The sequence below is a fragment of the Mytilus edulis genome, chromosome 3 (assembly GCF_963676685.1).
Source record: "Mytilus edulis chromosome 3, xbMytEdul2.2, whole genome shotgun sequence".
Classification (NCBI taxonomy): Eukaryota; Metazoa; Mollusca; class Bivalvia; order Mytilida; family Mytilidae; genus Mytilus; species Mytilus edulis.
The window spans coordinates 12286527-12358615 of NC_092346.1; the positions used below are offsets into that span (position 1 = coordinate 12286527).

General features: G+C 31.9%; 1 protein-coding gene across 3 annotated transcripts; it reads right to left on the reverse strand.

The window, feature by feature from the left end:
• Positions 1-33323: 33323 nt before the first annotated feature.
• Positions 33324-40142, reverse strand: LOC139515828 (uncharacterized). 3 transcript variants are annotated; one of them, XM_071305543.1, is made up of 3 exons: positions 40032-40142; positions 37556-37755; positions 33324-36031 (listed from the first exon to the last, which is right to left on the reverse strand). In XM_071305543.1, the coding sequence occupies exons 2-3, from the start codon at positions 37722-37724 to the stop codon at positions 35376-35378; spliced, it is 825 nt and encodes a 274-aa protein (XP_071161644.1). In that variant the 5' UTR covers positions 37725-37755; positions 40032-40142; the 3' UTR covers positions 33324-35375. The 3 variants fall into 3 exon arrangements, with proteins under 3 accessions (XP_071161644.1, XP_071161643.1, XP_071161645.1); XM_071305542.1 differs by lacking the exon at positions 40032-40142 and adding an exon at positions 38559-39929; XM_071305544.1 differs by lacking the exon at positions 40032-40142 and adding an exon at positions 38521-39929.
• Between the last annotated feature and the right edge of the window lie 31947 nt (positions 40143-72089).

The following is a 72089-nucleotide window of genomic DNA, read 5'->3' on the forward strand; positions in this document are numbered from 1 at the left end:
GAAATTATAAAGATTTATTTATTTCGTGACATTTTCAGAGATATGTTTATTAAATAATTTCTTTTATCTTTTTTTCGACAAATGATCAAATAAAAGCTAAAGGTGTATTAAGAAATTGACAATTCATACGTAAACACCAGCTTTTTTTTCAATTAAAGTCATCTCACATTGAGCCGAAAATTTGCATTATATAACTCTCTGTTATATCGGTTAAAGTATCAACGAATAAAAAAACATTATTCTTTGTCGATTTATATTTAATGAAAAATCTAGGTTTTATAAACGATTTAACTGACGATAGATATCTTTGAAACGCTTTGTTCTATTCAGATTTGGCGACATAGTTCAATCATGTATAATAACTCAAGATTTCTTAATACGTGCTGAAACTCCAATAAAACACTTTTAATTCTCCGATCTACGTCAAGTTAATGTGCAATTGTTTAGAAAGACAAAAGTTTAAGGCTTCAGATTTTTCCATGAATTCAGCCGAGTTTAAATTTCGATCAATGCACTATTTGAACAGACGACGATAAATCATATCACTTTTCACAAAAGAATTATAAACAAATGGAAAAGGGAAATGCAATACAGTTAAACAGATCATTACCGTAGACATTTAAATGTTCATTAACTTGTTAAAGTAACCTTTAGTTAGAAGATTCGGCTATTCTTATTAGATCCCTCAATTTCGTTATTTTTTTTTTATTTTTTTTTGGTTTGAGCTGCCGAAGGAGGTGAAAGTGACAATTTCATATATTGTGATATGTACCGTATCTGTACCTGTGTATTGTTGTTGATATGTATAGTGTTAGTAACTTTGTAGTGATTTTTGAAATGAATCGTATCTGTACCTTTGTAGTGTTGTTGATATGTACCGTATCTGTACCTTTGTAGTGTTGTTGATATGTATAGTGTTAGTTTCTTTGTAGTGTTGTTGATATGTATAGTGTTAGTTTCTTTGTAGTGTTGTTGATATGTACCGTATCTGTACCTTTGTAGTGTTGTTGATATGTATCGTATCTGTACCTGTGTATTGTTGTTGATATGTATAGTGTTAGTTTCTTTGTAGTGTTGTTGAAATGGATCGCTACTGTACCTTTGTAGTGTTGTTGAACTGTGCTGTTTCTGTACCTTTGAAGTGTTGTTGATATGTACCGTAACTGTAGTGTTGTTGATATGTACCGTATCTGTACCTTTGTAGTGTTGTTGATATGTACCGTATCTGTACCTTTGTAGTGTTGTTGATATGTATAGTGTTAGTAACTTTGTAGTGTTGTTGAAATGGACCGTTACTGTACCTTTGTAGTGTTGTTGAACTGTGCTGTTTCTGTTTCTTTGAAGTGTTGTTGAAATGTACCGTTTCTTTACTTTTGTAGTGTTGTTGAAATGTACCGTATCTGTACCTTTGTAGTGTTGTTGATATGTACCGTATCTGTACCTTTGTTGTGTTGTCGATATGTATAGTGTTAGTAACTTTGTAGTGTTGTTTAAATGAATCGTTTCTGTTCCTTTGTAGTGTTGTTGAAATGGACCGTTACTGTACCTTTGTAGTGTTTTTGAAATGAATCGTTTCTGTTCCTTTGTAGTGTTGTTGAAATGGACCGTTACTGTACCTTTGTAGTGTTGTTGAACTGTGCTATTTCTGTAACTTTGAAGTGTTGTTGAAATGTACCGTTTCTTTACTTTTGTATTGTTGTTGATATTTACCGTGTCCTTATCTTTGTAGTACTGTTGAAATGCACCTTTTCTGTACCTTTGTAGTGTTGTTGATATGTATCGTATCTGTACCTTTGTAGTGTTGTCGATATGTACCGTATCTGTACCTTTGTAGTGTTGTCGATATGTACCGTATCTGTACCTTTGTAGTGTTGTTGATATGTATAGTGTTAGTAACTTTGTAGTGTTGTTTAAATGGACCGTTACTGTACCTTTATAGTGTTTTTGAAATGAATCGTTTCTGTACCTTTGTAGTGTTGTTGAAATGGACCGTTACTGTACCTTTGTAGTGTTGTTGAACTGTGCTATTTCTGTAACTTTGAAGTGTTGTTGAAATGTACCGTTTCTTTACTTTTGTAGTGTTGTTGATATTTACCGTGTCCTTATTTTTGTAGTACTGTTGAAATGCATCTTTTCTGTACCTTTGAAGTGTTGTTGAAATGTATCGTGTCTGCACATTTTTAGAAATGTACCTCCTTTGGTCTTTGTAGTATTGTTGAAATGTGCAGTTCATTTATCTTGTACAGCACTCAGTTTCACTAGGAAAATTCGTTACGAATTAAAAAAGTTAAAGTGCATATATCAATGAGACAGCAACCTAACCACAAAAAAAAACAAATACCAAATACAGTTCTTCTTTATAAGTCTAAAGAAAAACGAGTTGTTAAGAGTGCACATCATAAATACTGTTGCTATGAAAAAGAGACAAACGATACCAAATGGCCAACTCGTCAATCGAAAACAAAACTGACCGCTCAGTGGCATGGCAAAACAACTAAAGATCAAACGACAAACAACAGTTTACAAAACACAACAAGTGTGCACTATATATCAATGCTGATCTTACACAATAGTGACAGAAGATTTGAAAGGGCCATTCAAACTTGTCAATCGAAACAAAACTGACAATGGCATGGCAAATACAAACATCTATCAAATGACAAACAATAGTTTACAAAACACTACATAATTGATTAATGTCTGAGAAACACTATCCCCGCCAATAAAAGGGAGTGATTTTAGACGTTTCGGACGGGTAAACGGATTCTGCTTAACATGTGACATATGTCGTGTTGCTTATGTAAGCACAAACACAGGTATATGTCTAATAAGGTAGGTCACATTCGGAATGCAGGACGGAATTAATATTGCGTTTACGTCAATTAGGACATGTCCAACGTCATCCGTGATATTCCATAACGGTTAAATAATGAACATTAAAAAAAATACATTTAATCGCTCAGAAGACATACTTCATACAGGTGTTTCCCAAAAAGAATTGAGAGAAGAATTAGCCTCCATCGTTGTAAATCATATAATATCTGTACCATTCTGTATCACAAAAATCTAGGTATGGTCCCTCTAGCAACAAAATAATTCATTATCATATGTAAACAATATATATCACAATGTCTAATTATCATGCATATACTATTATCATAACATCATTGAAAAATATATGTATATAACATGTACAAAGTATATATACCTAAACATAGCGAGTAATTACATATATAAGTCAAACCGTACACGAGATGAAATAAGTTTTATTGCACTTCTGTCTGAACCACCAAGGAAAAGATTATGTAACATTGCAGAACTAAGTAAATATAGACCAGAAAGTGTGACCTTGGCATACAGCGAAGGTAATAATCATTAAGGTATAAAGCATTACACTGTAACATGTTACAAACGAGATTTAAATGTATAGGAAGGCTGCGCGACTTCTCCACGGGAAGGTATAAATCATTTTCAAAACAGAAGTATCCGTTAATGAATCCATCAATAAATTATATTGTAATTGTACAATTCAATAACAAATATATTGTATTGGTAACAAACAGATCTTTTGCAAATATATACATAATTCTTATCTGATACATTTTCTATATTATAAAATGGATTGGGTGGTCTGTTTATATCTTTAGACTGAACATATAGTTTAGGTGAAATTTAATGGTATTGTATGTCCAGTGGAAGCACTACGAAGAACGCACACAGTTCCAACTTATCTGGACTAACTTGGTGTGTGATTTTTTTCACCGTTTGAGTTATCTCCTTTTTTTTCTTTTGTAGAACCACATGTTAATATTTGTCGCAGGTAAAGTTATGTCGCGATTACTCTGTATACTAGAGGTAGCATTACTTACCATTTTCCGACTCTTTATATTCTAGCAGGTATTGACCAATTCGCGATTCTCTGTAAAATGGCTGTAGCAAGAACGAACTTTCTTTCGATTATAAACGAAAGTAACCAAATAAATACAAAGTAGAGCAAATGTCCCCTCATTTAATTCAACACAAAGAATGGTCCTTCATAAGGATAACAGGAACTAGCAAAAGTCGATGGAAAGTTGAGCAGACTATACAAGTCAACAACACCCGAATTCCTCGAAAATACTAGTAGTCAAACAAACAAAGACGAACTAAAACGAACAACATCCTATTGATTGTTGTCTGTCTAACGTTCAGTGGCAAATATATCATGAATATTCAAAGACGATACCTACACACAGTCGCGATAATCTTATATTGTTTAGGCATCCGTTTGATGGGAAAACAATTTAGTTATAAGCTTAAGCAAATAAACATTATGCACTGTCTTTTTTGACCAATATAAAATTAATCAAAATGTATGTCGTAAAAAAACTTTAAACCGTGCAGGTGCTAGACTAGTAGTGATCAGGAAATGTGTATTGAAATTATATATCGTAAACAAATAATGTAGTGAAAAACATCTTAATGTGAGGTATGATATGTATAAATTGTTTGAGTCATTAAAGTTTATATAGATGAGGTTCATATTTTTATGTCCTGGAGGTTTTTACCGAATTTCTGCAAATGTATATGCGTCTTGACTTTAAGATTAACAACAACTAATCAATCATATTTTGACTTTTTTTATGTAGCAAATAAAAATATAATGTATATAAACGCATGTGTTGAAATTGTCAAGTATTATAGATGGTGCAAGAAAAGTTTAATTGAACCATGTTTCGCGTCAAGAAGATCATAACGTGAGACTTCTTAATAAAGTAAAGAAAACATTTGATTGACATAGCTGCTCCTCATACAGGTGTATAAAGAAGAAGCAGAAGACACCAATAAGTCCAATAAAAAAACATGACAACCTGACAAAAACAGACAAAATGGCGAAAAAAATCAACATGGCGTAAATAATCCCAGAAAACATTGCAAAATAGGCAATAACATAGCAAAAAAGACAATAAGGCGAAATCAATCCCAGACAATATTGCAAAAAAAAGGCAATGACATAGCAAAACAGACAACATTTGAAAAAAAACAACATTATCCACAAAAAATGTGACGAATGGAAAAACAACATGAAGTCGACTAAACACTTCACAAGATTGCAGAAAACTAAGGATTGCGCATCACAAACCCTACCAAAATCCTGGAGGTATGAACTGAGGTGATTAAGAAAGTCAGCCCTTTATGATATACCAATGACACCCGTTGTCGGATTAACGTTAGGTTTATGCAAATAGTTTCCTTATATACACTGAATTTAGTACATTTTGAACAGTTATAAACTGTTGAAATACTAATATAAAATTGGATTTTATAAAAAAAATAGTAAGACGATTTACTCTCAAACAAGAAAGGGGATTTGTTTAGTCATGGCTCACTTTTCAATGAATTTCATAACGTTCTTCTTTAAGTTTCTAGCGATCCTTCAATTATCGAAGATTATTCGCCGGACGTTGAGGTGAAATAAAATTCCATATCATAAAAATGTACGCGATAAGCATACATATTTCTCGAAACACTTTAATTGGATGTTACAAGAAATAAAAACACTTAAATATGAAGTGGTAATTTTACGGATATTTGTACTTCTTTTCGATAGACATACGCAAGTTCCGGGAAATCACCATATAATTTGAAACAAGTATCAAGTTAACTTTTCCTTATCAACATCTTTAAGGTTTCAGATTTTTCCAGGCGACATAATTATATGTGACACCTTCTATTTGCTTCCTTGTGTGATGATTAAATAAAGACAGAAGAATATAAATCACAAATATTTTACATGTTTACGTGCATGTAAACGGAACAAACTAAAAAACCACACACACAAACACTAACAATTTAAATGTCAAAGGAAAACTTTGAAACTTTAAGCCTTATAATTCCTCACAACAAACGTAATTACTTATAATTGAACATTTAAATTTTAACCACGAAACAATTATATTATGTTGAACTTCCTTTTTCTTAATGTGCGGTTTACCAGCATTTGTTGGAATATTTGTGTACCTATTAATATTGTTATGTAGAAGTTACTGTATATAAACCAGTAATACAGCAACACAACAACACAACAAACTAATTATATTTTTTTAAATGACGAACATCACAAGTCTAATAAAAAGAAAACGTGACTGTGACATTCTCCGTATCATTATATGAGGCTCCTCAATTTCTGTATTTTTCAGCACCTCATTACAGTCTATTCTTTATCCTCTCGTATTCTCTATTCTGTAACCCCACCGCCACCACACCCTCTTATATTGGATTATATCATATAATTGATAGGCAATTCTTTTGAAATAATACAAACAGAATGTTATTTTTAATTTATACTGCATGATGAATGATTCCGTTTGGTTTGAAGACGACGAACATTGGTTGTTGTGATATAAAAAGATAATAAATTGCATACAGGTGATTTTCTGCATTTTGAACGTAAGCGAATGCACGTAATGTATACAGCGTGTCTAAAAATAACATTGAAAGCTCGTTACCTGAATGAAGATCAATCAGTGCATTTGTGTTTTTGAACTTGTTCTGAGACTAAATTGTACATGCAGACAAACGTTTGTATATGCAAAATCGTTCCAATTTTGTTACAATATTACCCTATGTGACTTCAATTTAACGTAATTTCTTCTTGCAAAACAATATTGAACTATAACTAGATATTATTACTCATTCTAATGCACCAACGTTTGAAACGTTCATTTTGATTGAATAACGTCACTTTTTTACATGGCATCAATTGACAATTGGCTATGGGGCGTACGCGCAAACGCAGACGACATATGACAGATTTTAATAACATGTTTTAACGTTGTTTTCTCTCAGTTTCATTAGAATGGAGATAACAATATTGTATTTATGCTCCGACGACATCAATTGAGGATTTGATGGTCGCAAATACCCGTTTACTGTCTCCACTAACGCGTCGCCAGTAAACTTAATTTTCGACCATCAAATCCCCAATTGATGCCGTCGGAGCTAAAAATACAATACAGTTATATCCTAAATAAAGATTGTTAAAAAGGCAAATTAAGAGAATACCTTTTTAAAACTGTATTATATGTAGGAAACATTTTGTAATTTCACATTCTGAACTTTTGAAAGCCTTTCAAAATTATAAAAGACATGCTTGCGAAAGCTGTCAGATGGTAAGACGCATACATATAGAAAAATTCAGAAAATGATCAAAGTCTTTTTAACCATTAGATAAAAAAGTATCTCTATTACCATTGTTAGTTTTTGTTAAGTTATGCAACAGGTTTGCAAAGTTAATGGCGTGGAAACTTAAATAATTTACAAACTAATAGATAGTATTAATGTAACATTTACGTCAATTTATTTATCTTATTGCTGTTTAATAGTAATTGCTTCACAGATATTACTTCTATTAATTTCAAGTGTAGGTATAATTTTACTTATATCAAAGCTATAATATACGTTAACTAATATTGCCAAATGTATTGTCGATATTCCTTTTGTTCACATAAGTTATATTTAACAACACATCTAAATGGAGATTGAGAAAGATTACGTAAAGCCTTTTAACACCGGATAATAAATTATGTCATTTTCTTTATTGAGAAGATAGCTCTTTAACGTTATACCACAGCGGTAATATTCATGATCGCATCGATGTTTTTGTGAAATTTGATTTAATAAGAATGGAAAAGATCGAAATGTCGAGACAAACAAATTCGATAAACGGGGCGCCTGTGAGCGTACTTTACACGTTTTTATTTACAACTGCAGTTACATTTGATTTACAGATTTAAAGGTATAGTACTGGAAAGGGAGATATGGAAAAATTATACACAATTGATTGATTGATTTTTTATTGTTTAATGTCCAGTGGCAAATATTTCAGGTATAATCCATCCGTACAATGACGAAGCTTTACAATATCCTAAACTTCTTTTAATATAAAAAAAATAAGAAGATGTGGTATGATTGCCAATCAGACAGCTATCCTCCTAAGTTCAAGTAAAATGTATGTAAGCAATTTTAGGCAACTTTTCGACCTCCCACAATAAGAAAACCTATCGTATATGGTTATATGTATAGAGGGTTCCGACATAAAAATTTGAGACAAACTATTTGAGAAAACTAACGGCATTGTTCCGTAATGCTTTCAGTAATGTCTATAATGTTTTTGATGATACAATGACCTGCCTTTTTTCCTGCCATGACTTTCAAAGGTTAAAGTTTAATGGATAGCCTAGCTGAATGAACAGACTGAATCTCAATATATACATAAATGTTCCTGTCAGAATCAAGGTAAGAAAATGGTTCTAATATTGGATTTGACAGGGAGTATTTAACTATAGATTTTACATAATATGCACTATATTAGCAATATCGAGTGGTAGACCATTTAATGAAGTCTGTAGTGACGTAAATGTATAATTAAAATTATATCAAAATTGAAATGGTTTCATATACTACGTATGTCGATCCATTAAAGTATGTTATTATATATAAAGTATGGAAAATGGAAATAAATTCCCATTATCGTTTTACCTCACTTTTGCAAACAAGATTTCATTAGATAATAAACTATAGTCATTCCTCTAAAAATTACATTGTTAAACGAAATCAAGTTATTTTCTTGTAATTTGCATATACCTTTCTTCTTTATACTACTGTATATAATACAGGGTCAAATGAAGTAGGATACTTACATTTATTGCGTCTAAATCTGACCTCATTTAAATTTTTCCAACAAATTTAAAAGATATATTTTTATGTTGATATATGTGAAATTCGAAGCGATAAAACCAAAGGCAAATGCTGACTAACGAGAATTCTGGATTAGATTAATATACTGTTAATAAAGAAAAATATAACTTATCTTAAAAAAAAAAGATGGCAATAGAGGATTTATAAATATCAAAAACAAACCAGCCCATGCATTATATTAGGCCGGCTTGAATTAAGTTTCTGTAACTGCATGTACTCTAAGATCAATATTGTGTGTCTTTTATTTTTTTGTTTTTCTGATGAGCGTTGATTCTATGAGTCTTTTGCAACGGATTTTTTTCATTCGGTGAGTAGTTATGCTGTGTTTGTTTGCCTTTGTCAGGCCGTTGTTTTTTTGCACTTTCTTATTGATGCACATAGCTTTATACAGAGGCCTTTTATTCTCTATGGTTTTGGTTTTGCTTATTTTTGAAGGTCGTACGGTGAAATGAAATTGTTGTCCTTTTGGTTTATTGATATATTTACTTTAATTTGCCAATCGTACCACATTTTCCTTTTCTCTGGTACTTTGTATACAATGTAATGTGATAAAATATGCATACTAAGTTTAAGTGGCATTTTTGTGATAAATCATGCAATTATTTAAGTTACTGATAAATTAAAGACATCGTCAAATTATTCAAATTTTAATGACTAACTCGTATTACTCATTATGTCGTCTGGTAAATATAAAAACCGAAAACAATGATCGCGATGACTCTGCGTCTTCGGAATAAGATAATTTATAGATTTTGTTACCGTTTTTCTGGTTGACCACAATAGTATTGTGTTTGATCTATCTATAAATACATGCGTTACTTGTTGGTACAAGAGTATTTTTTTTTTATGTAATGCAAAAGTCGTTTCATTTCAACATGTTGATTTGATGTCATATTATTTATAGCCAATGCAGGTCATTAACTTAACCATAAGGTTTATATCTTTTTTTGTTTTTTTTAACATATCTCTTTTAAATTTAAACTTTTATTTTTTTTTCAGTTTAAATCAATTGCCTGTGTAATGAAACAATTCCAAAGAGATCAATTTCGTGAAATAAATTATTTATGGAAACAAATGCAAAGGTGACAAATAATAAGAAACACATATAAAGAAAGATAAATGATTGAACGGGGGTATACGTTACATACATCCCGTATCTGCTTTATTTCAAGGTCGTTTTTCTGCAATAGTAGTTTACCGATGTTGATATCTCGTAAACTGATTAAAAAGAAGCAACAGACAAACAGACAGACAGACTAACAAACATACAAACAGATACTAGAAGACAGACAACTGACTTTTCCGGTTGTGAAAATTCATATGAACACAGACTTGCGTTCTACTGGACTGATGTTACACTCGGGGAGGAAACCTCCACCAGCTGTGGCATCGACCCAGTGGTTGTAAAAAGTCTCATCAGAGATACCAGGCTTATATTTTTGTATATTATTATTTAGATTAGTCTCCTAAAATGAAAAGAAAATATTTTCCTTTGAAGTTTTATATGCTGTAATAGTATATCTGACAATATCTTTATACGGAATGAGATATTCAAGATAGATAATTACATAAGGAAGTGCACTCGTAAAAAAAAATACACAGCTCATTGACCTAGGAGTAACGCTATAAACATATACACTTAATAAAATGTCACCCACTGAGTGCTTTTAAATTCAATTTCCATGTCGGTGAACCGAACATTTTATTGACTCACCTAGCTACAATATTTCCACTTAGAAAATTATCCAAAATAATATAGGATAAAACAATGACATAATAGCATGACGGGTGATGCGAAAAAGGACAGGAAACGCGTGCGCATAACCTGTCTATGCACTTAGTCCCGCTCCTTATGAAGTTCACGCGGTTACCTTGATCATTGTAGTTTTTACCTTGATTTTGTATGTTTCGAATGTATTACAATTAGATAAACACATCGTTAGTTAAAGTACTGTTGCCTTCAATGTGTGACTTGTTAAACATTGAATCGGTTTGCTTAAAGATACTGATAGCATGTGGCGGAAAGTAATTTGTAAACGAGTCATTAAACAGAAGAAAATAAAAGCATCATAGATACCTGGATTAAAATTTTGCATTGGCGCAAGACGCGCGTTTTGTCTACAAAACTCATCGGTGACGCTCGAATCAGAAACAGTTAAACAATCCAAATGAAGAATGAAGTTGAAGAGCAATCAGGACCAACAGTTTCTAAACGTTTTGTCAAATACATCTTAGGTTATTTTTTTTCCCAAGGTAAAAAACCTTAGTATTTAAAAAATTCAAAGTTTTGTATAAAACATGCAGGTAATTTATAAATATGACCATATCAATGATGATTCATGTCAACACAGAAGTGTTGACTACTGGGCTGTTGATACCCATTGGGAATAAAAACACCTGCCAGCAGAGGCATCGACCAAGTGGTTGTTCATGAACTTATCATTAGATACCAGATTGCAATTTTATATTTGTGCCAGACGCGCGCTTCGTCTACAAAAGACTCATCAGTGACGCTCGAATAAAATATTAAACAGGCCAAATAAAGTACGTAGTTGAAGAGCATTACCCTGTCGAAACTACCACGTTAAATTCAGACTCAGGGTATCAATAATCAACGCAGGGTTAATATACTTATTGCATTAGCACGTCCTGGTCCTGCATATATATTTTAAATGCCACTCAACGTTTAACATTCACACATCATCTTCATCTGTAACAATAAACATGCTTTTGTTGCTAATTGCCAAAAGCTTTTAAGTTGGTCGTTGAACCTTTGTTATCTAAATTGCCCGTTTCATAACGAGTTGGTTGCTAAATATTCAGATATCATTTACAAAAAAAACCTGATTGTATATGTAAAACATTTAATTTGCTGGTTATAAATGATTGAACAGGGGTATAAGTTACATACATCCCGTATCTGCTTTATTTCAAGGTCGTTTTTCTGCAATAGTAGTTTACCGATGTTGATATCTCGTAAACCGATTAAAAAGAAGCAACAGACAAACAGACAGACAGACTAACAAACATACAAACAGATACTAGTAGACAGACAACTGACTTTTCCGGTTGTGAAAATTCATATGAACACAGACTTGCGTTCTACTGGACTGATGTTACACTCGGGGAGGAAACCTCCACCAGCTGTGGCATCGACCCAGTGGTTGTAAAAAGTCTCATCAGAGATACCAGGCTTATATTTTTGTATATTATTATTTAGATTAGTCTCCTAACATGAAAAGAAAATATTTTCCTTTGAAGTTTTATATGCTGTAATAGTATATCTGACAATATCTTTATACGGAATGAGATATTCAAGATAGATAATTACATAAGGAAGTGCACTCGTAAAAAATAAATAAACAGCTCATTGACCTAGGAGTAACGCTATAAACATATACACTTAATAAAATATCACCCACTGAGTGCTTTTAAATTCAATTTCGATGTCGGTGAACTGAACACTTTATTGACTCACCTAGCTACAATATTTCCACTTAGAAAATTATCCAAAATAATATAGGATAAAACAATTACATAATAGCATGACGGGTGATGCGAAAAGGGTCAGGAAACGCGTGTGCATAACGTGTCTATGCACTTAGTTTATCCTTTTTAAATTCACCCGGTTACCTGGATCATTGTAGTTTTTACCTTGATTTTTTTATGTTTCGAATGTATTACAATTAGATAAACACATCGTTAGTTAAAGTACTGTTGCCTTCAATGTGTGACTCGTTAAACATTGAATCGGTTTGCTTAAAGATACTGATAGCATGTGGCTGAAAGTAATTTGTAAACGAGTCATTAAACAGAAGAAAATAAAAGCATCATAGATACCTGAATTGAAATTTTGCATTGGTGGAAGACGCGCGTTTCGTCTACAAAACTCATCGGTGACGCTCGAATCAGAAACAGTTAAAAAATCCAAATGAAGAATGCAGTTGAAGAGCAATCAGGACCAACAGTTTCTAAACGTTTTGTCAAATACAGCTTAGGTTATCTTTTCCCCTAGGTAAAAAACCTTAGTATTTCAAAAATTCAAAGTTTTGTAAACATGCAGGTAATTTATAAATATGACCATATCAATGATGATTCATACCAAGTGGTTGTTCATGAACTCATCATTAGATACCAGATTGCAATTTTGTATTTGTTCCAGACGCGCGCTTCGTCTACAAAAGACCCATTAGTGACGCTCGAATAAAATAATAAAAAGTCCAAATAAAGTACGTAGTTGAAGAGCATTACCCTGTCGAAACTACCACGTTAAAGTCAGACTCAGGGTATCAATTATCAATTCAGGGTTAATATACTTATTGTATTACCACGTTCTGGTCCTGAATATATATTTTAAATTCCACTCAACGTAATAACATTCACACATCATCTTCATCGTTAACAATAAACATGCTTTTGTTGCTAATTGCCAAAAGTTTTTAAGTTGGTCGTTGAACCTTTCTTATCTAAATTGCCCGTTTGATAACGAGTTGGTTGCTAAATATTCAGATATCATTTACAAAAAAAACCTGATTGTATATGTAAAACATTTAATTTGCTGGTTATAAATGATTGAACGGGGGTATAAGTTACATACATCCCGTATCTGCTTTATTTCAAGGTCGTTTTTCTGACCTTGTATTAACATGTTCATTGTTGTTTTAATGTTGCTTAAAGCAGATAACTATAACTTGGTATCAATATTGATTCTAGAAACAAAGACGTCTACTGTTTCAACATTTTGATTTGTATACATATAGATGATTTGATTGTCAGCCATGCAATATATTTGACATATAAATGTAATTAATCATCTTAGCTGGTTTTCATTTACGTTTTTGTTTTAAAAAAAATGTTTAGTTTGAAATCTTTAACAAAGTGACAATTATCATATATAACAGATCGAAAATTGTCTGTACATTTAAACATGCATAAATTATGTATTTAACTTTCACGACTTACAATTATGGTCTATAAATCAGAGACAAATTTCGTCGGTGGCTGAGTGGCCCAAGTTAAGTAGTCTACAAAAGGTTTGTGAGTTATAATTCCTAATTGGCAGGTGCGCTCGGCTCCAATCTTAATCGACCAGGTAACGAAGATCGGTAGTTCTTCCTCTACCAAAAATAGTACGCCAAAATATAAAACAACAGTACTGAAAGTGGTGTTATTCCGATATATACTTTGGGCATATACCAAATTAGACATCAGGATTATTTATGTGTTTCTTTTTTATTTGAAAAGAGGGTCAAATGGTGATGGCTGGTGTGGATTGTCTCCATAAATACTAAAATACTAGTACTTGAGTATTTTCTCCTCTAAATGATTGGTTATGAATGTTTTATGTCACTTTAGTGACATGTGCATGGATCAGGACCTTTTTGCCAAGACAAATCTTTTGAGGCCATCACCGGCTTTTGGTTAGGTTCGTGTTACTCTGTCCTTATAGTTTTATATTTTGTGTTTTGTAAACAACTGTTGTTGGTCTTTTAGTCGAGATGTCCTCAAATGGTTGGTTGTTTTAGATTTAAACGTGTGACACGGCAACTTAGTTGGTTTAATTTGGCACATTTTTTTAATAACAACAAATGTTCTTGAATTGTTTTTTTATTTATTCTGCTTTCAAATAAAAAGTAAAAATGCAACAACAAAACAGAAAAAACACATTCATTATGCATTTATTTTGAAAATATTTTTATAGTTTTAGTTATTCATTTGAGAATCAAACTCCACTGATGTATCTCAGATGAGATTACATATTCCACCCTCGACACTTTTCGTTAACCTTCCAACAATCAATTAATCCCACCCTCGATAGCTTTCGGTCTCATTTGGAGAGATATAGTTTCAAACTCGATGCAATAATTTAATCTATCATACTTTCAATTAAGACAAATCTGATAAAACACAAACATATCGTGAAAACAGACACGTATGCAAAATCAACATATTATATAAATATGAAAAAAAATCACAATACGGATAAATTATCACACTCGGTGTAATGATATAATATATCAAATGTCTTACAAATTAAAAATATAATAGATTACAACAACATGTCGTAAATGATAACGAATACGTATGCAAAATCAACATTTTATATAGCAAAATATGAAAAAAATATATCATGAAATCATAGTACAGTCGCACACTCGATGAAGTGATAAAAACTTATAACAAATAAAAAATCTAATAAAGTACAAAGATATCGTTAAAGAAACCGGATACGTATTATATGTGATATAACATGAAAACAAATATATAGACAAAGATATCGTATCAAACTCGTTGCAGTGATAGAATATATCATACATTTAACAAAAATTGAAAAAGTACAAAGATATCATGAAAGAAACTGGATACGTATGCAAAATCAACATTTTTATAAGGAATATGAAAAAATCAACTTGACGTATTTGTTTTGGATCTATATCAAGTATAGTGTGAAGTCGAACAAATCTTTCAATGATCGTACAAATGCAGTACAACATGATTGACCTTTCGTTACACCTGACAGGTAACACAACATAATGTAGTATCGGATAGATATGGTATATATAATAGTACTACACTGTATGAATGGGACATCGTAAGCCTGGGGACAAACAAATGTAACATGATTATAGGGTAATACATGGTTCAATTTACAACAGATCTTGATAAAATAGAATTGTGATACACATTTTTTGGATAAGGACATCATTGCTGATTTTTTAAAGTACGTTTTCAGACAGTATTAACTTTAAACTTATCAATATTGTTAACATCAAATGTGTTCAAGTTTCAAATCCAAACTTTAGTATTAAATTATTTTTCTTATTGACAGGAAAGCTATGCTATGGCACTTAAAATAGGCCTACATGATAGTAGGTCATTATATTTGTTTCATACATCAATCAAAACTTTGCTGTCACAAAGGAGTAGGTTCAGTAAGACCCCCTTTTGGCCCCAAAATATAGCAGTTTTACTAAACTGTGAAAATGTAATCTTTAAGCTATATTTTGGAAAGTAAAATGCTTCTGCTACATAAATATGGGCTGTTTTTGACAATACAATGCACACATATCGCGTACTAGCATCATTAAGTCATGCTAAATTACGGAAATCTTCAAAATTTTAGCATCTTGGTTAATTTTTAGACGGTTTCCGTCTAAAATGAAAGTGGCCGCATTCGTGTTCATTCATAATATTGAAATTTAAGTTGTATTTGATAATAATACAAAACATATATCAAGGTTGAGGATGAACACGGATGCGGCCACTTTCATTTTTGACAAAAAACATCTGAAAAGTGACGTTTTTTGGCATATTTGATAGATTTTTCATATTTAAGCTTGAATCAGAGCGTTTTTATTTCCTAAAACAGTTAAAATGGCTCACATAAACTAATCGAATCAATTGAAATAGACACTTAAGTGTTTAAAAAGTGTCCAAAAACCTTCGTTAGATGAACCTGAAATTTGAGGCCATAATCGGCCCTTACCGGACCTACTCCTTTTGATCTTTTTCAGTTGTTGCTACAGGTTCTAAATTAAATCGGAAAAAGTATAAAAGTGATCATATAAACATTTAAAATTGACCCTTTAATAAAAAGATAAGACTATGTAGTACTGATTGATTGATTGTTGGTTGCTTAATGTCCAGTGGCAAATATTTCATGCATGTTCAGGACGAGAACAAGTTAACAATAGATACAATAGGTAATAGATGTCATCCGGGATGATCGGGTAAATTTTGGACCGCCACTGGAAGATGAGGATATATTGGATAGATAGGAATTTTGACTTGCAGCATGCCACCTACGGACCTCTCGCAGAGCTGTTGCAAGGGTTCTTAATATGCAAAGAGCGTGGCACTATCTTAACACGAGGCATCGGATATGTAGTATTGATTGTCAATGAGATTACTTTTTACCAAAGTCAAAATGACATAAAAGCACTAAAAACCTAATACTGTCGTTCTTAATATCAGGCAAAAAGATAAAAACGTGTTAATGAATAAATAATCAAATACATGATATACTTGAAAAACGTCCACAAAGTTTAATTTGATTTAATTTTCGTTTTCTAATAACGAAATTCGCTTATGGAATAATCATTTATTTTGAATTCTTAATCCTGTTTATGTCTGGGTTTTCATATTAAATTGATATAAAAAGATTAAGCAAAATCAAAAATTATTTCAACTGAAACTAAAATTAAGAAACTTCAAAATAAAATTGATTGATGATTGATGGAAAAATTTGATCAAATATATACTAAATTAATCAGTTGTTTAAATATGTACAATTATAAATAACGGAAATGTATATACAGTTTTGACATGACGTGACATTAACAAGAGATATAAAAAAAATTTAAAATAAATTTGAAATAAACATATTGAGTAATTGTGTATTGCGAATAAGTTCATTAAAATTTTTATGACATGCTCGGGCGCGGATCCAGAAAAGGGGGGGGGGGGGGTTCCGGGGGGTTGGAACCCCCCTTTTTTTTGCCGATCAATGCAGTTGAATGGGAGTATATAGCTGGAACCCCCCCCCCCTTTTTACTCTGGGTTGGGACCCCCCCCCCCCTTTTTTAAAATGGCTAGATCCGCCCCTGATGCTTTTTACGAATGATTATATTTTAAAATGAAATGAGAATGAATATATATATTTTTTGAACAACATCAACTTGTGTCGCATGCGAAAAACAAATTTGTCATACCGTAGACTGTCCTTATTCAACTATAGTTTTTCATCTAGTACTTCTAGTTATACAAACCCTTCAGAAACACATTATATATTATTAACGATTTTGGTAGGAAGTCAGACAAGTTTTGTTTGTACTTAAAATAAGGTCAGTGCGTATTGTCTGCTTACATGTATGTGTTGTAATGCATTGATAGATGTTTTCGTTTTATTGTTCTCTAAATCATTAGTTATAAACTACAGATCGTCTGTCTAAATTTAGAGTCAGACAATGCATATGCAATAAATAAATACATATTATGTATAAAAGAAAAGAGTGGATCGCATGAAAAGGAAATACACAGTCATACTTAAATGTGATTGTTGATTACTATATTAACTTTGAACTTTTGAGGTTGTGTCAAATACAAAATAACTACACAATATAACTGAAAATTTACATATTTACACACCATATTCTAATTGTAGTAAATAATCAAGAGTTCCATTTCCTCAGTTCTAATGTTGTTTGATTATAATTTAGGACCCCAACTTATTCATTTGTGATGGCGTTGAGGGATTGGGCATACAAATCACTTTTTTTCAGAAGACAGCAGAACAGAAATGTCTCTTTTCACATCACTTTAAAGGTTGTTTATAAGTTCCTTACTCAATTCACGATTTAATTGGGGAAAATGTCATCCTGTAATATGTTATATTTAAAGCATAATGGTCTCTATTAATATTAAAAAACCTTTTGAAACAAATACTACAAATGTATATAGATTGTCAAAAGCCATAATCCGTAACCTTTAACCCCATAATTAGGAAAACGAGTATACCAATAGATAACATAAGCCAATAACGATTGCCTTATAATCTATATGTTATTGCTGTTCGATAAGAATCAAAGGGAACTGGGTGGTGTTTAACCTTGTTTTATGATATCAAATCTGCTGCACTTGTTATAATTCGGATAATTCAATCCCTCTCCGTGTCAGATGTTCCGGCTCCCACGCGTTAATGCAGCTATCGTAGATCGGCGGAATATAACGACTGATGTATTCGGGTTGTACTAGGTAAAAGTTTTTTTCAAAGTTCCTAATGCCCTAGTCCAGTCCAGTTCAGTCCAGTGAAGATATTACATGTTGCGCTATTGTATTATCAACATATGTGAATGGTCATAAATAAAGGCAACAGTAGTATACCGATGTTCAAATATATAAAATCATCAACGATAAATGATAAAAGTAATCACAATTCATTTCTCACCTGACGATGACAATTATGATATATACATACAAATCAATTACTAGTGTCTGAAACATTTTTAAAGTAGTTTCTTATTTTATTTAAAGTATGGATTATATATATTTAACATGTAAATTAATGCCGATATTTCAATTAGAATTATACAATGAACCTTTTGACACTTTTTGACATTTTTCAGATACCAATTCCGTAAATCAAATTGGAGAAAATACATTTTATATTATGAAATTGATTTTACATTCAAAAGATCCTAAAAATAATTCTGTATTATTGAAAACATTTAAATATGTTTTAAAATAATCATGAAATTGTGTCAAACTAAAAACAGTGTCAGTCAATACAGATAGTCCTTTATCTTATTTGTAATTTCTAGCTAAAAGGTCAAGCATATATGTGCAAATGATAATATGCACATAGACTAGCTATAAGAAAAAGAAAGAAAAAGAAAAAAATGTCACATTCCCAAAACAAATTGAACTCTGCCATTAGAGATAGTGATTTCTTCCCCCATTTTGACCTTAAATAATTTCTTATAGTGACATTTAGATTCTCTAATAATCCTTAAAGTTGATGTAAAAGTTATATACAAAAATTGCAGTGAAAAACAGTATTAGGTCAAATTGAGCATCTTGTTCTCTTTCAAATATTTGAATGTCTATGACATCAAACCAACGAAATAAAGGGTAAGGCATCCGTTGCTCGAAAATAAAAGGTCAATTCCTAAAACGATCTCTCAGCCGAAATGCTGTTATTGAACCTCTAATTATCCAACCGTATTACACACAATATCATCTGCAAAAAATATATTTAGTAAAGGTGTGATTAAATTTCTTCAACGTTTTTTTTTTTTGTACAATGTATACAGGTAAATAGTTTTTGTTTGAGAAACGTAATTAATATGTGATAAAGATTACAGAATTTTAACTGTTAGTAGAGTTACAGATAATCCAGTGTACAATGATTTCTTCATATCCACGTCATTATGTTTTAGGGGACATTGTGTCTCTGGCTATCCTACTATGCGGTATTAGTGTTGTTCATTGTTGAGGCCGTACTGTGAGCTATTAATGCGATCTTCTACAGTATATAAAGTGTCTTGTGGAGAGTTGTCTCGCTTATACTCATACCTCATCTTATTTTTATATACACCACATCTTGTTTTTATATATACCCCATCTTATATTTATATTAACCACATCTTCTTATTTCTAAATATAACACACCTTTTTATTTTTATGTATGTACCACATCTTCTTATTTATATATTGACAAACGACAAAAGTTAAAATGACAAGAAAAAATAAAGCCAAAAACATATGTGTTGCCCGATGATGGAATGCAACAGAAAAACGACACGAGAAATGTCCACAAATAAAAATTTGATACTAGTTTGTGTCATTTTAATCTGTAAAAGGACGTGTTGTGTGGTTAATATTTGACTGATGTGTATTGTTTATTTTTACATTATTTGCCAGATTGTCGGGAAAGATAAAGGGGAGGTTCAAGTACCCATAAAACTGGTTTAATCTTTTCAATTATTAGCCATACAGTACCTAGATACAATTTACCTTACTATTTAAAAACCACGTAAAGATCAGGGCTACGTATTTAAACTTCGATAAGTATTAACCTTACAAATAAATTATCTCTATTGTTGACTTTGATAAACAAAGACATGTACCGGAATTAAACGGATCTGTACACTTCATAACCTACACGTACCTATACACAGCCGCTCCTCTTTGGATGTTATACTTATAATCTGTACCAAGACTTGAATGTCCTGAATACTTGAATTGTGATAACGCATGCATCCAATTTCTGACATAGGAATAAGACCAAGTAGTTGATATGACTTGCTTTTTTTTGGAAAGTTTCATACTCAATATTTAATCTATTTTATTACAGGTTAAACTCCTCCTTCTCATCATCGTCATCATCATCTGACATCGCCCTGATACTGTTACTCACGTGGAATACTTCTCTTCCTCCCTATACTGATGGTGCTGATGCTCCCTTCTTGTTGTGTCTCCTCCTCATTGTCGCCTTGTGGTTACTACTCATTATACTGCTTCTATTCTTCTTTATCGTTGTCGTGTTATCGATGTTATCGTCAGCGTCGTCTGTTGATGTTGCTGCTCCTTCTCATACTCATTGTTATCAATGCGAGGGTAACGGCAGCAGTTTATCGTTAATCTTATAAATTATACAACAAAGCAAACTTTTTTTGCAATCTTTCATACTTCAAAGACTTACTGTAATTTTGAAGAAAAAAATAATAATAAAAGATTAGAGCAAATTTAATAAAATTTAAAATTCAAAACTGATGATGTGATTTTTGTGAACACAGCCTATATAATCGTGCTGAAATATAATCATCAGAGCCATATATTGTTAAACATATAAATGTTAAATCTGCAAATTTGCAGATAAAATATTTGTTCTTCCCTCGTTGGGATTCGAACTCATTCTATTTGGATATCGAGACAACAACGTACATTGTACTCAAAAATTCTGTTTGCAAATTTAACTGTTATGATGGTTTTTTCTTCAGACAAATGTACGTAAGTACGATGAAAAGGAATCACGTGAAAGGGGGATATAAGTAAAAGTCCTTCAAAAAACGCTAACAATTTTATTCTATGATATGATACTTTTTAAGAAACGCATTTCTATTTTCAACGTTGGAAACCTTATACGGAAGTTTCCATAGCCTTATTTCGGGATTCTATGTCTCCATTCCAAAAACATGTTTCTGTTTCAATTTTCGATTTTGATTAATCGAATTCGAAGTTTTTAAATAAAAATAAACTCTGTTTATCAGAGCGCAACGTCCAAAATTGAACGACGTAAATATCAAAATTGTTAAATCGATTAAATAAAGGCAACAATAGTATACCGCTGTTCAATAAACTTTAAACAGATTAAGCAAAAAAAAAAAAAAAAAAAATCCGGGTCACAAAACAAAACCGAGAAAAACATATCAACTATACGAGGAAACAATGGAACAACAGAACACTGAAATGTTACATAAACAAACGCCAACATTAACAGAAAAAACTATGTGAAAACAATTGCCATACTTCTGACTTGGTCAGTTCTCAATTTAATTTGAAGAATAAATAGTAGGTTGAACCTAGGTTTATGGCTAGCCAAACCTCCAGTTTATATGACAATGCTAAAAGTATGCTAAATGCAAAACTCAATGCTATACTTCGTGTGGGTAGATCTGTTATCTACTATACCTCCGGTGGGTGAAATCACTCTTGATTACTTCATGAGAGTAAAATCTAACTCTTCTCTACTTATTGTGGCTAACCTACAATAATGTTCATCATGCAATAAATGTATATCACCAATACCTTATTTCTTTTTAATCAAAGAAGGTGTCACGAATGTAAGAAATTATAGATGAGTGCCAGCTGTTGACAAAATCACACGTGATATTTGGAAAGAACGAATGTACTCAACTCAAAATTATTTTAACAATCTAATATAAAAAGTTGACTAAAAGTTGAAAATTGCTGAACGATTCTGACATGGTACATATGTTTTTAATTAGTGTTTGGTTTTAACCATGTCAAACCGGTTATTTATAGCAGGTTTTATTCAACAAAGTATGTTAAATTGTGAAAGTTGCCTTATGTTGCTTTTTTTCTGTTTCAGCTTTATACATATACATGTATATATAACACTGCATATATCTGATAATTATATGTCAGTGAGTATATAGGCTGTGTTCCTAAACTATCATCATATGTTTGTTTATAAAGTTTATTAAGTACCAAAAATCATTTATGATAAAATGTATGTTAAAAGAAAAGAATCCTTTCTAAAACTCTTATAAAATATTTATCGCAATAGATCCATTATCAATATCTATAAAAGAGAAGATGTTTCAAATATATGATCTTTGGCATAATTGGCTCTGTCTAAGAAAGATGAAAATAAACATTCATAACGTCCTTGTGTCTGTTCTATAGATCCATGTGACCCATTTTGATCTTTTTAAGAAGACTTTGTTTTTAATTTCAGAATAGCGTTTTATTTGTTCATGTATATCTACTTCATGAAAAAAAATCAGACACATTAAGGACGAATTTTCTTATTCATATCTAAACATATGAAAAAAGGATAACATATTATATAAAAACACGTTTTCATTTGAGTGAATGGGTCCTTAAAAACTTAAGTTGACGAAAGATACTATGTTAAGTGTCACTTTGAGTCTTATGACAAACAGTTTTATAAACATGGCAATCAGAAGAAAATAACAAAAACAAATGTCCTGAGTATTCTGCGTTTATTTGTACTGTATTCCTGTCATGTAATGTTGTCATTTTAGCGGTATATTCAACATTGCCATAAAGTGCGAGGTTTGGCTATGCACAAAACCAGGTTCAACCCACCGTTTTGCGTAAAATGTCCTGTACGAAGTCAAGAATGTGGCAGTTGTTATCCAAAAGTTCGTTTCTGTGAACATGTATTATGCATCGTCGTTTGTTTTTATTACACTCCCTTTTTTTTCGTTTCTATCCTCATATAGTTGATGTGTTTCTCTCGGTTTTAGATGTTACCTGGATTTGTTGTCTCTCAATTCATTCTTGACTTTTGAACAGCGGTATACTACTGTTGCCTTTATTTAGTAAACAATATACTTATTTTTTTTCTATCTTGGAAAATGCATGCCTTTTATTAATCAATAAAACTATTTCACTGTTATCCAATTCATAAAAGTGAGTCTCGTCTATACTAAAAATAATTCAAAAAATAAAACGTGTTTTGTACTTATGTTTATATTAAAACATATTCCATGTAATATCTTTTAATGTAATATGTGTAAATATGAATTTTATAACATGACATTTAAAAATCTTTTACTCGTCAATGACAAAAAGTAATTAGAAACTTTAATGTGGTTGCAAATGAAGTAGTGCGTGGGCAATATCATTTTTGTAAATAAACGTACATGTATGTATGATTACAATAACTAAGTATATAGAGCTCAGGTAACCCGAACATTTCAGTTGTTACATGCGTATATTACGCTGATCTGCAATTACCTTGAAAGTAGGAGAGATCGATTACGGTGAATGACTCAATTATTCGGGTTTGAGCTCTGATCGTATAATCAGCAACAACTGATTGTATGAAGCAAAGTCAGAGCTACATGTGCCCTTGATTGCAGTCGAGTCCGTGATTATCGCTATAGATCATTTTAAACTTTTTTAATGAATGTATTTGATTGTAATATATCATACTCTTAATTTTAGTTCCTCGGGGAACTTCAGCCACACGTAGAACAATAACTATATACCCAAACATACCCATGTCGCATCTGAGCCAACCGCTGATAGTCAATTGGGTTCATTGTGGTGGTTTGTATCGTCACTTTGAATTATTTTAAAGAAATGTATTTGAGTATAGTAGAAGACGGCATTTGGAGCATAGTGGCCTTACTTGTTACCGTTCTATAGCATCTAAGCCAACCCGTTATTTTAAAAAGCTTGATGGTGCGGTCATTTGAATTAAAACCTTAATATCTAACTTTTCCTGCGGGGTTCGTGTTAATAAGTCTTTAATTTTCTATAGTTTAATACAAGAAAATGATATTGCCTACGCACTATACTGTTGTACAACCACATCAAAGTTTCTAATTAATTTTTTTCTTTGACGACTAAAAGACTTTTAAATGTCATGTAATAAAAATCATATTTACACGTATATTATATATAAGATATGTATTTTGTGTTTTGTAAAATGCAACTTTTCTTTTTATCGTTTTTCGTTTTTGCCATGGCGTTGTCAGGTTTTGTTTTTACGACTTATGAGTTTGAATATTCCTTTTGTATCGTTTGCCTTTCTTTATTAAAGGATACACACCACCACCGTAGTAAATAAAGGTAACAGTAGTATACCGCTGTTCGAAACATAAATATCATATCTTAAATAATGATCTACATTCTTGAATAAATTTTATCTTTTGGAACGGTCTCACCGGTTGTTGTATATCCTTTTGGATAACATTTGTTGTCCCCGACTTTTGACTATTGCGTTCTGCCGATGGATGTTCTTATGACGATATGTATGTCTATCACTAATGGATTTTGAACTACCTGCCCGTCCGGGGCACGTCAGTTCGTCATTGTTTGTATAGGGGATTGATGTTGCTCAATCTTTAGTAATTGTAAATTGTTTGCATCGGTTGTTTTCTCTTCTTTCTCTAATTGTATGTAGAAGATATTCCTTCAACATGCGGGTTTTGTCTGCCTCTTTGATATTCATAAGGGAGCTACTATTTGATTTTTAGGGGGGGGGGGGCTAGAATGAAATTTGAAAAAAAATAGGCAGGACAGGAGTTTTGAGTAAAAAAAAAAGGCAGGATGTGACACTTGCAAAAAAAAAAAGGACAACAATTTAGGTAAAAAAAAGTCAGGATAAACTAAAAATCCATAAAAATCAAATGGTAGCTCCCTAACTAACTTTATTCACAATGAAGTATATTATCTCTATGTATTTTCTTTCAGTTTATACATTTATTTTTGTCGCCAGTGTTCAAATGGCGAGGATTACAGCATTAGTTTTTATTTCGCTTTTATCAGCAATTAGCGTACATTACAGTTATTTTATTTCCGACTTTCATGACGGTGATTCAGATGTATCATGCAGCTGAAAACATTTTACACACCGTGGCAATAACAGTGAAGATATAACCGAAATAATCTAGACCTAAATGTTAAGGATGGTCTACCCTCTGGAATATCCATAAAAGGGCATATCTTGGTTGTCATTCCATCCCTTTCTCTTTGTCATCAATATCAAAGCACTGAAAGCGTAGCATAAACTATCTGTTTTAATGACATATCAATAACAATCGATTTCTAGATTAGTTTTAATCAGTAAGTCATCTCATAAGTTATCAGTCTAGGAGTATTGACTATAAAACTCGATGATAGAGTATTCAAGAGCCTACTTCTTATATCTATATGATGATATTGTACAATTCCTGTAATTGGACTAAATAAATGGCGTTGTCAGGTTTTGTTTTTACGACTTATGAATTTGAATATTCCTTTTGTATCGTTTGCCTTTCTTTATTAAAGGATACACACCACCACCGTAGTAAATAAAGGTAATAGTAGTATACCTCTGTTCGAAACATAAATATCATATCTTAAATAATGATCTACATTCTTGAATAAATTTTATCTTTGGGAACGGTCTCACCGGTTGTTGTATATCCTTTTGGATAACATTTGTTGTCCCCGACTTTTGACTATTAGGTTCTGGCGATGGATGTTCTTATGACGATATGTATGTCTATCACTAATGGATTTTGAACTACTTGCCCGTCCGGGGCACACCAGTTCGTCATTGTTTGTATAGTGATTGATGTTCCTCAATCTTTAGTAATTGTAAATTGTTTGCATCGGTTGTTTTCTCTTCTTCCTCTCGTTGTATGTAGAAGATATTCCTTCAACATCCGGGTTTTGTCTGCCTCTTTGATATTCATAACTAACTTTCTTCACAATGAAGTATATTATCTATATGCATTTTCATTCAGTTTATACATTTATTTTTGTCGCCAGTGTTCAAATGGCGAGGATTACAGCATTAGTTTTTATTTCGCTTTTATCAGCAATTAGCGTACATAACAGTTATTTTATTTCCGACTTTAATGACGGTGATTCAGATGTATCATGCAGCTGAAAACATTTTACACACCGTGGCAATAACAGTGAAGATATAACCGAAATAATCTAGACCTAAATGTTAAGGATGGTCTACCCTCTGGAATATCCATAAAAGGGCATATCTTGGTTGTCATTCCATCCCTTTCTCTTTGTCATCAATATCAAAGCACTGAAAGCGTAGCATAAACTATCTGTTTTAATGACATATCAATAACAATCGATTTCTAGATTAGTTTTAATTAGTAAGTCATCTCATAAGTTATCAGTCTAGGAGTATTGACTATAACACTCGATGATAGAGTATTCAAGAGCCTACTTCTTATATCTATATGATGATATTGTACAATTCCTGTAATTGGACTAAATAAATGCTTCAGAAACAGACGCTTTTCTTATTGTTTTGTTAAATGTATATTTATGTCATTGTCATTTTTACCATTGCATTTTTACATATATGTAATGCATATTTATTATTATATATGTCATTTTGACTATCGATTCTTTTGTATGTAATGTGCATTTGAGCATGCCTATCTTAACAATAAGTACAATGACAACAATATTTTGATGATTAGAGTAACCGGAAATGTTTATCTTTCCGGGTTACGTATCGGTAATGTTTTTTTAGATTTATAATTGCTCATTACATTTTCTTTGGTATACAGCGATATCTCATCATCGATCTTATATTCTAATCAGTAAGGGACAAAAGTGAGGATCCAGAATTGCCAAAATTTTAATAATGGCGTTTTTATGTTTTTGTAAGCTTTATATATATAGTAATAATTCTACATGTCATATTTATAACATTTATTGGGCATTTGATCAACAAAATGTAAAATAACACTTCATAAATTAAGTGCTCACAAAACACTTATTTGGCTGTAACGTACCGTATTTTGGGTACGCTCATACCCATTTGAAGGCCACGATATTCAAAATAAAATCTGCTAGTATCGTCTGAGAGTATCGTGTGACTTGAAAGAATTTTTTTTCTGTTGTTCTTTTTTTTTAAGTTTTGGTTGCTGTTTCATTTTGCGTTTATCTGATATCTTCTTTTGTTCATTTGAAAAATATCTGAATATTTGTAAATGGTTATAACACGAGGCATTGGCACGTGTAGAATTCCCTTGAATGTCTTTATTGTTCTCTAATCAGGTTGATGTAACACAATACTTACATGTAATATAAAATATAATATTCACGACTGTGGATGTCAAATTTCAATATCATCATAATGCTTTTTTTTATACTCTTCTTTTATTTACGTGAACAATCTTGACAGATATTTTATTCGTTATGCTTTCGATATTGTTCTAATATTTACAAGAAAACCTGGACAGTTACCATAGCGGCTCTGCATGACTGACAGATCATTGAAATATCATATAATACTTCCATGGTCATATGAAGCCTAAAGAAGCTTAACGTCTTTTCGATCAAAAATTAAACATGATTTTATAACTTACGATCACGTTTACAATCTCTGTTATATTTCACAAGCTGCAAATCGTGATAAATATAGCGTAATTTATGTGTTCATTTGCGTCTAGATTAATCCTGTCACATGTATATCTCAAAGAACTCCACAACCTGCCAGTGGTTGTCTATGTCAAGTTCTTTGATGATTTTGTATTTGCAGACATTGGTGCTGGTTGCATATCATTGCAGTCACGATAGTTTCTGTTAAATGCATTCAAACTTATAATGAAATAAGAAGATATGATATTATTTGCATTTGCGACAACTATATATGCACTAGTCTCCAAATGACAATAGTATACTCAACTACATATATTTCTCCATATTGCCTTCAACAATGACTAAAACACATGCTTGTTTTTTTATTCTTCCATTTTTTCTGGCCATATTTTTCTATTCTATAGCCTCATCAAGACAATACTGTAACCCTGCACTCACTCATATGCAATCATCCCCATCTCCTTATTTCCAGGCGCGGATCCAGAGGGTGGGTTCCGGGGGTTGGAACCCCCCCCCTTTTTTGGACGATCAATGCATTTGAATGGGGACATGTAATTGGAACCCCCCCTTTTGTCCTTGGTTAGGAACCCCCTTTTTAAAATGGCTGGATCCGCCCCTGATTTCTATACTGTTTAGGTATTGACATGATTCATAGACCGGATATTTTGTCAATTGTTCAATTATAAATTTAATCGTCTATTGTCAATTTCACTTAAAAATCGACAACAAAGAAAGCTGTAAATTTCAAGAAAACATATTACCCTGCTAAAAAGCCACTTGATTTAAAATTATCAATTATGATTATGTCTCGTTCTAGACAGTCTCGGCAATTAAGATTTGAGGATACCAATTCATTCTTTGCATAAATAATTTAAAGTTGGTTGAGTTGAGTTTTCAATTTAATTAATTGTTATTTTATTATTTTCAAATGGAGAATTTAATCGTCTTGAATTATACTTAAGGTGACTGAGATCTGTATTTCACGCATGAAAAATTAGATCTTTATTGTGTATTTATAACCATCCTCTTTACTTTTCTATCAAGGGGTTAACTTGCAAGTATATACAATGGCCGTTCGGTGACAATAATCATAAAATTGTATGGATTCCTAATTTACAGAATTGATTTGTAATAAGTGTCTTTTTCAAGTAGTAAAGTTCCATGTAACTCTCGTTAACTCTGCCGCTATATGAAAAGAAACTAGATATATGTTACAAGTTTAAATTATTGATAAAGTAATTTTCCAACCTGCTACTTGTTTTAGTGACGTTAGCAATACACATTGTAACATCTTGTGTATTGGGATCTCTACAATGAAATTATGATCTGTTTGATAATCAATAGGAGAAATGAACGACGAATTAAGCATCTTGACGTCAATGTTCTCTGATACCGACTATAAAAGTAGTCTTTTAAATAGGTAAAAATTTACAAAAATAAACTGGCGCCTTAGAATAAAGGTCGCTTTGATGTAAAGGAAAAATTAAATTGCTTGACTTTATTTGGACATGGTAAAAGGAGATGGAAAATTACAAAATTTACATGCATATCATAGCTTAAACTGGCATCGAACTTTAAATTGATTGACACCGAATTACATGGTGTATTCAATAAAGTTGAAACTGTAACAAATTGAATTTAGATATTTGCATAATTGAGAAATTTTAATAATTCAACTTGAGATCAGATTATGAAAGAATTATTGAACTATACGCGAGATTTCTTAAAGTATTTAATCTAATATATTTTCCCCTACACAAACACATTTTTATGTAAAGTTAAAACATATTAAGTCCTATACTTCATGTGTCATAATATAAATTTGAAGCAGGACAAATACTAAAAAAATCATTTTTGATAAAGACCAATCAGGACAAATGAAATTGTGCAGTAGGATTCTGATGAATAGTGTTCTCATTGACATTCATACAACATCTCTTTGTTGTATATTGTAGGGGGAAAAGATGATGTCAGGTATTTTTTGAAGCTGACCAATTGCTATGGGTCTTCCTTGATGTTTCATGTCGTACTGTCATGATCTACAGTTGCTTTTTCGACTCCAGGTGACAGTCATCACATTGAAAATCATACAACATCTCCTTTTATTAATACATATGTAATTAGGGAAATATCCAAGCTTTCAACCACGACTTTAGCTTTTGATCATGATGATAAGCTTTGATTATGATGTTAGCTTTTCATCAGGATGTTAGCTTTTCATCATGATGTTAGCTTTTACAATGACTTTAGCTTTTTGATCATGATGTTAGCTTTGACCATAATGTTAGCTGTTGACCATGACGTTAATTTTTTATCATGATGTTAGCTTTTGATCATGATGCTAGCTTTTGATCACGACGTTAGCTGTTGACTATTGCGTTAGCTTTTCATCATGATGTCAGCTTTTACAATGACTTTAGCTTTTTGATCATGATGATAAGCTTTGCTTATGATGTTAGCTTTTCATCAGGATGTTAGCTTTTCATCATGATGTTAGCTTTTCATCATGATGTCAGCTTTTCATCATGATGTCAGCTTTTCATCATGATGTTAGCTTTTCATTATGATGTCAGCTTTTACAATGACTTTAGCTTTTGATCATGATGTTAGCTTTGACCATAATGTTAGCTGTTGACCATGACGTTAGCTTTTGATCATGATGTTAGCTTTTGATCATGATGCTAGCTTTTGATCATGACGTTAGCTGTTGACTATTGCGTTAGCTTTACATCATGATGTTAGCTTTTGACCATGACGTTAGCGTTTAATCATGATGTTTGCCTTTGATTATGACGTTAGCTTTTGACCATGATGTTGACTTTTTGTCATATGCCGTTAGCTTTTGATTATGATGTTCTATAGCTTTAAATCATGACGTAAATTTTTGAACATGCATGTGGGGTTCAGCTCCAGTCATGCGTAAGTGATTTCCTTAAAAATCAACCAGACGTGTCCTACAAAAAGAGGGCCTGGACCTTCTACACCCCCCTTGATTATTTGAGTCTATGATACTAAAATCGTACAATTTTATATAAAAAAAACCACTTTTAGTTCGCATAATATAAAAGATGGAAAAAAACGATACCGTGCATACCACACGATTAAGAATTGATTATATATATGTCAATATGCATAAGACAAAACTTCTAATATGTCCTTACTAACCACCCCCCCCCCTCCTCGACCACAACATATGTAACTTTTCATTATCTATTTTAATTTTTAATTAGATGGTGAAAAATATGAAATAAATTTCTGTCACTGCCACTAAATCATATAAAATAAGATTACTTCCTATTCTTTTTACTGCAACTCAGACGGCCTTAATTAGTACTTTTCAGTTCATGATATTTACGTAGATACAAAAGTACTGGAAGAAAGGCAAGTAAATCTTCTTTCACACACAAAACAAAGACATTTACATTATTGTCTGGGCCAGTTTGATCGGCTTGTGAATATTTTACTTAAATACGATTAATTATTGATATTTCTGCAATGGCACAGTATCGCTATTCTACAATTAACTAACTTCTGAATAGCAAATCAGTGAACATTACAGTCAATATAGTCAAAAGATTTATGTCTTCCGATCTGACAGGTTGTTACTGTTATGTCTTATTTGATCTCCTCAATTTTAATTAGCTCTTCCGGTTTATCATATAGACACACAAAACGTGTAAAATTGTTGAGTCAATTTCATATTTGAAGCGTTTCTGTATTATAATTGCTAGGGACATTGCCAATTTCCGAATTAATTCTCATAACATTTTTATTATGCAAATTTCTAGAATAACGGATACCAAGAACTATCCCATTAGCATTTTGAGCTACTATTAATTTGAATTCCCTATACAACAAGACTGTGATATTGTTATTATCGTATACATCAACATGAATAACATCGGAGAGTATTTATACGTCTGTATTTTAAAAAATGCATGAGTTTATCCCTATTGTCTTTTATGGATTCTTACTTACGAATTCACTTGATAAATCATTTAAAGAAATTACCATTTTTTCTTGTGTCTTATTCTGGTAAAAAATGTAATTAAAGTGTTTTTCTTTCATTTCTATTTAATAAGGGTCTGAATAGGGATTACAGAATAAAGAATAATGGGCATAAAGTACGGAATAATATAAAATAGAGACAAATAAGACAAAAAAAGAAAGATAGAGAACAATTGGATGTTAAACAATAAGGAATTATGGGTAAATAGACAAAGAAATGAGAATTAAAGAATAAAGAAGTTAGGGACCACATCCATGCCTCCTTAAAGGATACCAGGAAACTGCCGATGTCATCATTTCTTATAATGTTTAAATTAAATAAACTACTTGTAGTTTTCTCATCAATATCCGGTTGACATTGAAAATGCATACAACTTCCGTATTCATGTACTTTACTTTTTCTGTGGTTAGATTTGTCAGTACATACCATGTATACTAAATGTAATATTAGTTTGAAGTTTTTATGTTGATCTTTACAATGTCTGTATATAAATTAAGAAATTATTAAGGAACCAAAGTTCCAACATCCTCTGGAAATGTTGATCTGCATATAAAAAAAGAAGATGTGGTATGATTGCCAATAAGACAACTCTCCACAAGAGACCAAGCGAAGAAAAAGACGGCTTCCCTCCAAACTCGTTAACTTAAAAAGGGAGCAAACAGCTTTTCTCCAAACGATGGATCATAATTTTCTTTTGAACGACATTGTCAAATTTATTCCGACATATTTCTTCAAATAAGCCGAACGATATATCTATGCGAAGCTTAGCACATGTTTGGTAGGCCACTGTTTTTTTAGCGCGATCGAGCAAGGAATTTGGTAATTTCCTGTTGCATAAAAAATTCCAAAAATGTATCACTGACATGTTTTTAACATATATTTATCACATCATGTTAAAATCTTTTATTTACCGTGATTGCAAGTTCTGTTTTATATATCAAAGATTTTTGGCAGACAGGTTGTTATTTTGTTTTAACAATGCTTTATTGTGGTAGTAAACAGATAACTGTAAACGTATCAACAGCATAATTATGGTAGAAATACTTTTCCAACTTCACCTTTTTATACTGGTACTACGTAATTAAACACATGGTTCGACCATGCTTCAGGTGGCGGTATATTTATTGTGATGTGTAACTTTGGTTAACATGATTGGATTGCTATAAAGACGAATGGTTAGATAACTACTAGCAGGTGCCCGTTACCTAGTGCTGGAATGTGTTGAAGTATTACACTGCTATACTCGCTGAAATGATTTTGACAAAGACTGTAAATAATTATGTGCTTATATCATCGCCAACATGTTAAATTCACCCATGCTAGGGGGCAACTGTGACAGAACGTTTACAGAATTATTTGAGAACATGTGTGTCAATGTATTCCGTGTCCATCAGAGCACAGCATACAGGTGGATGCCCCAAATGACCTGTAGGCCAATATTGAAAATAAAACATATTTTGCAGATATTTATTTTTTTAAATTCTTAGAGATCGTATGCATCATTTGTATATAACATGTCAAATATTCACAGCTGTTCATATGTATAATATATTTCAATGTCATCATAAAAATATCACATTTGTAGACATACAAACAGATGGGAACTAACATTTCATTATATGAAAAAGAATAAAAATGGTGATGTTGGGGAAATAATGACAAAAGAATAATAATTTCGACCATGAAAAATAAATATACATATAAAGGCAAGCTACCACCATGGTCTAAATAGTTTCATAATGATGTGCGAAATCGATTATAAACAAAAATACAAAGAAACTCAACAAAACCATTACTACGAAAGGAAATGCTGACTTCACAATTGCCTACTTAATCAATTTAACATATTTCCCGGATTTTCCTTGTTATCATACATACATTTAAAGGCTATCAAATGTGTAATTACATATTTTGCCTTGAAGTGTAAACATTTACTTGTAATAAAATACGGCGGCATTGTTTTAAAGGTCTGTCATGATCATAATAATATGGGTATTTTGAGACCGGACGTTTGTTAGAAATCAATGATCGCTTATCTATAGGAATATAGTACATTTAATACAGTTTTTAACCGAGGTGAACTTGTTACTGGAACCGAGCCAAATAACCTTACGTTCAACGTACAAATAGTCGTTTTAAAATAGTTTAGTATTACTCTATATTGTTGTTGAGAAAAAATTAAAAGGATTTTGTCATAGTAAATAAATAAATGAAAGAAAGTGAAAATAAGTTGTTTTTAAATGGCAGTAATCTATCGGTTTGACTAGTTAGATCGGAATGTTCAAAAAATTATTGTACAAAGGATGCCTTGCATCAAGTGTGGCATAACTAGAATTGCATTCTTTCTTGTCATATTCTTAATTTGATTAGTTTACACCTGAACAAAGCATAAAAACTCGTGTGTTAAATGATTTGAAATTTGATTTGAAATTTAATCTCTCAAACAAGGTTAAAACTTATTTTCTTTAAATTATTTAACAGTTACCATCAAAAGTACAACTGTAAAAGATGAAATACAAGGAGATTATAGTTATGCTCATGTTACTTTGTATTTCCATCTGACAGAAAGTAATTCATTTAATTTTAAATGACATCTACTTGTATTTGACTTGCAATTGCAGAAAGTTTTAATTTCAAAGGAATCTATAGCACTATGAAATATGTTTTGAAGCAATTAATGCATATTTCTATTAAGAGTACTTTGTGCTCAGATCACATAGTGTGCAACAAAAACACATCACTTCATTCGACAGACGCCAGAATAAATCCCTACGCTTAATTCGCATGTGCAGTTTTAATTGTTGTTTTAAACACTTCATTTTTTTGAATAAAAATACCTGGCGTCTGCTGAGACATTTCGTCTCGTCAGTTTTATAAAATTATAAAATAATGTATTGTCGCAGAAACATTAAATTGTTTTTTAAGTTTCTGTAGGTTAATTCTTCAAATTTTTTTTACACAAAAGGTGTAAAAGTATATTAAATATGTAAATGTAAGTGTAATATGTCAATTTAGAATGATTAGAACATTATACAGAAACAGATATCCTGGAGACTTCAAGGACCGTGAAAATTATCTCACCTACAGGTAAATCATTCAAGTAACAGTTGGGACAGGTAAACAGCACGGTGACATTTTACAAATATGGACCATCAATTAAAGCCTCAAACGCTCCGATGACTAGGATCACCTGGCCTAAAGCTAATTATGTTAAAACACCAATGTTGCACACATAATAGTCAACAAATATTCTCGGTAATAAATAAATAAATTATACATCGTGAGATTTAATTACAGTGGTTTTTAAAACCTCAATTATATCTGAATTTCTTTCATTAAGCGATAATTATGACTGAAAATTAAATGAACATAATGTAATGTTTTTCTTTCGCTGATGATAAACCATTCATGTAATAAATTCAAGCTGTGATACTTCATTCATACACCTAACACATTTTACATGCATAACCACATGTCAGAACCACTATAATCTCGTTCAGAAACATTACGTCTCGTCTAGCACTCGTATCAAGCTATGAAATACGGTGTCTATATCACTATCATGACTGTCAGCACACGATTTTTCATGAAGATTTTCCATGATAATATTGTCCGATTTGTTTTCTATATCATTATTATTATTATTATAATTGTCCGAGTCATTGGAAAGTTTGCATGAATCTTCTTCTTCTAAACGTTTTGTCAAAGGATCATCGTTATTGAATTGTGCACTCGCTTGATTTTCCCATTGCAAATAACTAACATCACATGATCTATAGAAGGCTGACTTGTATCCTTGATAACTTTTTGCTTTTTCGTCTCTAATTTCCTTTTGCACTTTCTTGAGAGTATTGTTTATTAGAACCGACCTTCTTAAGAAATGTTCAGGGTCATCTATAAGTTTCAGTTTCTGCACTGTTATTTTTAGTACTTTCCTTCTTTCTTCCTTCCTTTCCTTGGGGGTATTCAGAAATGGCGATATCCTTTTTGTTGGAGGTTTTTCCAACACGCAATCAACCGACTTTTTATGAATCTTTTTATGTGGAACATTATCTAAATCATCACAATCAATTCCAGACTTCCTTTTATTATTTTGTCTGTCTATTCCATCGAATTCAATCTTCATCTCGACTTCATTCTTGTTTTCATCAACGTATGAGCCTAAAAAACAGATAATACAATAATTAATAATATTTACACAGATAACAACTATTCATTTCCCTATAATAAACTGATGACATTGGAATGACGTGATGATTAGGATGTTTAAATTTATTAAAAGTAGTTACACACATGACATGTCGAAATTTTATCAGTTTCATTACTCAATCATGTACATTAAAAACAAAATTTTAACTGTTGCAGTTTTTATAAAAATACAATTATAAGAGTTGACACATTATTAAATGACTTATCAAGCCATCTTGAGGGACAATGAAAGTTATTAATCACAACGTTCAAATTACCTCTTCAAAACACTTAGGCCAAATTAAAAAAATACATATGTTCATGTTTGTTCTACTTATCTTAATGTTAAGGCCACAAGATACCCTAGCGTTTACTGGCACTTTTCTCACCGAGTCGTGACAAGTTGCAGATGATTACCATATACACAAGTTTTTATGAAAAAACAAAAAAAAAACTTTTATACCTAAGCAAAATATCCTAGTCTTTGTTTTTTTGTTTGACCTATAGACATTTATTCTACTGAATTGTTACTGATTTTGTTTGACCTATTGAAATTTATTCGACTACTACATTGTAAATAAAACACTTGAGTTTAACGTTTAATCAAAATACGAAACAAACTTTACGTGACTGATGCTGTAATTCTACATCATGGGTGGAACTATTAATTTGAGACTTTCACTAAACAGTCTGTATCAAGTTGTTAAGGCGTAAGCAATTATTAAACATGTTTAGATGTCCATGTCGGTGCAGGAAACGTGGCACCCATTAACATACATCAAAGATAGAGGGCAAGATAGAGAGACTTGTCAAAACTTATCGGATAAATGTATGTTGGTTTACCTTTAGTGTTACCAGACACCTGTCCATGAAAAAAAATCTGAAGCTCTATAAAAATTTAAAATTATAGCTTTTCTGATTTTTGAAGTTATAAACAATGATAAAAAGAAAACGCGCTGCAACATCAGTTTTTATGATTTACCATTAAAAAAAAATGAATGCAAAATAATGCATAGGTAAATTGTAGATAAAGAATGACAGGTGACATTGTACGTCTTTTTATGCATAGTAGACAGATAGTTTACTAAGTTGCGTTTTGATTACTTTTGATTATAAATATTTCAATAAATTACAATATGGATTTAAACATGTATTAATCTTTTATTCACACACCATGATTTGACTGTAAACAGCTTATCAAAGTGTCCGACATACTATCAATTAAATGGTTTTACAGATACACGTCTCTCACAAAAGAGGTATTGAGTTCAACCAAGACAAATAAATTGAACTCGATAACACGATAAGTATATCAAACAAAGAAAAATCAAAGAAAAACTATTTCTGGCGAAATTTAAGAATATTTTACATTATAGATTTGATAAATACATGTTATATATACCATATGGTAATGATATTATATATAACAGTCTATGTTATGTTGTAAAATAATATTGATTGAAATTCCATCCATAAAAAAGTTATTAATCGACTAACCTGTTTTTGCCACAGATTTTCTGCACATTGTTGAGTGGTTTTCGATTCTGCAGGTACAGTCTGCTAATCTGTTCGGAATCCAGTTATATCCCCCAAAATCTCCAGGTTCCTCATTAAATCCAACATGTTTATTGTATATAGGGTTCATCGGTAACACACAAGTCATCATGGATATAATTTGCTTTCGTCCCGTCTTTATCCTGTTTATAAAAGTAACGGAAATCAATCAAGTCCTTTGTTCAAAGTTACAAAATGATAAAACACAATAATCAAAACATTTCCAGGATTTTTTTTTAATATCCACTAACTCAGTTAATTGTGCGACTGTAACAGTTTCTCGTAACTTGAGCAGACGATCAAATGGAAGGCGTCGTTTGTAACCTGCGAGTCCAGTCGTATTACATGAAAACCAATGATAGATGGATAAATTTTCTTTACATATGTTAAGAATTAAACAAACGTGACTTAACACACTCGTTAAACTTCCCCGAGTGTCAGCCGAACGATTTCACAAAGGTAATAAACAATAAAGGTAAAAGTTGATATTAAATAAACATCCAGGTAAAGAGATACATTGTTGATAAAATTGTTTTTGTTGCAATCTAAAAATGATGTACAACTGGTTCGAAGCAGACGATATAGAACTATAATCTCTAATCCACAAGTGATTTATTTAAAACGTCCGCTCAGTTAAATTTTCCACTAATGAATAAAGTACAAAACTTTGTAGGTGGAAAAAAAGTTGATATACGAGTGACTAATTTTGTACAGTTTAAAGAACTATATCCTGTTAAATAATAACTGCTCTGATAACAATCTCAATTGGAGATAGTTAGTTGAAAAATATGACAAATTAAATCCGCATCAGTCATAACTCGGTAATGTAACTAATTATATCCTGCTAAAATAATATTACATATATTTATAGACAAACAAGTTGTAATCATATAAAATAAAACGACTACCTTTATCCCATCACTAAACAATGCTAAATGGAACTTACAACTACTATCCGCTACCATCGATCGTCAGCTGCTAAAACCCCGAGGCTCCGTGTCATTCGATACTTTTCTTGACACGCGTCTTCACAATGTACAAGTTACATGCAGAATAATTTTATCTCTCCTACAAATTAACGCCTAGTACAATCCTACGTATTCGGTTGATTTTTTTCGCTAATTTTTCACACTGATCACGGATTATTGATTAACACTGACATAATCCTATTTATCGGGTAATTTTGTCAAAATTGACTATTTGTAATCAAAATTGATGGTGAAATTAAAAATGATTTGTTAACGCTTTTGTAATGTATAGCTCGGGAGGTAGTTAAACACTTTGATCTATGAAAAGTGGGTGTGACAATCACAAAGGACTCCAAAAACAAATAGACATAAATTAACATTTTCAAAAAGGTTACCGAAATGTCTTTATGCATACATTAGGATTTCTCAATTTGACAGTTCATATCGATCATTTTTACTGGAAAATTACATAGAAAACCAAAGAACTTCACTACAAAATTTCCTATAAAGCATATCCGTTATTTTATCCCTTTTCTTTGTTACGTATCTATATTGAATTACAAAAGAAGGGAATAACCTTAATATTTGTAAATGTGGTTGTATTTGTTTATTGTTGGATTATTATTTTCACAATTTTAATGTTGGGTGTTTAATTAAAGTATTAACATGTTAACTTTCATCAACTCATGTATGAAATATTTGCCACTGGACATAAATCCAACAACCATTAATCAATTCTAACGGTTTTTGTTATTTGTTTAGTTCTTTGTTGTTTAGGATGGTTATAAAGAAAACGAATGCGTTTTACGTTGAAGATCTATCGATTTTTGTTGGGAGAAGTAATTGAAAGTATTAAGCGATTAAAGTGCGTGGCATGATCACTAAGATAGACAGTTTAAATGGGTGATATGAAATTAGATAATATAATATTGACTGGTGATTTAAAGTTGAGAAAACTCGACAAAGGATTCTTGTATCATTTAGTCAACTCGGTATAAACTTAGGAATGTAAGTAAATATGTAAATATATGAATTGTCAAGTAAGACTTTTAACATTTTTCGTATGGTCATTAAGAACAAACGAATAGACAAAACATTAAACAGGAATCCAGCTTTAACCAGTGCAGACCAACAGTCTGTTGTTAATTCAACAATGCGATGGAGGGATTGATCTATGAATCATGAGATTATTGCGAATATACTAACTAATTAGGGACCAGTACATGTAGTTTGGATGCCAAATTCAATAACCAAAAGCGAAATTACAGATCTCTTTAACATCAAGATATTATAACTTAAACATACACAAAAACACAGATTGGTTAAAAAAAAAAAAAAAAAAAAAAAAAAAAAAATAACAAGATATGGATTTTTCTCAATTCAAGATATTATAAAATACACAATAAAAAAAATCAATATATCATTATAAGATTAAAGAATGCATTACCAACCTTTAACTGACATGTAGACTTAAGGTTTTGATAGATCTTTGTTCAAAACTAATAAAAGTTGTACCCTCGAGGATGCAGTATGGCAAATATGGTATTACATGTCTATAATGGAACTAAGTATCGTTTTAAAAAGTATACACATAAGGACCTTCGGGGGAATGTTACATGTAACTTAATACACATATGTAAATTAATTACCAATATTTTATACAAATCCTGAAGTAAAAATAACTTAAGTGACATCATATTATTTAATTGTTCGGATTAGAGATAAGATAATAAATACTACTATATGTACATCAAGAAGATTAACAATAGGAAGGGGACCTTGTGGGTGATAACTATCCGCTATCTTATCGTCAATAAATAAATATATTTAAGTCAATATTTTAAAAGATGAAAGCAATGTATGTATAAGTAGTTGAGAAGCGCTATGACAACTTTCAAGCTTTTAAATGAGTGATAATATCCGAGTCATAAATACGTTTTTTATAGTGATTGATGACATTACATTTACACATTGTTCAGTAGGTTAAGGTGATCGCTTATGTAGGTGAAAATCCACTCTGCAGATGTATATTAATATTAAAATCCAATAAGTAAAAACTTCAAGTTATTGACTTTAGTTTATGTGCTATTTAATCACATATTGACGATTCTGACGTACTTTCGTTTGCCTTGAATTGTTTACGCATAATGTGTATACTAATTACTTATCAGTGGGTCTCGCCATGATTAGTGGGGTATCGTTTTCCTAGTATACCAGGGAGTGTATTTATATTTGATATTATCATGATTATCATATCAAATTAACGTCAGTATCTTGTAATTTTATGCAAATAATGAAAAAGTGTGATCAATGAATACTGAAAAAATCTGCGTTTGACAAATTAACTTCTGCTCGTTAAATTTAGTAACTAAAAAGAAGAGCAGGCAACACAGAAGAAAGCAAACAACACTTTAAAACTTTCGTGTGATAATACCACAAAGGTTTAAAGCTAACACAACAAATTCATTAAGGAAATCCAGTAATAAGATGTATTTATTTATGACACAATATGATGCCTACACACATTCTTTGATTATTTCGAGGGCAAACTCCCAGCGAGTCCTTAAATAAGAAACAACCACATTAAAGAAACAACCAGCATTTCAAAAACAATTGTACATCTTAATATCGTTAACGTTTCAACAATGACCACAAAAACCACAGTGACACTGTTAATAACACGCTCAAGGTTTAAAAAACACCCTAGTAAATGTAAAGATACGCAATGTAATTCTTATAATTAGTTGTAACACTCTGAATGCACAGATCTTCATAATACCATAGAAACAAAAGCTACTATATTAAAATATAGAAGGATTCAAATATTCAATTGCTATATTTCTGTGAAAAAGTCTTTTGTCATGAAACAAATCAAATAATAAAGTTTTGTTTGGATTTTAAAACAAAGGAACAACAGTAGAACACATGTTACATATTTTCAGATAACAGTATAACAACTGGCGGTGATTTATTGGCAATATATTATGGGATAAATTATCCTCAATTAATAAATTTGAACAAGTAATGCAAACTTTGCGTTTTTACAAATTTCATAATAGGTGAAAAATGATAGACCCAAATTTTTATAGAAAGTCATATAAATCATTTTTTTTTTATTGTGACACGTTTTCATAAAATTCTTGTTTACCTAATGAATTTGACATGTAATTCACATATGTCCGACATTCGTTTAACTTTTCTTTACAACTAACCATTAAATTGATATAGGTTTCTTGGAATTAGTATCCAAGCCTCATCTCAGTAGGTTATAATTAATTTTGAAGTGTTTAAAGATACTTTTCATGTACTTCCTGTTTGCCAAATATATACTATATAAATATTTTAGCACCTCGGCTACCCCGGGGGAAAACAAGAAAATTAAAAAATATCAATTCTTGCCCTTTATATAAAAAGGCTATAATTACAACCAGAGACATATAATACAATGCATTTTATGTTTCTGTTACAGCTATCATTGTGGAATGTAAAGTTTTAAAAAGCAAAATTTATTCATACTTATGGCATGCAAGAAATCTCATCAGAGAAGAGAGATATTGGTCTGGAATTCTCTATTGATACATCACTAGTAAATTGTTTAATATTAACTCGTCTGTTTTGACATGTCGATGATGCGAAGTAATGTAGTGTAATAGGTTACATACATTGAGTTCTAAACAATCGTGTAGGCTTACTTCAATAGCTGTCTGAATATACTATATGATTTTTTCTCATTGTTAAAGATTATACGGTTGCCTTACATCCACTTCATTTGTACTTTGGCAGATAGTTAATTTGTTTCATACGACAATAGCTGACTATACGGTAAGGGTTTTTCTCATTGTAGAAGGTCGCACGGTTTCCTAAATGCTACATCAACTTCATTTGTACTTTGGTAGGTAGTTGTCTCATTGGCGAAGTAATTTAGTGTAATTGAATTCTTAACAATCGTGTAGGCTTGCTTCAAAAGCTGACTATACGGTTAGGATTTTCTCATTGTTGAAGGTCGCACGGTTTCCTAAATGCTACCATCCACTTCATTTGTACTTTGGTAGATAGTTCTCTCATTGGCAATTAGACCACATCTCCTTATTTATATTGGATACAACATTAGTTACAGCATGGGAGTACTTTATTGACAATAGGTCATAACTGTAAGAGTGATGTTTTGAGGCCACACACTGTAACCTTATCGCCTCATAAATTAACAGCTTGCTGAAAAATTAGTTTTGCCCTCAGGTCTAAGTGGTTCATAGCTATTGATAAATAGTCGATATGATTTGGCCTGTGGCTAATGTAACTGGATTCATGTATACATGTATGTAATGATACGATGATGATAAAAGATGAAACGCTTATCTAGACAGCTTATTACACCTATAGATTTTTGAAATAAACCATAATAATAATAATAATAATAATATTAATAATAATAATAATAATAATAATAATAATAATAATAATAATAATAATAATAATAATAATAATAATAATAATAATAAATAATAAATAATAAATAATAAATAATAATAATCGCAAAATACAATTTTTACATTTGAACAGTCCTCACAAAATCATACTTGTTTTTGACAATTTATGATAATCTAGCACCATGAATTTGTGCTGATGGCATAACATAAGAAAGCGGGTAGTATGTTTGTCAGGCTTTCTTAATGTAAACCGAATCATGGATTCATTTCTCCAGTGGCTAGTATTTCATTAATATGCCCAACTGCTAGGTAAAACACATGTTTCTGTGATGACAACCGTTTAAACATTAAATTTGGATGAGTGCGAGATGAGGACAGTTTGTATTTTTACTCGTTTAAATACAAACTGCCTTCCTACGGAAGCCGATAAGGGCCATTAAAAAAAAAAAATATGTCGTTATAACGACATCGCTATGTCGTAATTTCGACATAATATGTCGTTATAACGACATCGCTATGTCGTAATTTCGACATAACATGTCGTTATAACGACATCGCTATGTCGTAATTTCGACATAATATGTCGTTATAACGACATCGCTATGTCGTAATTTCGACATAACATGTCGTTTAACGACATCGCTATGTCGTAATTTCGACATAATATGTCGTAATAACGACATAGCTATGTCGTAATAACGACATCACTATATATATTAAAGAATATGTATTATGATTGCCAAGACACTAAATGACACAGAAATTAACAACTATAGGTCATATCATAATGCCCCCAATAACTAGAAAGGCCCCCGCATAATCAGCTATAAAAGAGGGACGAAAGATACCAGAGGGAGAGCCCCCGAAATGCTGTGTGGCAGACAGTGTTATTAATTAATTATTAGCTCCCTTGGTAAAACTCCAAATTTCATATTTAATGTATTTCATTGTTAAATAATTTACATGAAGCTGAATAAGTATATATCTGTTAATTGCATAGCTTTTGCTATTTGAATTCATTGATTAAAGATATTTATTTATATTGTAAAGTTTAATATTTGTATCGTCGCAAAATCTTTGGTCACCTTCTTTGGTTACCTTCTGTGAGAAACTTATATATTTTATAGATCCTGATTGAAAGTAATAAGAAACTGACTGGGGACTAAGCTCACTGACTTAAAATCCTATCAAGGCAAGCAAAGCTTTTAAAACACCTTCCTTTAAAGAAGCGCACAACTCCGTGGTTAGTGGTAATGAGGGTGAATGGACGTATCGATTGCCACATGTATTAACTGTCAAACACGACGTTACACATAAAAAGCGGCGTCGAAGAGGGTTTTTGATTAATTTTTGCAAGTTTTATTCGTTTTTACAGAGGATGACCTTGAGGTCACTCCGATGTATTGTTATCGCTTAAATTTCCGTCATTCATAAATTCTAGTCAAATTAGTGTTGGGTTTTCAACACCAGTGAAAAAAGTGCATTTTCATACCTGCGATTTCTGTTCTCCGGTTGTACGATGTTTCAACAAAATATGGAATCATTTCAGTTGTTGATTTAGTGGTGAAAATTTGACTGAATTATATCAAGGATTTGTATACATCCTTGATTATATCTTAATAAATACGATTTATATGTTTAATTGGTGTTTCAGAAAGAGGTCAGGTGCTCTTGTTCATTCATAAAATTATCGTTCATTCATAAATTTATCGTAAAATAAAAATCACTACACAGGTTATACGTGTAGTGTAAATGACCACCTGTAATCTAAAAATAGCGGTCTCACTAATAACGACAAGAAGATCTTTTAGCGACAAGAAGCGTCAAGAACGGACAAGAAGAATAAATTAAGCGACAAGAAGACTATTTAGCGACATGAAAACTTCTCGTACCGCATGAGGATGACACATATCAAATGAACAATTATGTGTGGGACTTAGTTTTAAGAATTGATGTCAAAGTAACACTATGAAAATATTTTTAGTAAGCTGAAATATACATTTATTTTTTACATGTTTATGTCTTGTAAGTTATTTTATTTCTGTCCCATTTTTCAACATTAGTGTCTCGAAAGGTGAAATGTTTTAACTGAATGGTTAATTTAAATTAATTATGAAAATTGTTAAAATTAAATAAATAAAAGTAATTATTGCCCAGTTACAAACACTACCAGGGGATAATCCATAATTACCCCCAACTTTAGCCTGGTAAACTTGTTGTCTCCTTGTGAAATATAAAACATATTAAAAATGATTTCCTGCTTAAGTCTTTTATTGATATAAAGTCAAAACCTTCTTGCTTTTCACTAGACAACCATGTCCTGTCAGGTTTAATTCTTATATATGTAGATGAAAAATAAAAGTGTCCCAAAACATTAACATGGCAGCAATTGCTTTTACAGCCTTTAAGGCTTTGATTTTTTTACAGAAGAGTGTCCACCATGCACTTGCACTGCACTATAATAATAGTAGAATAGAATTATAATATATACAAATAGATGAAAATGATATTTATCGGTCGTCCAACTGTCTATATCAATCTGCTCAGCTCTTAATAAAACTCCATATCACGGCTTTGTGACGTCAAATACGTTGACCTGGCCTTAATAACTTTGACCCGGACATATCAGCGACGTCATAATATTTGAACCGACATTGATAAGTTTGACCCGAACCTATCAAGTCAACTTCCGGTTGCTGGTGAAACTAAGACAATACTTCCAAAAGACGCAAATGCAGCCCGATAAATCAATTATCAGGTTATGGCATATTAATATTGTAAAATATCAGCTGCTCGACATAATATGAAGGCTTTTTGATCTCGTTCGCTGCGCTTACTCGACAAAAAGCTTAATATTATGTCTCGCAGCTGATATTTTACGATATCAACATGCAGACAACCTGATAATCGGTACATACATGCAATCGTAATATTAATAATATATATAACAACAAACCAGTGTATTCTCTACGACTATTATTATACAAGTATAATAGTCCAAGGTATACTGATTTCTTGCACTACAATATAATAGTTATTACAGTGAGGTTGAATTTCTTGTCATTTATTCATCATCCAAGCACGAACTTATATCAGAAAAAAATATCTCTGTAAATTAACCCAAGTTTCAGGTATAGAGATGTGATCTGTTTCTGTGACATGTGCTTTTGACCATCCACAAGAACCTGCGGTCATCCGATGTTCAGTACTTCAGTACTTTGATTTTATATGTTGGTTGATTTATTCATTCTATTACAAAATTTTTAAAATTTCTGATTCTGGTTCTGTTCGTTTCGTGATGTCATTTTATCATAAATTACCTCAAGTTGTGAAAATCTATTTAATAATGTTTACCCTTTAAGTTATTTCAACTAAAAATGCATTACTGTCGCAAGTAATGTGGGAAAGAAAGATGGGACAGAAGTAGATATAGGCAGATGTGGTACAGTTTTCCGTAAAAAAGATATTTTTTTTTAGATGTACGAAACTTTTATCATATGATGTTTAACTTTCAAGGTGCATATCATCTGTCATTGTAAAATTTCTAAATCTTAACTCAACCCCAATACAAATATATCTGACACTCTGCAAGTAAATCGAACATTTTTACCCTTGTTTAAATTTGAATAGAATTGTATTTTCCCTGGTACATAAGTTGTCGAAATACACCCCTTCAATTACTTGAACCTTGGCTTGAGAATTATTTCCGCAAGTCATTTATAGTGTTTAATTTCTGATATACATTTTAAAATATAGTAATCTACTCTTGGATCGTTTGCGAAAACGGCTTAAATAATCCCTGGTTTTTAAAATTCGATGAAACGGTTTTCGTCGCTGTTTGGGATTTGTCTTTCAATTACTAGTACCTCCATTTCATGCACAAGTTTATATTGACGAAAAGTTCCGGCTTCGCTAGTACAGGAATTAATTTCATCACGACAGTTATAACATGAATAGCAGGACAAATGGCGAAGTAAAACACTCCGTGAACTGGTATAAGTCTTTTAATATTGGTGATTGCACCTTACTGAAATGACAACTTTAAATGATCTATGGAGTACTTCCACAATATAAATTTCAATTCGAATTTTACATTTAGAGGATTGTCTTGGTGTCTCAAATTTGTCTTTGCAAAAGTTGGACGAAGTTCATATGTTTTTCCCCATTTCACCATTCTTTTAAATAAATCGTGAAAAGCTATAAACGATTAATAAAAATTGCAAAATTTAACCTGTGTCGAACCTATGTCCCCGGGTGGAGTCTATAGCAACATGCGCTATTCTTTTTTTCCGGCAGCAATCATCAACCTGTTTTTCCAAATTTCACAACACGATTTGTTTTTTAATTATCATGAACATTTAATTGAAACTTTAGCACATGTAACGACGGAAATTTGCGTCTTTCGAACTTTCGACGTTTGGACAAATTGGCTACTGTTTTGTAATGTGTGGAAGCATTTTATTCCTTTAAGACCCAAACATGTAGTTAATAAGAAAAGAATCTTGTCATTTTTTACTCTTCGTGCATCTAACTTTTGTTTTGATTAATTATAAAAAAATACGCGTTAACTGCTTTAAAAAATGAAATATCAACTTGGACAAAATGGCTACCGTAGAGAAGATTTTATTGAATCAGCAATATTTGAACTCACGAACAATGAGGCAAATATTTGTACTTTTGTTAGATATTATTATTGTCTTACTATTTTTATTCATTTTCTGCTACTTACAAAATTCACTTTCAGTCGTTGAGATAACGAAAAACGTCGTTGGACATTTTTCTTATTCCCGCTTAATATAAAGCCACCGAGTCAAATAAAATTTGGCAAAAATAACGCCTTTAACGCCACAAAGAACCGACACCTGTTGTTGTTCCTGCCAAGTATCAAGAAGATCAGAGAATAAGAAATAGGATCACTATACATAAGATTTAAAACAGTTTTTCATAAATGTAACGTTGGACATCCGGTTTTTTTTCACATAGCTTTGCTAATATAATCATCAAATATACTAGATATTACTTAGTATATGATCAAGAGCTGTAAAAACATAATTTGAAACATATATTGAATTTGCTTTAATATTGGGTCGAGTTTTCTAACATTTTTATTTTGTTTTGCGGATGAAATTTTGAAGATTCTGTTTTAAATCCTAGAGGTTGTATAAACATCGTGTCCAACGTTTGTAAGTAGAAAGAGAGCAATCAATAATTCAATTCACCCTTATTACACGAAGGCATGTAGTTGGCGCTCGTTTTATAGGTAGGATGTATAATGTTTATAGACTAACTCTGCATCTGTTTCACGGTCGGTATGTCCTTAAATAGGATATAAATTATATAAGTTTCTCACAGAAGGTAACCAAAGAAGGTGACCAAAGATTTTGCAACGATACAAATATTAAACTTTACAATATGAATAAATATCTTTAACAAATGAATTCAAATAGCAAAAGCTATGCAATTAACAAATATATACTTATTAAGCATCATGTAAATTAATCAACAATGAAATACTTTAAATATGAAAGTTGGAGTTTTACCAAGGGAGCTAATAATTAATTAATGTTAACACTGTCTGCCACACAGCATTTCGGGGCCTCTCCCTCTGGTATCTTTCGTCCCTCTTTTATAGCTGACTATGCGGGGGCTTTTCTAATTATTGGGGGCATTATGATAACATATAGTTGCTAATTTCTGTGTCATTTAGTCTCTTGGCAATGATAATACATATTCTTTAATATATATAGTGATGTCGTTATTACGACATGTTATGTCGAAATAACGACATAGCGATGTCGTAATAACGACATGTTATGTCGAAATTACGACATAACAATGTCGTAATAACGACATGTTATGTCGAAATTACGACATGCTATGTCGTAATTACGACATATTTTTTTTTTTTGAATGGCCCTTATCGGCTTCCGTACCTTCCAGTAGATAGGAGAAAAAGACCGAGGAACTGGAAATCAACTCGCAAAATTGATAATTTAAAACAAGAATGTTGTCATAGTACACATATGCCCTATTCGCACTATCATTTCTATGTTCGGGGCCGTGAAATTGGGGTCAGACTCTAATTTGGCATTACAATTAAAATTAGAATGATCATATCATATGAAACATGTATATAGTTTCAAGTTGATGGACTTCATCTTTATAAAAAAAACTACTTTGATCCAAAAGTGTAACCTGAAGCGAGACAGACGGACGGACGAACGAACGAACGGACGCACAGACAGAAAAAACATAATGGTCATAAATGGGGCAAGAAAATGAATATTGTATGTCTATATATATAGCTGTAATTATCAAACTGAATACTACCAAATCAATCTTTTTTTTTATGGCATTATTTTTCTCAAATCCGGTAATTTGCTTCATCCATTTGTCCCATTATTATAAAAATGAACGAACGAACGAACGAAAAGTACACGCAAAATACTTCAATATAATCCCGACGGATATGGGACGGAAAAAGGATGGTGCGACTGAGGGTTCTCGCTATCGATCGATATTCGTCAATGAAGTTATTTCAAATAAAAATAGTTGTAACATCTGTGATTTTTGTGTTTTCTTGTTCAAGAATTGATTTTAACATTACTATTTTATTGCAGAGCTTAGTATACTATGTTGTTTGCTTTACTTTGTAAATACAATTCTTACATTTGAACAGTCCGCATTAGGTCATACTTGTTTTTGACAATTTATCATAATCTAGCACCATAAATTTGCGCTGATGGCATAACATATGAAAGCGGGTAGTATATTTGTCAGGCTTTCTTAATTGTAAACCGAATCATGGATTCATTTCTCCAGTGGCTAGTATTTCATTTATATGTCCAATTGCTAGGTAAAACACATGTTTCTGTGATGACAGCTTTAAACATATATTAAGATAAGTGCGAGAAGAGGACAGTTTGTATTGCCCTCACAAGACCCTGGACAATTATTTGACATACATTGTATCATACAAGCATAAAACCATGACATTTATTTGACATACATTATATCATGTAGGTATAAACCATGGCTATATATATTGTGTATTGGTATATTTTTTTTTATTGTATACCATGGATATATGCTTTTATTTATTCATTATAGTAAACATGAAAATCATTCCGAAGTTTGAAACTTTGATTACGAAGAAAAAGTGTTCATGCCTTTTTCTACTTTTCACACGCTTGCATATCATATGTGAACTGCATTTATACAGGTCCTTAAATTCTAAAATAACAGATTGTGTTTACTCAATTATACACGAAACTCAACTGGAATTTGAACGTGAATGATATGGTTTGATGAAATCAGCAGAAGACACGGTAACGGTTGGTATAAAGGTCCGAATGACGGACATAACTCATGTAACAAACCATAGTAACCGAACGAAAGTATAAAATAAAATGCTCAAATGTAAAGGCGGGGCACTGAATAATGAAGGTCCGATTTCAGATTAAAATCTGTTGACATTCCATGGTAAATACTGTACCTTTAAATTGATGACATAAACAAAATTCCATATCCTATGCCACTTTCCGGAAAATTGACAGAGCAAATAACCGGCAAATCGTCGTTTGTTTTTTCCAAGAAAATATTTTTGTAAATATTACTCATGATCAATGAATGCTATTTTAGATTTAAAAAAACTAACTAGAACGCGGAACTAGTATGACATACTTCTTCTAATAATAGTAAAAATTAAAATATGTCAATACAAATAACAATCTATTGATTGCTTAACGAATAAAAATAAATAAACAAAATTAGAAACAGTATCTATATGCACAAATAAACATTACGACAGTTTTACTATTTAATGTTTATAATTATATCTCTGAACTATAGATTTTGGTCTATGAGAAATATTTTACGAGAATAGAAATATATATACAGTACACGAATACTTTGGTAAACTAGACCATACTATAGAATTCATTATTAAGCATTCAAATTTAATAGTTTTATCAAATACCAGTAGATTAGTAGATTGACCCCAGAGATTGACCCCTTATTATTTGATGTTTTTGGAGTGTTGTGCTCTACCAGATCAGTCACACACTTATCAATAACGTTTTAAATTACATATCATTTATAATATATTTTTAAACATATCAAATCTCTTATACAAAGTGTAATCAATATATGTTGTCAGTCTGTAAAACAAAACATACATTGCAGTGGCGGATCCAGCCATTTCAAAAAGGGGGAGTTCCCAAACCAGAGTAAAGGGGGGGGGGGTCCAACTATATGCTCCCATTCAAATGCATTGATCGTCCAAAAAAAAGGGGGTTCCAACCCCAAGAACCCCCCCCCCCCCCCCTGGATCCGCCACTGCGTTGGGAGACATTTTCTTCATCTTTGAATTTTGAATTTAAAGATATATAGTTTTTCATATACTTGGTAGTACATTTGAAAATTCTTCTGTATAATGAATTTCAATGGTACTGTGAGCTGGTTTTCAGTGAAATTTCAACCCTTTTTGGCACGATGCAGCATATCTTCCAATATTTATCTTATTTATTGCTTTATTTTATATTTGATTGATTGTTATTACGATATTATTGACAAAAGTGCTTTCTGTAAATAAAATTTTCAGTACATTTCTTAAGTATATTTGTACATCACTGAAAAAGCATGCAACACACACACACATATATTATAAATGTGTATATACATGCTGGTCCGTCAGGTCAAGACTCCCATGCAGTGACGTGTTTAAAAAGATTTTATCATGTCTACAGCGGTAATCGTATTACATGAGATTTTCTTCAAATAAGGCTCTTGACAACCGAACAATGAACTTATAAACCTTTCACAGGGATCGCAATTGTTTTTGATAATAAAACAATAGTTTCAAAATAAAGACAATGGATATTGACAAAAAAATCAACGTTTGAGAAAGACATCTTTTTTCTGCATTGTTTTTTCCTTTAAAGTAAAATTTTCAGCTATTTCATTGCTCAACGGTTGGCCGACAATCCTGCCAAGATTCTCAAACGGCAGGAAGTTTACCGCTTCCATCCAGTTGAGATGCTGGAAGATCGGCATAAGAACAGAACGACCAAAAGTGAGGTCCCTCACGGGGGTGTACATGTAAAAGTAATCACAAAATCAAAATGTTATTATTAATAATTATTTTTAAGCTGTCCAAAAAAATCACAAATTTTTTGACAAAATAATTACATACAATCACTATTTTTTTTTTTTACAAAATAATCAAATATTCAATGATACAGTCCTAGATTATCAAATAATCAAATAATCATGGAATATGTGGTCTAGTAATCAAATAATCACTAAAACAAGGTCACGTAATCAAATTATCATAAACTTCACGAGGGGGCTCATATATAAACGGACGAAAAGATGGAAGTACATTTCCCGACGTAAACGTATCAAAAAATAATTGCATGTTTGTAAATTTGTGTGTGAGTGTGTATTTCATTATTTGTGTGTGAGTGTGTATTTCCTGATTTGTGTGTGAGTGTGTATTTCATGATTTGTGTGTGAGTGTGTATTTCATGATTTGTGTGACATGGAACTTTTTCTACTAAGTGGCAAATTAGAGACATAAATTCAAACCTTTAATGACATATAACATGACGTGTTGGGTTTTTCATGAATTAATGATCGCAACAATACCTTATTGATCTAAGATCTACGTTTTATCTTGTTAATCCAACAGGATTCCAACAGGGTTCCAACAGGATTGTCAACTGGAAGAGTATTATTAATTATTCACATTGGTTGTGAAATTATAAGATATCATATTAATGCGTTGTATTGTCTTTTGAATAACTATTCCTCAGAGGCTTGCAATTTTTTAGAATCATACATGTGAAAAACTATTTAAATTGTGTTCGATGGTTTTGAAGATGAATAAGATTAATTGATAAAATTTAACAAACAAAAATGTTACGCTTTCATAAAACCAAATCCCAAGGCTTAGCAACATTTCTTTATAGTTTGTTCTTTTTCATTATATTGATTTTTAATTTATAGATTAGAGCTAGAATCACATTAATTGGAAATAATTAATTATTTCATTGAGTGCTGGTCGGGCAAATATAATATTATATACGATGTCAGAAACAAACCTAACTTGTAGAAGTATGAAGTTTTTTTTTAACTTTTAATGGCGTTTTACAAGATACTACTAAAAATCTTAAAATGGAACAACTCTTCAGTGTGCATATTAAGCTATCTCGGCTATAACACCAGCAAAATACCATGGATAAATGTTCTGTTGCTAAATTCTTTTGATTTGGAGTTGTCTCATTAGCATTGGTACCATATCTACTTTTTTCAAAAGTATTAGATGACATGCAATGAGTGAAGTATTTTAGCGTATCCTGAGTGTAATGAAGTAATAATTCGAGCTGCACAGTTACTTTGGAGCCTGTAGCATACGTATTTTGAACCCAAAATTTCTATCTCGAAAGCAAGGCAAGATCAGTGGAACCAGGCGCTCTATTCATAATTGGAGTCAGGAGCTCTATCAACGCAGCACTGATAAAAAATGTTTAGAGCTCAGAACTGTTAACGTTGAGCAGGAAGACCAACAATGTTGGTCTCCATTGACCGAGATTTAATTCTGAGTAACTTCTCGAGCTTTTGGATAGGGATGTTAAAAGCACACAAGCTCGGTGTTTGAGATGACCAAACCTAAGATATCTTTTATTTTTTTCAATGAAATGTTAAAAAAAACGTTGGGATACGTTCAACCTTCAATTCATACTACTATCTCGTCCTCTGTGCTTAACTGCTTCACACAAGCCAATTCATCACTTATCAACACTATAATATTTAACTGTTTTACCTAATATAGTGTGTACAGAAAAAGATTTAAGGCAGATCATAATCTTAACGTTTAATCCCTGCATGTCAGGCATGAACTTATTACTTCATAGACAAATCTTTAAATAATAAGTTAGTGTCATCAGATTACAACACTATTTAGATAAAAGATAATTGTGTCTGTACAAAAGGATGTATTGTCTCAAGGGGCGGACCTTTAAAAAAGATCACCATATTTGTTTACATGTATAGTTAGCTCTTTAAATCGCCTAATCCTGTATACCACGTATAAAGTTTCCTAATATATACTTAATTATTTCTACTTAAAAGGTAAATACACTAGTGTAGGGTTGATTAGTTTTTGAAATTATATCATAAGGCATTATATACAACCGGAAAGAATGTCAGTAGTGTAAATTGAGAATATACAGTTTCAATCCTCGGCAGAGACGGATTTAGGGGTGGGGAGGGGGCAGGGGGTCCGGGCCCCCTTTTTGGGAAACACATTTGGTTGCTTACATAGGGAATCACTGAAGTGTGACTGGAGCGGGCCCCCTCTTAGGCAGTCAGTGGTCCTCCACTTGGGAAAATTTCTGGATCCGCCACTGCTCGAGATATACAAATATTCTGTAATATTTTGGAATTGTTTGTTTTAGGCACTGTTATATTATAGATTTTGTCATGGAGACCAGATCGCTTCCTGTTTCTACTTTTTTACATAACATTTGGATCTCGATTTCAAACGAGAGAACAATACATATTACTATTGGTTTTTGTTATGTATACTTATTATTCATAACATTTGACATCAATCTATAATTTCTTTATTAAGGACATATCGGTTGTTGAAGAGATTGAGGAATTAATCTTGAGCATTGATCTTCTCATAATTAAAGAATAAAGATATACAAAATTCGGTCAAATAGAGAAGCTAATTAAGCTTTCAAATCGATTTCTAATTTTCTCGATGTCTTTTTCTTTTTCAAAAGAGGTCGATGAACTTTTCAAATAGATGAAATCAGTGTAATATAAATTGAAATGCATCATCAGCCCTCGAGCCTTTGATTTTCTGGCCGATCACTTTCACACTGAAAGTTTTCAATAACCTTTGAAACTAGTCACATTAGGAAATAACAACAAGTGTTCGCTGCAGTGCATTTCGTGTTATTGTATCTAATTTGTCCCTCATTTTACACTTCAAAATCTTTTAACACATATACAAGGGAATCAGAAACAAGTCACATTATCTAATAATAATAAGTGGTCGCTGATATATATTTGATTGATTTGTTTTAAGCTATTTCGTGGTGGCCAGTTTTTATTGGTGGAGGAAGCCGGAGTGCCAGGAGAGAACCATCGACTTTCGCTAGGAAAACGAACAAACTTGGCCAATTAAGACCAAGCAAATGATAATTGAAATACTGTAGATTGGTTATTATTCGTAAGCTACCAATTTACGGTACAGACTAACCACACAATCAATTGATCAACGAATAATTCGTGTTCAATAGGCTTGTATGCAGAAAAAAAACCCACGAAATTAAATAACCACGAATATGTAAGTTTTCTATTCTCCATTAAAATTGCTACCCACAAAAATAAATAAATCCACAGTATTATTAAAAAATGGGGTTAAATGACACTGGAAATTTGTGTAAGTCACTCACTTTAGTCAGGAATTGCAGAGAAAATAAATGGAAAGAACGGACGATCTCTAAACACAAGTTCCGACTTGAATGTCTATTGGTATGGAACAACGTTCATTAGTAGGAAATCACATAAATTGTTCATTCGAATGATTACATAAAAATGGATATCAGTTTAGATAATTCGATATTGTCAATATAATGGAAATTGATGCGACTGTCGTACAAGGTAGATGTTTAGCGCTATAAAACCAGGTACAATCCACAATTTTCTACATTTGAGAATGCCTGTACCAAATCAGGAATATGACAGTTGTTGTCCATTCGTTTGATGTGTTTTATCATTTGATTTTGCCATTTGATTAGGGTCTTTCCGTTTTGAATTTTCCTCGGAGTTCAGTATTTTTGTTATTTTACTTTTTACATTGCAGCCTCGATGGTCTTGTAGCGAAATGACACAGAAATTCACAACTATAGGTCACCACACGGCCTTCAACAATGAGCAAAGCCCATACCGCATAGTCAGCTTTAAAAGGTCCCGAAATGACAAATGTGAAACAATTCAAACGAGAAAACTAACGGCCTCATTTATGTACAAAAAATAAATGAAAAACAAATATGTTACACAAACACAAACTACAACCACTGCATAACAGGCTCCTGATTTTGGACAGGTACATACATATATAATGTGGCGCGGTTAAACATGTTAGCGGGATCCCCCCTAAACTGGGACAGTGCTGTAACAGTACAACATAAGAACTGATGAATGCTGAATGTCATAGCACGATCTTCTTATCATGAACTTCCTATTAATGATTTTTAATTTATATATTTTTTTTGTACTGTCAACCAATTTATTCTTTTTTTTTTTTATAGTTTTTTCATATTTGCCCGATAAGAAATTTTGTTTGACAATATGAAGGAAAGTTAATGTAATATTGTCATACTGTACAATTTATAATTTATTTACCCTAAGTATATGATAGACCATAATATCTATGGTAGACTAATGATTACATGTTAGAATATATGCATCAGTTTGTATTGATTTCTATCTAAGGAATACCAGACGTTCATAACAAGTCTACTGCTAATTTGGTATCTAAGAGATTTAATAGCGTTTATATTATTTGCAATGATACATGGGTGTATTTTTATTCTGTTTGTCATGGTAATATACTCTTGTTATTAGTGTACTTCGAGTAAGTTTAGGATAAAGATATGCTGCCGCAAAACGACTATCATAAAAGTTACAACCGGCATGCAACAGTTGAAAGTTACAACCGTCATGCAACAGTTGAAAGTTACAACCGGCATGCAACAGTTGAAAGTTACAACCGGCATGCAACAGTTGAAAGTTACAACCGGCATGCAACAATGGTAAACGTATTATAACAAAGGTTTAGTATCAAAGAAACACAGCAATTTGAAGAAAAAAAAACCCCTCGTCGTTGAGAAACTGCAATATGTATATTTACGAGATACATTTTGAAACTCTGAGAAATATTGTCTTGAGAATTAGTCTGACCATAGAAGTATTTTGTTGACTACTTCCATGGTCTGGCAGCCTCCCAAATTGTTATACATTTGATTTAAAATAACGGTGATCATGAAAACGTAGATAATTAAGCTCTCATCGAAGATCGTCATGCCACCATTTGACTTTATTTTCAAAAACAAATAAAGAACTAATATCACACATAACTTTTTTGTCCAGGTTTTTATTAAAATGCTGGTAAATTTAGAAAATGTTAGTTATGTCGCCTGTGTAGAAAAAACATCCCATTGGTTTCCTTAAAAGTGCATGCCACTTATATAAGAGAACAATACTTATCCTTTACCACCATGGTGAAAAGACTGTGATATTTGAGTTAATACTATAATGATTTGCTATTGTAACCTTAGAAATTGTTGTCGCACACTAAAAACCCCATGGGGATTTTCAAAAGGTGGCAGGTATGGCAATACATGTTTTCATGGCAATAATCTGAAAAGAGATGTTTACCAAAGTACTCAGATACACTTAATGTGTTCAACAATATCTGAAACTCTCATTTTACGCATTACAAATATGTCAAAACATTTTAAAGGTTATAAATCAACATCAAATTCCGGTCAAATATTTCTATTACGATTCCTGTACGTAGATAGACTCATATATTGTATATGTTATGTCTGTAAAGTTTGACAGCTCTGGGTGTCTGCATCCGTTATTATTTCTCACTTCAATAACAGACTGATATCAAGCATTATGTTTTGTGGTCTGTAATAATACAGAAGTTACAATACACATAAGCTAATTCAATGTCACACACATGCATGCGTACTTATAAATTTGTATCGTCAGTAAATACCAAATGCTGAAAGTTATATACAGGTTTGAAGCGAAAAATACAAAAAATTTTGATCGATGAGTGACTTTCTTTCAAACGGATTTATAAAACTTTAACAAAAATGTTTTACTGTTCTAATTACACATGATTGTATGATCACCAACATGTTTAACCCACATTCTTTATGTACCGATCACAAGTTAGGAGCCTGTAATTTAGTAGTAGCCGTTCGGTACTGTCTATCATATTTGGTTTATGTTAGCAAATTCAGGTCAATATTTTGTTTATATTTTGTTTAAATTTTGTCTTCTTGGGGGATTTAATAGCTTATTACACAAACGGTCTTTGTTCATCATTGAAGGCCTTTCGTTGACCTATTATTCCCGTTGGTCACTAGTGGATATAAAGTTGTCTTATTGGCAATCATAACACATTTTTTTTTTCATATTAAAACAGCTGAGGAAGATAACCTTAATTTTTAATTGTTGTTTTTTTTCAACAGGAAATGTCAACAGTGTCATTATCGAAGTTTTCCTCGTGTCATAGTATACAAAACAATCTGATTAAAAATTCAGATCTATCGAAACTCGCTGACTCGTCATAACGAAATCGGATATCTCGATAAATATTTTGATTAGATGGAATAAAACTTCTGAGTATACCTTCTCAAATAGGTATAACATCAAACATGTGGTGTTCATTAAACAACTCTCGTAGTGGGTTATTTAAAAAAAATACTCATCAAAATTTTGATGACATTTCTTCACATATCCGGAGGAAACAATTTCGAATTAACAGAATCAAATGTTACAGTTATACCTTATACTTTGATTTTGAATTCAACTTGGAAGGAGTAAATCACGGAAAATAATTGATGACGTCACTGTCATATGGCAAAATAGTGATTATAAAATTGAGAATGGAAATGGGGACTGTTTCAAAGCGACAAAAACACGACCAAAGAGAAGGAAACAGTCGAATGTATGAACTGATAGACAAAAAACTTTCACCCAATCAGAAAACGTGTTACATCCAAAATTGAATTATTATTATATGAATGATATTGTTTCCTAACTCAATATAGTTAATAGTATTAACTCATGTTTTGGTTTGCATATTACATCCAGTCTGCATAACTAAATGATACGCATGTAGACTCTGCAGTGCCATAATCAGTAAAAAGGAGAGAAATGCCACGAACGTAAGAACCCAATAAATGCAGCTCAAACTTAAAAGCAAAAACAAAACTGGATTGGTTTTTTTATTAAGTGCTTGTGACAACTGATTCATTTCAGATGGTCAATGTTTATATCACCGCTGATTAGAAATAACATTTTGAAATATCCATATGTTGTATTAAACTACTTTCGGTTTCCTGTAATCTGTATCAGATATTGCAATTCATAATTTGATATAAGCTTTAATTGTACATTTGTAAGACTCGTAAGCAATACAATCAGACTGACCACCAACCATATTTAACAGCAACATTTGTTGAGCACAAGTACCAATCAGCACCCCATGGGACATTCCTTCAAATAAAAAAACAACAAACAAACCACCCAAGGTAAACTTTTAGCCAAGGAAGCACACTCAGCTTTAGTAAAATTTTCTTATTCAATGATATAAACATATCATTTGAATGTTGCTAAAACCGAAGAAAGGGTTATGGTACTCCCGGGACTGGTACATGTAGCCCTACAACAGCACAAGGCATTTTTTTTTTACAAATTTCTGACTGACACATACTAGTTTATTTACTGGATTTAAACAAATCCTGATAGTGATCGTTAAATATCGAATAAGATATCGACATTTTTATTATATTGCATTTTATATAAATCATTAAAAATTTGATATTTGCTGTAAGAGTGGAGGTCTTCATGTTTTAATGTATTCCTCCTACCTGTAAAAGAAATGTTTAATACGCTTCGTTTTGCGGTAATGTTATATATGTACGTAATTATCAGTTTTCCTGACCATCAGGAGAAACGCATTGTTATTGACCTTCGGAACGAAAGAAAATGTGATGATATAATAGAAATATGTGGCATGAATATCAATTGTGACAACTCTTTAACACAATAACGTATAAGTTAGCACATATAGGTTAGCATATATGTCATCTATAATACGACCTTCAAAAGTTAGCAAAACCAATACCACATAGCAAGCAATAAAAAGGGGTTTAAATGAAAATAATGAACAATCTAAACGAAACAGCTATCGGCCTGATTTAAAAAGAAAAAAACAATAAACGAATAACTATTGTAAGATACAACAAACGTCATTCACTGTTGTTTGTGCGTTTCTCTGTGATGAGTGTTCATGCATTAGTGTGTTTGTTCTGTATTTCTGTCACGAAGGGGTTGTCATTTTAGCGATATTTTTAACTTGTCATAGAAGCGGGGGGTTTGGCTAGCCATACAACCATGTTCGACCCATCATTGTTTTTCTTAAAGTGTCCTTTACCAAGTCATGTATATGACAATTGTTATTAAATAGTTAATTTCTATGTATGTTAGCGTTTGGTTTAGTTGCACTTCAGTGTTCCTGTTGTTTGTTTGACAAATGCGATTATTTTGACTTCCTAATAGTTAAGTTCCCATTTAGCAATAGTAACTTACTCTGGTGTCCATGTTAAAGAGATTAATTATTTCAGTTACATGTGATACATTTCGCTCGTGCATATTCATACGATATTCGGCATATAACATGGCCACTCAACTGGTATAAACACTGCACCAACATAGTAATGGGAAAGAACGACTGAAAACGACACTACATAAGTAAACTGTCACCATCATAAATTGGTTAACCGATACGGTAGGTTAGTGTCTCAACTCACCAGAAACGTGTGTTCGCGGTCCTGGATCTTTATTCCATTATAGTCTGCTATTTAACCGATTGCGTTCTATTCTTGATTGTGACAGTAAGACTGAGTGTGAATTCGCATGACGGATGATACACAGTTTTTGTTTTTTACCTTAATTGTTCACTTCCAAATCGATTCTCGAGAGTTGAGTATAACTTAACTACTTTCACCTTTTTAAGAATATGGCACATACAACTTTAAATTCGATCTACTAACAACACGGAAAGATCAGTAACATCATTTTAACATTTATTAAAATTTATTTATTCGTCTCGTTCATCATTGTATAATATACCAAAACCGTTATCATCAAGAACGTCTTACACTATGATGACTTGCATTTGGAAAACAATAGTATTTGTTCATCTGCACTAATCACGAGGATGACTTACATTTGCCAACTCATTCGGTATTCAAGAGCTTGCAGCTGCTACTCAGACTTTGTAAAATGTCAGCATTGTCCGAGCAGAAAGTAGGGGTATGCCAAAAAAACGTATCGTCCTAGTTGTTAAAAAAGTTCATCGGAAGATATCAAGACTTTGTTGATAAATATACCGTATCAAAGACGATGGTCCTGAAATACAGATTCTAGTTACTGACGTTCTTATCATCTTAATAAAATGTTATGGTTTTCTTTTATTCGTCTCGTAAATTATCAGTTTAATTGCCTAATCTATTTTTCGGTAATATCCATTTACCACGGCTCGATATTTATACATCCCGTCATTGTGTGATTGTGCTATGGTACATTTTTGTTTTTCTTGTTTTTGTTGTTTGCTAATGTGCTTTGTCTATATGCCGTTTTGCTTTTCTTTGTTGACATATTTATTTGTTTTTTATAGTGATAAATATAATATCACATTGTTTCCTGCAGCTGTACCTTTATTTTTTTACTTTTTACCTATTAGGTCTGCTTGTTTTGTTTAGACTTCATTGTCAATGTAAAGAGATTTTATGCAGCTTCAATCAATACAATGGAACCGTGTTAAATCCATCATTTTCCACATAAGAGACCGTACCAAGTCAGATATGACAAGTATTGTCCATTCATTTGAATTGTTTGAGATTTAATTTTGCCATTTGCTTATTGACCTTCTGTTTAGAATTACTCTCCAAATTTGGTATTTTGGTTATTTTAAGTTTAAACGTATTTATTTCAAAATGGATATGATGCTACTTCAGGTGCATGTCAAACGACCACTGATCACCACGGTGCATGTTAATATTGTGTAATAGATATTGATGATAATTGTACTATTTTAACCATTCTGAGTCCTCTATTGGAAATAACATTTATGACAATTCACCTTACAATATGGTGTAAGTCTATGAACAAACATTATAAGTATGCCATTTTGAAAGAGTGATATACATGCATATGCTGTACATTTTTCATTTTTGTTTTACATTTACTCCAAGTAGTATGCCGATGTTGGGAACAAGTCATCCAAGATGCCAGGCTTCGAGTTCGGTACGCCTGACGTGCGTTTTGTCTGATTAAAAGTCATATAAAAAACCCAGACAAAAGGCCAATAAAAATATAAAGATAATGAGTATCAGCAATATAACTGAAAAATTCCGAAAAGTGTCAAATATAGTTACAGCAATCTTTAAATAGGGACAGAAAACCCGGAGTGTTTATAACAATTGGATACGCATGAACTTCAAACTGGTTGAGACCGTTATGTCGATATCCTTTCAATAATATCAATTAGAAAAATATAAATTTGAAAAATAACATGTTAGTTTTGTTATAGGTGAGCATAGGTGTTAATATTAATATTCTTACGCACAGCATCATAAAAAATGCCTGTACAAATTCATGAATATGACAGTTGTTATCCATTCGTCTTATCTGCTTGAGGTTTTGATATTGCCATCTGATTAGGGAGTTTTCTTTTTGATTCATCCTTGGAGTTCAGTATTTTTGTGATTTAACTTTTTACTAAGTCTAACCAATGGTCTACTAATTTTATTCTCTGTATACGTTATTCATTTTAGCGGACTAGACGAATTGCAGAACAATGAGGTGTATAAGCTATCAATGGGTGTTCAACAAGAAGAAAAACACCTAAATGAAATAAAATAAAATGATAGATAGATAAACCTCCATATTAATATTTTAACGATCCATATCAAGATCATGCTTTATAAAAAGTCACGATATACTGCGGAAGAGGATGCAAAAATTAAAGGAACCGTTGTTCTATATAATTGAAAATTACCGGAAAGCATAAAAATCGATTCAATAAAAGACATACAGAAATGGTATGGAAAATAATCTCGTATTTCATTTATCTTTTGAAATTTATGTAAGGGGATCATGTTACATACTTATGGTATTACTTGGATGTGTATTAAGGCGAAATACTAGAGATTACATAAAGTTTTTATATCGATTTTATACAGCACGTGTTCTTAAATAATCTATATCACCTTGTTCGATACCAAAAGATTAGACATAGAAAATCAACGTACGTTTTATATCTTTATGATGATAAGGAACATTATAATGTTTTATAAGTATATATCAGGATATCTTGCATATTTATAGATCTTTATGTAATTTAGGTTGCAGACCTATGAGTTGTTTATAACTTCATAAAAAAATTCATTAAAATATTTTTTGTTTAACTCTGTGTTTTACATTTGGTATTATAAAGTATTACAATGATATAGAACATAAAGGCTAATTGAAAAAGGGGAAGTGCGTGCAAACTGAAAAAAATCGAACCCTATCAAATTACACTATCGTTATTTATTTCATTGCTGCGGCGTTCACATACAGCCAATTATGTCTCCCGTTCGAGATTAGATAATGCCTTTTAGTTCTATCATGCAAAAGAGTCAAAGCATATCAGAATCGGATTGATAACGGAATAACAGGAAAGCTTCTTCAACAAAATCTGATTGATGTTGTTGATGTTGTTATTAAACAAATGTTTTTTCCAATTTTCCAGTCAGGAATAACAGGATTTGACTAATTGACAAATTTTAATCTGTAATGGTCCAATCAAAGACGACAGTAAAATATTAAGTTATCCATGATGTCCAAAGTTTAAAATAGCTTTACACGGTGAATGTAAATGTGTTGACCTTAACAGCTCGTTTAACATCAGCTGGTCAGGTGTTACATTCATAAATCTAAACAACAAAAAAATGAATAGAAATGGAAATCTTCGTGGTCAATGGTCAGTCATTTGTTTGTTCTTGAATGGTCCTTGTGAGGAATATTGAAAGGGGTTCTTATTATTTATTCATTGAAGATTTATATATCTCAACCGGACTATAGATCATATCATGTTATATATCTTACATTATAATATAAAATCAACATCCCTTTCTATCTATATGAAGTCAAATACTTCAGAGAGTCACGATCTTACCGTCTTTTCTGAGATTATGACATCACCGATGTAGTACTTACCATGTGCATTATATAATTGTTCTGGGGCTTATGAGATTTCCATGTTTTTTTGTGGGGATGATTCAGTCTTTAGTTTTCTGATTAGGGTTTTTCAGACGTCGGACAAAACTATTATCATACAAAAACACTTCAAAAAGCAGAGTTATCAAAAGCGGAAATCAAATATATAGAAATGATGAGAGGGATTGAGGTCAGAAACTGAAATGATGATTTGCACAAACATCCCAAAGAAGAAACGGGCCCATTATGTTAAGTAGTACATTTCGCAATGTACAAAAATTATTGATCAAATGATATCAAAAGAAGTCTTAGTAAGTCTGTTAGATAAGATGTAAAGATGTATCATGTTTCGTATATCGGACAATGGATTTTACATTTAATATTGCGAATTTTCTTCAGCTTTAAAGAATGAGTTTCATAAAATTTTAATTTAATTTATATGGTTAGCTTTTTTAAATGGCCATGGCCTACGGGTTCCGTAACATTAGAGTTAATATGCAAGACGTTTATAATTGTGCGAATAATGTTTGAGACTAGGATTGTCGATTCATAAACTCATATATGCATTTTAATAATTCTCGGGTAAATTAACTGTTTGCTTATTATTTATTTTGCACAGTATCATCATCTAGATGGGAAGTTCTTTGTAGTTTTGTAAGTTTGAACTTCTTATTTTTCTATATTCTTTGTTTTTCTTTTGGTCCTTTATGCTCTAATCTTTAAACCGTGATAAAACCTTCTTGCATTTTTTTTATGCAAATACAGCACTTTCTGTCTTGAATTTCCATAGGAGTTCGGTATGTTTGTTATTTTACATTTATACATATTTATGTATTTTACTCATAATTAAACCTCGAGTGTAACTTCAAAAACAGCCCGTCATATCTTGGAGTCTCCTGCGTAAACGACATAATTCAGGACATATCACACATTGCGGTCCACTTTCGCGCTGGAGTACAAAATCTCCAGCATTCATATATTAAGATCGGAATGACCCGCGTTCGTATTTCTCGGGATTTTTATGAATGATATAGATGAAAAACCGGCGATCATTAGCAAACTTTGATCAGCAGTTTTATTAATCGATTTATACTTGATCGAAAGTTAATGTCAACATTAACAAGATAGAGGTCTTTGTCTCGACCAAACGGAAGAGTAAAAGAGAACAAATATGTCTGAAAAATCATAAGCAGATTGATAGTCTTGATAATTATGATGTCTTGAGAGGCTATTTTTTCTGTTGGTCTGTATCACGTTTAAAGGCATGCTTGTTGTGAGACTCAAAACAAAATTGAAATACGGAGTATTGAGTTTTGTCCAGACTGAAATGTTTTCTCTGTTGTGTACGAAATGATTAAACAAGGGTATAGGTGTAAAACCTTTAAGTTTATCGTACAGTTGACCATACTAATAATCAAATACTTGTGCAAACATAACAGATGTAGTACATATATACTTATAGCGTAGCTAGAAAGAAACGGTGTGGAAGCAACTACCGCCGAGCGGAGCGATGCGAAAAATGTTTGGGACCCTATTATGCAGAATTTTTTTTTTTCGGTTTTCGGTCATAGGACGGTTAAAAGAGGAGCTATATGTAGATAAAAATTTATGAATGTAAAACTATTAAAAAATCTTCTGAATATAGTAATACATAAACAACACATATTTGTGATACAGAATTTACTCAAAATTGTCCAAAATCTGCTCTTCGGGTCTGGGCAGAAACAAACTTCTCTATAACTTTGTCAACATTCACACTCAAATCCCGATGAATATGCAGTAATGCTATGTAACTTTCGTTGTTCATTGTTGATCGTACATTTGTTTTCAATTACATACGTAGTACCGTGACTGATAGATCTCAGGGCCATCATGGCATGGTAGCACTCGCGAGATGTTATAAACCAGCGTACGTGTTCGGCATCGAGTGACCTCCCAATTGAATTCGTCAAAATTACATGCTAGGTCAGTTTCGTATGTTTCAGACAATATTGAGATTTGTTCGTTTGTGATATTTCCTACAACACGATGAAGCAGATACAGCACAAAGAAGCGATTGTCTGATAACTTGACGCGACTCCACTGTCCAGTTGCCTTATCAAATGGTATATGAACGCAAAAAATAATGAGACTTTCCAATACTGCTTTGGCGTGGTTGCAGGGTGATTGTCTCCGGTAGTCTGTCAACCACATCGCCTCGGCATATTTTCAACGATATCGAAGGGATCTGATAATTAAAGCCGATTGGTACATCTCATTCCAAACTGATGAACTGTACACTGTAAAATGTGCTCCAAAACTACATATCTTATTCTTAGACTGAGTATTACAAATTCAAAAGTAAAAATCTTGTAAAAGATACAAGTAACCTTCCGATTTTGTCATAATCTCCAAATTTTTTATTTTGAAACCAAAAGTCGTTATTTAATGATATTTCATCAATTAAAAAAAAGTGACAACATAGGTGTTTCCTTTAACATTCAATTTATAAATTTTTATTTTGCCATTTCTTTTTTTGAATGCCGAATCAATGTGAACGCAACTTCGGAGCTACGATCTTTTTCTGAATGAACAGCTTCATCAACACTTGTAACTAGGTTGTCAAACTAATATCCGGGATAGACGGAAAAGACACCAACAGTCTCCAATTCCGACTGACCAACTCATCCTTCTCTCTTCTGCTTTTTTTTTTGCTTTTTTTTTGTTTTGTGAAAACGACATGGATGCAACAGGTATCCTGCCTCTGTTTCGATTGAACGGATATGTTCCAATTACTGACAACGTCACAGTTCAATATGCGTTACATATGACGGTTCTTGTTTAAGTGATGTTATGTCAGTTTCATTTAAAAACAAATTCATTGTTAGGGAAGTTAAATAATATAGTTTAAACTTAGTGTTAAATTGCTGAATAAAAACAAAGTATTGAGTGAATGGAAAACTCTATAGTCAGTTATATACGAGGAGTTAATAACCTTAGTTTCAGTACGGTACTGTAACGCGCTTATGAGTGGCATAGACATAATCAATTTACAACGGCTTGCGTTCAATTCGAAATTACCCAACAAACAATCATTGTCAGGCGTTCACCCTCTCAATCAATGTATTACTATTTATCATGTTATATTCCACATTCAAAAATTCAAAACCACCTCTATGCATATACGTGTGGGTTCAAACCCTATCTAGTTAAAACAAATAAAAATTGAGAATTAAAATAGAGAATGTGTCAAAGAGACAACAACCCGACTAAAATCAGAAAACCCATCAAAACATTTAAAACTTGAATATGTCGCTTCGCCGCTTTCTTTTAAGGAGTCAGATCATTAACTGCTCGATTCGGAGGTAAACTCGCATACTATCTACTTAATTTTCATGGATTAATTAAGTGGATACAGGGAAACCATTATTTAAAGTTCAACTAATGACAAATATTCCATAGATACATGCTGCGAAAAGCTAAACCACGAATTCAATTATCCACGAAAATTAAAGTTTTCCTCAATCCAAGAAAAGTACCCACGAAAATAAATGAATCCACACTATCTGGATAGAATGGCATATCAACTTCAGGTAGTTTACCCTGTATAACTAGCAAGTTAAAACGTCGGGCCAATATGTTGATCTTGTCCAAAGCAGGAAGATATTAATATCACTGCAGAGTTCTTGTCCCGATATGAATCTAATATTTGATAATGAACGTAAAAAGTAAAATCGTCATCTTCATTCAAGAATTTTTGTTATTTCATTTCTTACATTTTGTATATCCGATTGTTGTTCAGCATATTGTGATAATTGCTTTAAGTTCAACAAGTGGAGTGAGTTTGTCGGGTACCTATATATTTCTAAATTCGTAACTAAAAGGAAACCACAAAAACTCTGGAAATCAATGCCCTCTGATAAAATATACTTTTACAGTGTATGTTGGAAGGCTGTTATTGACTATCTGGAATTGTCGGTTTTTACAGCTTCACAGAGTTATAAAAGTACAAATGCTATAAATATGCTAAAAAAACCAACATCTTTCAGATAAAAAAAGTCCCCGTTAGACCGTTAAGAGTCAATCAATGTCCAACATTTGTATTATTGGTTCATCTGTTCTGAAATCCGTATAAATTGATTTAGACAATTAGTAAACTTTACAGACAGATCATGCAAGGAATGTCGCCGGAGAACAAAGATATTTGTCTGGAATTTTGTATTGATATTTCACTTGTAAAATAGTTTGAATTATACAATCTATTTTGATGTGTTATTAATTATATTAGATGCCAATTGAAAACATGATAATGTTATTTTGCTAACCTGCAAACGAGAATGTACTGTAACGTTGAGTTATTGGCGATTTGCTCTGTAAATTAAAATTGATGTTATTGGACTATCAGGTTTTATCCTGCAAAGAACTAGGTTTATTAAACATAACGTTTAATTCAAATTCGCAGTGAAATGATCAATTATGCGTTTATTGACACACATAAATAAATATAAATATTACCCCTCAAAGTGCTGATATATATAACAAAATAAAAATTAAATGTAAAGAGTATAATAACGAAAATTTCGAACTCCAAGGAAAATCCCAAGCGGAAAATCCCTCAAGCACAAAATCATTTAATTAAGACAAATGGAAAACAACTGCAATGTTCCAGACTTGAATCAGGAGTCAAGAAAGAGGTTTGACTGGATGAGCAGGTAATACTTCATTGCAAAACAAATGAAATTATTTTTGGTGTGTTTGTAACCATTTGTCTACATTTTTGCAATCTTTGAATGCAGTGGGTTCTCACACGAAAGAAACACATTGATGAATCGAAGGCCATTTGCACTTAAACCAGTCATAATAGACTTGTTTCATCATGTTAGATCCTTCATGGACACCTTACCTGCATGCCCTGTGTATGTCATTTTCACAATAGCTAAACTACATAAAAAACAATTCACACAGGAACCAGCCTCATATAAACTGCGAAGAAAATTTACAAAACTATCAGATTTTTATGTCAATATATAGCTCTTTTACTCTTTCGGTCTTTAAACATCTTTGTCGTTCAAATACTCTGCTTCGGCGATGAAGGTTATTTCAGACAAACGCTTCGAATGCATGCAAATTTATAAAATATTGATTATAATTTATAAACAACACTGGTAGTAACTTATGATGGTGGACTATCAACTCTTCCCCATCCCCGAGTGAAGGTTCAGCTCAGAGTAGTCACTACTACGGTAGTGACATGTCTTCCTTTAATTGTCCATTTATGATTTATGTTTCACCCTTCTTATAGAAAGTTGAATATACATTTGAATTTTGCATATTTTACTTATGTCCCATTTGATCATATAACTTCTTAACTGTTTCATTTCGTACACATTCTTGGTATTCACATATTTGACTTGAGCGTTACTGATGTAAATCTAAAAAACCGCTTAGGACGCACGCAATAAATATAATAATATATATATAGTTTATAAAATAATGTAGTAATTTTTGTTATGTGACATTGGATATGAGAAACAATTTATTTTTTGGGTTAAATGAAATATAATTTGCAAATTATTTTTTTTTTGGCTTAGTAAAGACAAATTCACAATATCAAAGTGTAATATCATTTGTGTTAAGATGTCCTTTTTTCGTGAATAAAACATAACGAGTATGCAAATAAGACAGTAACTAGTGAAACAATTCCAAAGAGATATAGAGGTCAATATATGGTCTATAAACAGTAACATCACTAGTCCTTTAGGGAGATATATAGAATATTGACACGTTTACTTATTGGAATGCCTCTTAGTACATACAACATATCAGAAATAAACACGGAATTATACTATTTTAAATATGCCAGTGCAGCAAAAATGAAAAGATTACTATTGATGGTTAATATAAATGTGCTAAAATGTATCTTTATTCGTTTCAATTTTAATGAAAATATTATAAAATATAGTAATTATTAAAATGTTCCATTTCAAAGTTGTTTTATTACTTGCCTTGATCGTATGTGTTCACATGTGAATGAGACGGGTTGTATACTTATTCAGTGAAAGAACAACATTGCTGTAACGAGAAGGAGCAAGGCTTCATACAAGTAAAGTATAGAGATCTTAGACTCGTTCCAACTTTTTATTAAATTGTTGGTATGTCTTTTAATTTCAGAAATCGCTTGTGGGCTATGCAACGTGATGTTTTGTTATTTAAAGAAGAAAAAAAAAATGTATTACTACACTTGAAAAAATAGGATCACAGTACCCTGCATGATTTGATTAACTTTCCTATTGTGTGTAAACCCAATTTCAAAAATTTCAATTTAATAGTTTCTCACATAACACTAGATAAGTGTTTGCCCTACACTGTTAAATACTTTAAAGAGCTACGCGTCAGTAAACAAGTCACCCACTACTCAACTACCTTTAAAATTACATTTCACATGTCATACAATTTTTACGTATAATAGATCTATTAAAAAGTGTTAAGATATCATATTATGATTATTTATACCAAATCATACCTCAAAAGAGACATACTAGTGACTGTTATTTTATAAACATCACAATGTATGAAAAATTGTTAACTACAAAAGAGTGCTTGCAATTTTAACAGAGAAAGAGCATCAAAATTTTAAATTAAAAGTACTGTGTTATTGACTGGAGACGAATAAATGATTGGCATATGTATATACACCAACCACTTGTTAAAGGCTATATGAGAGACAACAACAATAAACCAACCACTGAATTATGTGATAATCATGTAGCAAATATATGTGGATCATAAGAACACATTAATGTGGAATAGGGACATTTATAGCAAAGATGATATTGATTGGAAATAAAATAACAGTCATACTTTCCGGAGGCCATGTTGAATGTAAAATAGGATTCAACCTACCACTTTGAATTAAAATTGTCTGTTCCAAATTAAGTGAGGACTATCGCATCAATTTTTTTAGTTGTTATCATTTAAGGTATATTTGAGTAACAGTTCATACATGAACAGAACAAGAAACGAAATGTCTAAAAAATGTTAAAATATAACAAAATCAGCTGAAAAATGAGCAACTTCCGAATAATTAATCATAGATAATATCCAAACCTTCATACAATGTTCTGATTACTCACGCGGCTTTGACTTAACTTGTTTGTCCTGTTTGGTTTATAGCTCTTCATTTTTCATCAGCCTTTAAATATCAAATATTTTTGCCTCGAATATATCTGAAGATACATTAATTATCGAAATGCGCATCTGGTGCAGAAAAAATGGTAACGTTTATGGTATTACACTTGTACATATTGTGCACCCTCCATCGACCCATGCTTACCGTAAGAACGAGCAACGAATTGAAATTCGCTGCAATAAATAAAATTGAGAAAGGAAATGGTGAATATGTCAAAGCGACAACCACCCGACCATAGAGCAAACAACAGCCGAAGGCAACCAATGGGTCTTCAATGTAGCGAGAATTCCCGCACCCGTAGGTGTCCTTCAGCTGGCCCCTAAAATATGCATAATAGTACAGTGATAATGGACGTCATACTAAACTCCGAATTATACACAAGAAACTAAAAATTAAAATCATACAAGACTAACAAAGGCCAGAGGCTCCTGACTTGGGACAGGCGCAAAATTGCGGCGGGGTTAAACATGTTTATGAGATCTCAACCCTCCCCCTATACCTCTAGCCAATGTAGAAAAGTAAAAGAATAACAATACGCACATTAAAATTCAGTTCAAGAGAAGTCCGAGTCTGATGTCAAAAGATGTAACAAAAGAAAATAAATAAAATGACAATAATACATAAATAACAACAGACTACTAGCAGTTAACTGACATGCCAGCTCCAGAAATAAAGTACATTTCTGATTTTACAATCGTTGACAATTGTTTTTTTTATTATCTGAGCGTCAAAGATGAGTCTTTTGAAGACGAAACGCGCGTCTGAATTATTAAATTATAAGCCTGGTACATTTGATAACTATTCAAAATATAATGCTGTTCAAGGAA

Bases quoted from the DNA above. Each gene is read 5' to 3' on its own strand.
- LOC139515828 (XM_071305543.1), bottom strand. From the start codon at position 37,724: ATGATGACTTGTGTGTTACCGATGAACCCTATATACAATAAACATGTT. The intron at 36,032-37,555 runs GTTAGTCGATTA...TCTGTTTTTTAG, and splicing joins AAAATCTGTGGCAAAAACAG to GCTCATACGTTGATGAAAAC.